Raw genomic sequence first — 72,089 nt, forward strand, 5'->3', positions numbered from 1 at the left:
CCTCATATAATATCTAGCACAGACTTAGCACAATAAAGAGCTCTTTCTTTTCTGTTTATCCGCTCTTTGATTTGATGATCTTTGCTGTCCAATACTCACCCCTTTGATCCTCAAAAATTAATTTGTGAATTATAGCAATTATAATGGTTTAATGATAAACTTTCACTGAATTTTTTCTATGAACTTAATAATATGGCAATTTAATTCGCTCACACGTAGTGAGTATGTACTCTGTGCCAGGCACTGCACTAAATGTTTCATGTGAATTCATCACTTGTAAAGATTATAATAATCAGAAGATGTGTAACTGCTTTTTAAAGATGAGAAAACTGAGTCTCAGAGATGTTAAGTGTATTATCTAAAATCTGAAACTAAAAAGCCAGAAAATGGGATTGAAAACCACCGCTGTTTGACGAGTCAAACTTATACTATACAAACTATTGTTTGTTTTTTATATCCTTCAAAATAATACCATACTTTTCTTTACAAATTTCTTATAAGTAGAACTTTCCTCTAATCCTCTAATTCAGACTTTACAGGATTTTTTTTTTTTTTTTAGATTGGCGATTCCACATCCTTCACTGCAAGTCAATAATTTCTGGAGAACACACTGATGAGGTTATTGTGAGGGGCCATCTTGTACGTCTTTCATCAGCTGCAGGAAATAGCTGTATGAAAGGATTATGGTTACTTGTTTCTTCATTTTTCCTAAAGAAAAGTAGGATCTGCATTTATTCTAGGACAATATCAGAATCTAGTTCCCTTAGAGGACACGCGTTGTGTACAGCCACAGGTTTCAGAAGCAGATGGCATGTGCTAAACAGTGTACGTATGAATTAGCTCTGAGAATAACTTTTGCTCAGGGTATAAAAGAAATTAGAAGGCAAGCCAAATTAAAATCGAGCAGCAGGCATATGCAAAATGATACTCTTATGCCTCCTTTTCCTACTGTGTGTATATATGTGTGTGTATGCATATAGTAAATACACATGTGCACACACATGCACCTACAGAAATGGATATGTCCATATATATCCCTCTTGCACATCCACTCTATACTCCAGAGAAGTCAAAGAGGCTTTTTCTTGACATTCAAGGTACTGGCCTAATAGACATATCTGTAGGGTTTTTGTTCCATTTGAATACACCTGATGGATGTAAGACCTTGAGAAATTCACTTAACATTTCTGGGTCAAATATCTGTCATCTATAAAACAAGGATGTTGAGGAAGATTATCTTTGCTTCCTGGTATATCTAAGGTTGTGAGCGTAGGATTCCATAAACCTAATACTGCTTAATACTGCAGAATCAGGCTATGTTCACATTTCTAATCTCCAACATTCACTGACTCTCCAACCTACAAATGACATTCATGTCTACACAGCTTTAGATTGCTGGCTGATAAAATTAGCATACTATAGTACTGCATAATAAAAAAAATGGTCACAATTATTCAGGATTTCTATATCCACACCCTCTGCAATTTAATCCTATTTCTCTCCTCCTTGAATCTGAACTGACCTTGTAATCTGTTTTGACCAATAGATTGTCATGGGATTGACAACTTGTACGTCCCATAGCTGAGGCATCAAAAGATTTTGTATGTTTCTACCCTCTTTCTCTGAAATCTGACAACCTACCAGGAAAACAAGCTCAGTATAACCGTGCTGGAGGATAAGAGACCACATGGAACAGAACTGAGTCATTATAGCTGAAGTCATTTGAGACAAACGGATCCTCAAGCAATGTGGCAGCTGACCACAATTGCATGAATGAGCTCAAATGAGACCAGAAAAGCTTCTCAGATGAACCCAAACCAGATTTTTAACCCACAGAATTGTGGGCTAAATTAACATTTGTTGTTAAAGCCCCCACTTTTGGAGTGGTTTGTTACACTGCAGCAAAAGCCAAGTGAGATATGGCACTCTCTACCTGACTTTTCTTTTACGGAGATCTTCACACATAGCTCAAGACTTGATTGGATTCCATTTCTTCAATAAATGCTACTCTTGTAATTTCCAGCTACATTAAATATATTCATTCATTCATTGAACAAATGCTTAGTGACTATTCGTTGGTATTTTTACTGGGGGTAAACTTTGGTCCTTCATCACATTAAATACTGCCTGCACTAGGTTATCTGTTAGCATCTTGCCATATTAGGCCATTTCCTGTATCGAAGCAACTGGAAAGCTAAAATTTACACTTCCTAGTCTTTTTTGTCAACGCTTTCTAATTTAGGTTTTTACCAGTGAGAAGTGCTGGTAAGATATTTGGAAGGTAAAAAAAGAAGCCATATCATGTGGGCAGCAGACAATGCTATACTTAAACAGAAGGCAGATGTGACATTTGTCAGTGGCTCACATACATTCTCTGGTAAATAACTTACGCCAATGCTCCTAGCAGCTGACATAATTGTTAGAAATTATCTGAGATTCTTGTACTCCCTGAATTTCCGATTAGTATCATTATCTTCTCTGGCCTTTTCTACCTCCATCCTTCCAAAAGGCTTGTAAGAATTTAATTCCCTGTATTAAATGCCTTCCTGTTTGAAATATCTAGATTGGTTTCCATTTTCCACACCGAACTTCGAGAGGATTTTCCATACACACTTTTTCCTTTTATATAATTGACTTATTTAGAGCTAACATTGGTTGAGTAATTATAAGTAATATGGTTCATCCCTCAGATTAAAAAAAAAATGGGTAGATTGAGATCCAGAGAAATGAAATGACTTATCCAAGTCAATAATGATTTACTGTTAGAGCTGGGATTGCTATGGTCATTGATTGGCATAATCAGACTTGCAAATTTTCAATCTAGAAAAAAACATGGAGTCAGATGTCTTTTTAATAAGAGATGAGGCTCTATGGGATACAATGGAGGAGTGCAGAGGCCAAAAGCAGGGAGCAATAAGAGTGCAGGGCTTCCAAGTCACCCAACCTCACTTTAAGCAGAGCAGCATTGTTTTAATCTGCTGTATGTATATGACTTCCTTTTAATAGTTAACTTAAAGATAGATAAAATGGATTAAAATACTTTTCACTATTGTATTGATTGAGTAATCTGTTGCTTGTGGCATTAGAAATGATTGATAATACAAATAAAGATGCTTACACAAATTTGTGTGCAAATATTAACATGGACATATATTTTTATTTACTTGAGGTTGATATGTAGAAGTTGAATCTCTGGGTCTCATAGTAGGCATGTGTTTAACTTTGTAAGAAACTATAAAACTGTTTCCAAGGTAGTTATACCATTTTGCATCCCATCAATAGTTTATAAGAGCTACAGTTGCTCACATACTCATCAATACTTAGCATTATCACTCTTTTTCAGTTTTAGCCATACTAATGGGTAGTTAATGGTACCTTATTAAACACACACACACACACACACAACAAAAAAAAAACACAAGAAACTAAAGACCATACTTTATTCAGATTTCCTTAGTTTTCACCTAATATCCTCTTTTGGCACATGTTCTAGGACTCATTTCAGGATATAACGTTATATTTAGTCATCATATCTCCTTAGGCTCGTCTTGGAAGTATTAGTTCCTCAGATTTTGTTTTTGACCTTGACAATTTTGAATACTGGTCAGAAACTTTGTAGAATGTTCTTCAATTGGGATTTGTCTGACGTTTTCAATATTAATTGGAATAGCAATTCATGATCAGAGTGGAATTATGGGTTTTTAGGTGCAAGACCACAGGGGTAAAGCATCATTCTCATCATGTCATATCGACAGAACATACCATCAACACGATTTATCACCATTGATGTTAACCTTGATCATCTGAGGTAGGTTTCTTCATGGTGAGGTTATCTTCCCCTCCCTTTTAATACTGCGCTCTCTGGAAGGAAAGCACTATGTGCAGCCTGCACTTGAGGAGTTTGGAGTTATGCTCTACCACTCTGAAAGTGGACTATCTACATAAATTATTCTGAATTCTTCTGCATGGAAGACATTTTTATTATCTCCTATCTATTTATGTATTTATTCAATCAGTTATTTATATCAGTATAGGCTTAAGAACACTGATTTTATACTTTGGGTTATAATCCAATCCTTTAGTTGTTGTTCAGTCTGTTCCAGCTTTGACCCGTGGGAGCTCTTTCAGTTAGCTTCTGTGTCCCTTTGACATACACCCAACATTGTGTTTTTCTTGGGGGGAGGTTCCTTATTTTCTGACACTACAATATTTTACCTTCAATTATTCTTTCAATAATATTATTTTTTTCTTTATGTAGATCCAATTTTCTGACCTATATCATTTCCTTTCTCTCTGAGAAACTAATTTTAACTTTTCTTGGAGTGCTGGTCTGTTGGCAATGAATTCCCTTGGCTTTTATTTATCTAAGAATGCCTTTATTTCTCCATCACCCTTGAAGAAGAATTCCACTGGATACATAATTCTAAGTATGTGGGGTTTTTTTTCTTTAAGCATTTTACACATTTTACTCTACTCTCTTCTTGACTGCATGGTTTCTAACAAGAAATTCGCTGTTGTTTTGTTTTTTGTTTTTTTTTTTTTGAGGAAGATTAGCCCTGAGCTAACTACTGCCAGGCCTCCCCTTTCTTTTTCTGAGGAAGCCTGGCCCTGAACTAACAACCATGCCCATCTTCCTCTACTTTATATGTGGGACACCTACCACAGCATGGTGTGCCAAGCAGTGCCATGTCTGCACCTGGGATCTGAACCGGTGAACCCTGGGCCGCTGAGAAGCGGAACGTGTGAACTTAAACACTGTGCCACCAGGCTGGCCCCCGCTGTCATTTTTATCCTCGCAACTATTTAGGTATGGTGCTTTTTTCTTCTGGCTTTTTTTCGGGATTTTCTCTTTGTCTTTGATTTTCTGCAGCTTGAATTCTGTGATATTGTGATTTATAATAAGAAACATATGTGTTTGGTCTTTGGGCCTGTCACAGAGCTCCTAGAACCCTTGAAATTTCCTAAGTGATGAGGGCTGTAAAAGTATCTTTCATTATGTTAATAAGGCAATTTTTGGAATGCCCCAGAGTCACCTAAGGGTGGGGGCTGGTTGCCAGGAGAGCCAATCATGTGATTATAAGATTGGAACTTCTAGTCCCATGCCCCAGTCTCTGGGGAGGAGAAAGGGGCTGGAAATTGAGTTCAATCATCAATGGCCAATGATCTAATCAATCGTGCCTATGCAATAAATCCTCCATAAAAACCCAAAAGAATGGGTTCAAAGAGCTTCCAGGTTGATGAACATGGAGTTTTGGGGACAGTGGTGCACTTGGAGAGGGCATGGAAGCTCTGTCCCTTTTCCCCATCCCTTCCCTGTTCATCCCATCCGTCTGGCTCTTCCTGAGTTGCATTTTTTTATAATAAACTGGTAATCTAGTGAGTAAAATGTTTCCCTGAGTTCTGTGAGACACTCTAGCAAATTTAATTGACCCAAGGAGGAGGTCATAGTAACCTCTGATTTATAGCCAGTCGGTCAGAAGTACAAGTAACAATCTGGGCTTGAGACTGGAGTCTAAAGTCTACGGAACTGGTTGTGGGAATCTCCAATCTGTAGCAGATTGGTCAGAAGCGTAGGTGACAACCCGGGCTTGCAATTGACATCTGAAGTGGGTGTGGGGGCAGTCTTACAGGACTGAGCCTTTAACCTATGGAATCTGACACTATTTCTACGTAGATGATGGCAGAATTGAGTTGAATTGTAGGACACCCAAATGGTGTCTGGAGAATTGCTTGGTGGTGCAGGGAAATCTCCAGTGTTGGAACTGGTGTCAGGACACCCCTTTAAATGTGATATAACTAGGTCAGAGCATTTGGGACGTTTACTCTGCTTTATTTTCTCTGAGTTTCCTAGATTTGTGGTTTGTTACCTGTAAGTAATTTTGCAAATTTCTCAGATACTATTCCTTCAAATATTTCCTCTGCTTCTTTCTCTCTATCTTTTTTTTCTGGTAATTCAATTGTGCATGTTACACGTTTTGAAATTGTCCTACAGTTCTTCCTTGTTCTGTTAGGGTTTGTTTTGTTGTCATCCTTTTTTCTCTTTGTAATTCAGTTTGGGATGTCTCTTTTGTCTTATCTTCGAGCTCATTGATTCTTTCCTCAGCTAAGTTGAGTTTACTGAAAAGTCTTTCAAAGACTTTCTTCATTTATGTTACAATGTATTTGATTTCCAGCATTTCCTCTAGATTCCGTCTTAGAATTCCATCTTTTTGATTAAACTACCATCTGTTCTTGCATGTTTTCTACTTTTGCCATTAGAACTCTTCACATATTAATTACAGTTATTTTAAATTCCCTCTCTGATAATTCTAACATCTGTATTGTACCTCAGCACAATTATGATGCTCACTGTCTCTTCAGACTGTTTTTCTCTTGACTTTTTTTTTGTGTGTTTTTTTAAAGTGTGTTCATATTCCTTTTTTATTTGTTTTTTTTTTTTTTTTTGAGGAGGATTAACCCTGAGCTGACATCTGCTGCCAATCCTCCTCTTTTTGCTGAGGAAGACTGGCCCTGAGCTAACATTCATGCCCATCTTCCTCTACTTTACATGTGGGACACCTGCCACAGCATGGCTTGACAAGTGGTACATGGGTCTGCACCCAGAATCCAAACCAGTGAACACTGGGCCGCCGAAGCGGAATGTGCAAACTTAACCACTGCGCCACCAAGCCGGCCCCTCTCTTGACTTTTAATATGACCTTTAATTTTTTGTTTAAAGTCAAGCATTTGTATCAGGTAAAAGAAAGTGAGGTAAGTAGGCCTTTCATGTGATTATTTATGATGATTAACTTGGAGTTAGGCCCTGTTTAAAGTTTTGTGTAGCTACAGATCCCAGAGGCTATTCTTCTACTGTCTTCGCTTTTGTCTCCCCTATTGCCTTTTGGCTCTTCTATATACTTCTCAGAGAAAATCTGTCTTGCTGCTCTTTCTGTTGTAATCCACTGATATTTTTCTGCAGGCTTGCTTGAGTGATTTTAAAGTGTGGTTAAGGGGGAGTTTTCTGTAATCTTCTGATTAAATCTCAGTATTTTTGTAAGACTGTGCTTGGATATACGACCTTCACAAGCGTTTGTCCACTGGTGTAGTTTTTCTGTCCCCTCCATTGCTCCACATTCCCTACCCTGGGAGAAGCATTTCCAATATATTTCCAGGTAGCCTTGACCCTGTTTACTATGTTTTTCTCCATCTTGTGAGACAGGAAAACTAGAGAGGGCTGGCATGGGAGGAACGCTTTTCCCTATCTAGGATAGGGCTCTCACAAAATCTTTTCCCCCTGTAGATTAAGCCTTTGCTGTGGAGAAAGCTGTGATTATATTTCACAGTGGTTAATCTTTCTCTCCCCATGCCAGAGCTATGGAGGGATCTTTCCGACATTTTCACCCTGAGAACCTGATGGGGTTTCTCAAGGTAAAGCCCCTGAATGTATGGGCATGCTTCTAAGATAGTAGTAATAAGAGTTTCTCACTCTCCTGCCCATCCATACTGTCTCTAGCTACTTATCAAAATTACCATTTATGCGTTCCTAACTCTTTATGGCTCCAGCAACTTCTGCTCCAGGTAAGTAGATCATGGTTCTCTCTCTCTGTATGAGCCTGTCTCTCTAGATGCCAGAGTGGAGGTTTACCCAGCAACCTCCATTCTCTGCTGATTCCAAGAAAAGTCTCTGATTTTTCAGTTTGACCACATTTATCCTGTTGTAAGAATAAGAGTGTTGACTTCCAAGCTCTTTACATGTTGGAGTTGAAGTTGAAAGTGTCTTCTCATTATGGTTTTAAATTGCATTTCACAAAAAGGAAATTTTATATTTTTAAGGAATGTGCTATGTTACATCTGTGATAGTTTCCATTATTCTTCCTTGTCCCTTTTTGTTGCTGAGTGCCCCCAATGGTATTTAATTTCAATGAATTTTGATGGTATAAGCGTATTTTAGTTGCATATCTATCTCCTATATCTAACGTTGTGCATGGAACTTAGGATGTGCTTGATAAATCTATATTAAACCAAAGAACGAAGTCTAGAGAGAGAAAAGTAGCTATTATTAAACTTAAAGTCCTGGTGAGGGAAGAGCAAATCTTTAGAATCAAAAAGCCTACAGTGGGATACACACTGGAATACTAATAACAATGATGCAAATGTTTGCCCTCTCTGAGCATTTCCTATGTGAAAAGTCACCATGAAGGAATTGGAATACATTACCTCGATTAGTACTAACAAACCCTCATCATACACTTGAGGAAATTGAAGTCCTGAGAAGTTAACCGAACTGCTTAAGATTTTACAGCCCGTTAATATCAGAGCCAGATTTCAATCCCAATTCTGACTTTCTTAGAAACTCTGCCCTTACCATTACCCGTACAACAATGTTTCTGCTACCACTTGGTAGTGGCAAATGGTGACAATAAGCCATTGAAAGAATATTAATTGAACCAACTGCAGACTTTAAGACGAGAGAACTAGATGAGAATCAGGCTATAACATGTAACAGCTCTGTGAAATTATACAGTAGCTTTCAACTTCTTGAATCTCAAGCTTTCATCTGGAGCAAAAATAAGAGAAATAACACTTTTTATGTTCCTATTAGGGTTAAATGTAATTTATTGCATTTAATTATTAGTAGTAGTTTTTTCTTTTATTCCTTATAGTGGCTTCAGGAAAATGAAAATCAGTAAGATTTTCCACCCTCCCTTTAAACATTTCACTTCCTTATTTTTTTCTCTGAGTTTTTTTGTTTAGTCTCCTGGGAATGGTGGTCCATGAGACACCAAATTCCATCTGGTTGGCTAAAGAGAAAAGAATGAAATTTATTAATATTACACTTATATTGATCCCATAACTTGACTGGATGATCTTGAAGTAACTTATTGGCCCTTGAGGCCCATCATTATGAGCCACGGAATTTGTTCTTAAGTAGAGAGAACATTTTGACAACAGAAAGTTGCAGTTGATAAAACATAACCATCATCTTTAATTCAGGTTAGAAGTGGTCAAATGGGGCAGCTCAGTATAATGTTTAAGAGTGTGAACTCTGGAATAAGATGAATACACATCAGCATTACCATTTCCTTATCTGGAAAATTTGGATTAAAAGCAATCATCTACATTAAAAGATTTTTTGTGCGTGTAAGGAAGATTGGCCCTGAGCTAACATCTGTTGCCATTCTTCCTCTTTCTTCTTGAGGAAGATTGTCACTGAGCTAACATCTGTGCCAATCTTCCTTTATGTTTTGTATGTGGGAAGCCCCCACAGCATGGCTTGATAAGTGGCATATATGTCCATGCCTGGCATCTGAACCTGTGAACCCTGGGCCACTGAAGTGGAGTGCATGAACTTAACCGCTACACCACTAGGCCAGCCCCATCAAAAGATTTTTATAAATTTATACATTTATTTAAAAAATATTGATGCATTCTCATCTAGGAAATTAAGGCAAAGCAATGAACAAAACAGACAAAAATCCCTATGATCAGGAGAGGAGGAAAATGAAGTTAATAAAATCAGCTGCCAGTAGGTTGATAGATATAGTGGTGGGATTTTATGGCCATTCCTTCCTGATTGTGGCACAAAGTAAATGTTTTAAGGCGCTCTAACAGGCAGGATAACTAATGCTAGGTTCTATAATAAACAGCTCCAAAACTTTAGTAGCTTAACACAACAGAAGTTTCTTGCTCACAAGACGTTCCATCCAACATGTCAGGTGAGCGTGGAGGCTCTGGGGAGGGAGGCCTTGATGCACAACATCATTCAGAAACTAAGGGCTGATAGAGGCACAGCAACCTTCAATGATCTTCAGCGCATGGCACCGGAGATTGAGCTGAGCATTTATATCCTCCCAGCTGATAGAGAACAATCAGAGTGGAAAATCGTGCAGGATATTTATAGGCACTCCTGGGTTAGACATCATGCAATCACGTGACCCCCATTAACTACAGGTAAATTTGAGAAATGTAGTTTTGCTTGTCCCCCAAAGGAAAATGAAACAGTTTTGGTAAACTCAGCATTATCTGTATCTCAGAAACCAAAAGGAATAATGTTAGTATAGCACCTGGCATGGCCTGGCACATAATAAAACTTCAATACATGGTAGCTATTACTACTACTGGGATTTTAATTTGTCAGAATATAACACACTTGTACTGAATTCAGGTAATTACAGAAAGGAACATTTTGTTCTCTGTCAACCCATTTGATTATAAAAATAGTGATGCCGTATTATATTTGCATTACATTTTATTGTTTATGAAGCACTTACATAGATACGATCTCATTTTGTTTTCATTTTTTCTTCTCAGTGCCCTAAGAAATAGGTAGATAATACTCTTATTTTAAATATGAGCAAACATGCTCAGAGAGTGGTATGAGGGCCAACATATTACAGCTGATAAATGATTGAGACAGGATTCAAATCCAGAGTTTTTTACTCTAAGGCCAAGGTATATCTCATCACACTATGCTCCCCAAATCACTAAAATCTACAAATATTCTATTGTTGAAAGTTTGACTATGATGCCAGCAAAAGCTCACTATCTGTGAATTTGCAAATTTGTTCTTTCTTATGATCATGAAGTTCCTAAGAGCACATTTCTTATTTCAGGAGGATGCACAGTTCTAAAGAAATTAACTGCTTATTTACTTTTAATATCTTGGGTACCATATATTAAGAAGACTCTGAAAAACTGGATCATATCCAGAAAAGTAAGGGGCCTGGCCCTGTGGCATAGTGATTAAGTTCACGTGCTCCTCTTGGGTGGCCCGGGGTTCACAGGTTTGGATCCTGGGCACAGACCTACACAGTGCTCATCAAGCCATGCTGTGGTGGAGTCCCACATACAAAAAATAGAGGAAGATTGGCACAGACCTTAGTTCAGAGCCAATCTTCCTCATCAAAGGAAAAAAAAAGACAAAAGAAAAAGTAAGGTTGTGAGAAGATCTGGAAACAATATCAAATAAGTAACTGGTGGTAAACTGTATATTTTTATGTAATGGAATACAAAATCAAGGAAAGACTCAAATATTGCATTCAAGTATTTGAAGGCTTCTAAAGGAGGGTGCAGTTCTGCCCTCCCTGGATTTATGATCATTTTTACATTCTAGATCTATGAATCATTTAAGGATATGTTTTCCATCTTTAAATCCCTACTGCTTTGTGCGGTGCCTGGCACAGAGCAAGGGGTCAGAAAATGCTGGGAGGTGGGCTGAGTATATTTTCAACTTATAGAATAAAGCCATTTGTTAGACATGGCACAGCTGCAAATGTCAGCTCCTTGTAAAGAAGAGATGTTGAACAAAAGGTCCTGTATGACAATAGGATAGAGTAGCTTATGAGGTAGTGAGCTCTTCTTCTCTGAAAGTAAGTACACTTGCATAATTCTCCATAATTCTTGCCTGAAGTGGAGAATTGCTAATCAGTTTCTGAAACCCTTTCAATTCTAAGATTCTCCCCACATTTTGACACAAACAGTGTCATTTCACGAAAGATGCATGAATGACCATGTGGGACGTTATTCTTCCTTCATGCGTCCACACCTGAGGTCCTCATTAACAACATCCAACAAACTTCTCTTGAGGAAAGCAAGAAATCTTTCATCAGAACTTCCTAGACTGTCTCATTATTAGCTTCTTATGTTCAGTCTTTGTACTCCATTTTCTCTTTTGCACCACGTACAATCTCATTTCCCCCATGAAGCCATCTAATTATTTCTTGAATGTCCTCAGTGTTTCTCTCTATATTTTCTTGGCCTTAAAGACATCTCCTGTTAGGTCTTCTCACATTTTTAGGATTCTCTGTATGACAAAATATCTTTCCATTCCATTTTGAATGAATATTTGCTAAATTACTCATGTTCGCACTTTCACTTCCTTTCCTGCTGCATTCCCACATAGGTGAGAATAAAATTTTTCTTGGTGTATCTAAGCCATTGTCAATTAAAATGCAGCTTCTCTGGCCACATATTGCCATTAATAATAATCTATCAGGTTCCAATAGCAGTTATATGACATTTTCCAAATAGCTTCTGTATATATTATCTTGTTTCCCTTCAATAGTTCTTGAGTCATACCAGATAAGTCTAATTATTCCCATTTGACAGATAAGAAAACTGAAGCAGAGGGAGGTTAAATGACTAATCCGAAGTTACCCAGCTCATTACTGGAAATTTCAGAGATAGAATCTACGTCTTATTATTTCTGCCCCTGGCCTTCTCCAGGTGCATGTTACCTCCTGGGGATGCTATCTTTTTATCTCCATGGTACCTGATGGCGTGATTTGCTTCTGCTTACACTCTCAGAAAGATTATTCTTTCTTTTCTTTCCTTTTCCTGTCATCCTTTGAACTGGGAAACATTGTATATTGATAGGTGAATGGAGAATGTGAGATAATGTGACACCTGACTTAGATAATGTGACACCTTGCTTGAGAATCTGTGCATTTCTGTTACAAGGTTTGGCTTTAATGAAAATAGTTTTTCTATCCTCACTAAATGGTGGATGAAATTTTCATCCTAGGCATCAGGACCATGCCTCAGACCTAGTGGGGAGAGATAAAATGGGTAGCTCCTGGAGTAGGGGTGTATTCATGAAGACGATCCTTAGATACTCTCTACAGTCAGCTCCTACCCATTTCATGAAACTACTCAAACTATAATGTATACCTACTCTTAGAGTATAGCCATAACACAGACCGTGGATCCTTAGAAGGCAGAGCATGCAAACTATTACACTAAGGAACAGGATCTGACTCAAGAAACATGGACACTTTAGTGCCCAGAGGATGGCATCATGGATTAGGCTGGCAGAAAATATGTGATGCAGCGGACAAAGGACAAAGGTCTCAGGAAGACTTGTGCTGTCCATGGTTCTGACTGAGCATGAACCCTGGCATTTGACCTGTGATCTTAAATTCAATTCATTGATGGAACTACAGCTAACTTTTCTACTGATTGTCTTGACATTTGCTTATAATAACTCCTCAAAAGTCCAAATAAATTAAATCTTTTGTGATTCCACCATCTGTGACAAAACCTTTAATTTAGTTTCTGATTCAAATCTTCTTTGTCTAGACATGCCTATTGTTTAGAACTTGAGCTGCTTATACTCTACTCCAGCCCTAACTTGAGCACATCTCTTCATTGAGCCATTTTATCATTCGGAGAACAATCACTTCATACCTACCACGCATCCAACATAATGCTCAGGGTTGGAGGTTTCATCCCTATCCACTGCCTCCTTATGGAAAATGGAGCGCAACAATTCAAGACTAGCTTTTATTGTGCTGCCTAAGATTCTGCGAGGTGATTAGTATTTGGGAATTCCAAACTGAGATGATTCATAGACACTCCAGGCTGGAATAAGCTTTTATTTATTATCCTCTTCTGTGCACTTTCACATAGGATTCCCTCTTAAAATAACCATGAGGCAGCACAGTGGAGATGAGAACACAGGATTTGGACTCAGATAAATAGCATCCTAGGTGCCAATTGTGGATCAACTCCTCATTATTCTTGTAACGTTTGGCAATTTTGCCTCCTGATGCCTCAATTTCCTCCTTTGTAAAATAGCTATGCAATACTCACTTTGTAATGTTTTGTGACAGTTAAATGTGCTAATTGATGGTAAATGCATATTGCAGAGTTAGGCATATAGTAAGTGCTCAACAAATGGTAAGATATTACTATATACGATTCCTTTACTATTTTTCTCTTCAGATTGTCATAGCCACTTTAATATTCATAGTACACCGTCATTGTGTATTTTATTATTTCCCCTACATTTTACATTTATAATCTTATTTCCCTCTCCTGATGGGGACCTATAAATTTTCTATACAAATATTTCCTTCCAATATACTTTCACATTTTTATTTACATATAAGAAAGTCTGAAAATATATAGTTTGTCGAGTGGGTGTATGACATTTAAATTATAACGAATTGTATTATACAGTAAATATTGTTTTCATAACTTTTTTTCTTAGCATCATATTCTGAGGAACAAACTACATCATCATATATAGATAGAGTTCAGTCCTTCTGATCATTGCATAATATAATCTTAGGTATGTGCTTCATTTTATTAATCTGCTTTCTTATTGATAGACACAACTCTTTACTACCACATGTGAAAGAAGGGCTGTGTACAACAGAATACACGACTCTCTGTGAACTTGTCAAATCTTCTCTGGGACCTATACATAAAAGGACAATTGCTACATTTTAGAATATGGACACAACTAATGGGATAAACGAAACATGATTTTTTTCCAAAGTGGCTTGTTACCTCATGTCCTAACAACAGTCGATGAGGGTTCCTATTTTAATCTATCATCACAAGCATGTGGGATGAGTTTTTCTAATTCTTGCCATTCTGGTTGTGTAAAATCGTACCTTGCTACTAGTGTAATTTTCATTATTCTGATCAGTATTGAAGTTGAGCATCTCTACCAAGTAAGTGGTCTTTCAAGTTTTTCCTGATGTGCTATTCAAACAATTAGTCCATTTTTCTTTTGGGATTCATAGCTTTTTCTTGTTGTTTTGCAAAAATTCTAATTAATTCTTTGTCAGCTATTAATTCAGCAATTATCTTCTCTGAGTCTGGCACCTGTCTGTTAACTTTGTCTATGCTATCTTTTGTTAAATAGTTATATTTAACTCTGAAGTATTAAAATCCATCAATGTTTTCCTTTGTGGTTTGTGATTTTTGCATCGTGATTTTAGAAATGTTCCCTAATTTTAAGGTCATAAAGATGTCCTCCTTTTAAACTTTTATTACTTTATCCTTCTCATTTAGGAATTTAATCCATCTGGAATTCATCCTTGTATAGTGTATGATGTAAAATCACGCTACCCTTTTCACACTGTTAAGGTCATTGGCTTTGTGTCTCTTGGTTGTAGAAAGAGGTACATGACAGACAGTATAGATGGATAGGCTATTCAACAGGTATGGGTAAAATTTCTTTCTGCAACTTAATCTAAATCTAGCTATAATTCAGTTCTGATACCCAAGTGGCTCTCACAGTCTCAGTGGTTTGAATTCCAGCTCTGCCTCCCATTAACTGTGATCATAAAGGAGTGACTTAGCCTTACTAAGTCTTGGTTTTATTTTCTGCAAAATAGAAAAACAAATCACCCAGTTTCATGGGGTTCTTGGGAAGGCTAAATGAGATAATCCACATGGGGCACTTAGGACACTGCCTGGTACATAAGCGTCTAATACACATTTTTACTACTAGCATTATTATAACTGTATATGTATTTTACTTTGTTTATAATTGAAAATAGTTAAATAAAATATCTCACGTTTTTAACAATTAAAAATCACAAAGTACATTCAAAATGTGGCATGATACCTCACTTTATAGAAATTTCAGATCTGCTACATGATATATTTCAAGAAATGTCCCTACGTCACCATCTCCCTCCAACTATGCCACTGAATATGTTGCTATCTAATATATTGATATCTGAGTATATCAGTATCTAAGAAAAGGCCACTTAACTTCTCGAGAACTTTGTAACTTGATTCTCTTTTTGTCTTTTTCTGACTCTGACCATCTCTGAGCCTGTAATGTGGAAACACAGATCAGATTATCCAGGTGAGGGTTTTCTAGGGTTAAACAGCAATAGCCTTGGACCATTTTAATTCTATTTCTCCTGTTAGAAGAGTAGAGCTCAATATCCCTCCATATGGCCTCTTTCTCCTCTACCCCACCAACTCTGACCAAGGTCATCCTGCTGTCTTTGGAGGCCCTAGCCTCCCCGGCACTGGTTTAATGGCTGTTGCAAGTGGAAAGCAAGTTAAGAATGTGACGTGTCTGTCAGCCACTAAAAGCCTATGAATTAGCGTTTCCGGCCCCTGTCTGTCAGGCAGCATACTTTTATGGAGAAATAGCTTATCCTTGTGAAGGAGCTGACCTGCCACTAATCTGTCTGCTATGCTAGACCCAGTGTGCTTCCCTCATGACCCCCAGAGAGAAGATGTCCTATTTACTCCAGACAGGGCTCTCTCAGGTGCCTGTGTCATATTCAGGCTTTTCTCAAGTTGGAGAAGGTTTGGAAAGGGAAGGTTATTCTCAATTTCAAAACTGATATGAATTTTGTACCAAAGAACATCCTTAACGTCTTGCACTCGGGAACCTTCTACCTCTCCCCACTCTTCTTGTCCTCATTCTTTCTGCCTCCTTCGTCAGCTTTACTTTGGGGCCCAATGAGCATCTATACTCTCCCTGGAAGTGCTGAGGAACATGGCTGCTCTTATTGCTTTGTGCCATTATGTCCCCTTGATAGCAGATGCTCTATCAGTCATTTGCACTCTAAACTATGGCTTCAATTTATGGCAGGATGGGATTTCATCTCTTGTAAAGAAATTTCAGGAATCATTGAGCATTTGCAAAGGATATTATTTTGGGAGGGGAGCATTGATTACTTGAGGGATGACTAGCTAGCACATGATTCTCTGCAGTCATGTGGAATCCTATAGAACTTTGTACAATAGTGACTAGTTTTGCAAGCATTATCCTAACATTTTCTCAATCAAATCTTGTGCAATCTTTTGTTTCTTGACAAATGCTTGAAGTTTTGCTTTCCTCCTTTTACAGATTTATAAACTGAGGCTCAGAGAAGGGAAGTGACTTAATTCATAGGTGAGAGGTACGAGGACATGATCCCAAGTCTTCAGCTTTCCAGCCTGGTGCTCTTTATTTCTACAGCATGGCACATTTGACAGACCTGGCCAGAGTGCGCATTACCTTGTGCCCCTCGAGTTATCTCTGAGGCGATTATTCCAAGTACCAGGAAAGTGGGAATCGATCATCCTAAAAACAAGTATCCTAAGGTCTGGCTCTGTCTTGGGGGATTGTTTGTGCTGCTGGAGGCAGAATATAACACTTAAGAATTTTATATTTCCTAAGGAAGACCTCAGAGCATTTTCTTTTTTTTTATTGAGATAACACAGGTTTATAACATTATATAAATTTCAGGTTTAATCATTATATTTTGATTTCTGTGTAGACTACATCATGTTCACCCCCAAAGACTAATTACTATCCATCACCATACACATGTGCCCAGTCACCGCTTTTCAATGAAGTGTAGACATCTCTCTAGGTAAAGAGACATTAAGACCAGACATGAGAAAGCATTGTGAGGGACAAGTGCTGAATCAATCCATGAGTTAGAGGTCTCTAAAAGCAGAGAGCAGAGTCACCTACGCACAGGAACCTGCAAGGTGTGCTGTTAATGTAATAGGGAAGTGATGTATTTAACACACATGAAGTGTCACCAGTGGGAAGCCACTCTTTTGTCTTAGGCCAAACAGGGATAAGTCCTTTTCACAAGGCACAGCAGAGGAAGTCAGGAGAGCACTAAGAGAATCCACCCTGACATGGTCAAGCCTGAAAGTGAATTTAGATTTTCCAATCTGCCTTTGTTATTAATATTAACCAAATGCTGGTGGGGCTGCTACTTTAGAACTGCTGCCGATCTTTGACCCCTATCAGAGAGTTACTATAGTTTGCTGCATCTACTTGCAAGAGTTTAGTACTGGTTCTCAATCTTGTTTCCAGAGCACACTGGATTTCCTGTTTAAAATTCAGATCTTGGACTTTCTTGCCAGACGTTCTCTTTCATCTTTACTCTGCATTTTTAACAAGTGGCCCACGTGATTTTGATGCCGACAGTTCATATTCTACATATTGAGAAGCAATGCTTTAGCTTATTGACTTTGAACAATGTGACATTTTTGGGCAGGGGAAAAAAAGAAGCTTGTCAAACTTATGAAATAATATTATTTATTTAGCACTTTACAAAGTACTTTTATATTACATTCTCTCATGTAATCCTCACACCAACTGCAAGAGTTTGGTATAATGGATATTTTTGCCTTCATTTTGTTTTTCAAATGATAACTCAGAGATTAAATATTATGCCCAAAGCCATCCAACCAGTAAGCATTGCAGATAAGACAAGAATGCAGGAGTTCTTTCTCTAAGGCCAGTGGTTCTCAATGTTGGCTGCATATTTAGAATCACCTAATGAGCTTTTAAAATGTATTCATTCCTAGGCTCAGACAAGACTCATTGAATCATGAACGTATTTTACTTACACTTTGATGTTTTCTAAATGTCTTCTTCCAAGTGATTTTAAAACCAGCAGTGAGAATCACTAGAGTTTGGACGATGGCCGCATCCATGTAGATATGTACCGAATATACAATAGCAAGAATGTTCTCCACGAACTCAAATGCATTGTCTTTTGCCGAGGCCGGATGAGCAGATCTCAGCTGTGGGTAAGGACCAGCATGATGAAATGATGTTGAGCTCTGGGGACAGTTGTTGGCACAGCCCTCCTCTGACCTCCTTTTGCAAACTTCATTAGCTGTAATGAATGCAGTTGCTTCTCTGACTCAGAAGAACTTCAGGTGCTTGGAGCCTGGCTGCCTCAAGAATGAGCCCAACCTTTCCTGGATCCCATGTCTGCACCTGAAAGATGACCCTTCCAGACCAGAACTGGGCGAGGCCTTTATCTTTTTACTTCTTGAGAAACTAGAGCATGAGTGGCATTTCTATCCCTTGCCTTCTCCTCCCAGCTTGTAGGAGCAGAAACGTCACGGCAAAAAGATCATTCACCAGTGGACTATTCTTTCACCTTTTCTTGAAATGAATTTGTCTTTTCTAGTTATAAAAACAATACATGCTTATTGTTTTTGAAATGCAAATAATTCTGACAAGAGAATAGAATAAAAGTAAAATTCATCCCCCAAATCCCAGACTTTTATTATTATAGGAACAAACCTTTAGATCTCTCTCCCTTTGTGTATATAAAACCGAAGTGCGTACAAAATACTTGTGACAAAAATTTGATCACATCAGAGCAATGCTTGGCATTTAATCATTGCTCAATAAACATTTGTTGCATTGGTAAATATGCATACCTATTTACCTGTAACCTATTTCTCCACTCATCAAAAATTCTTAAACATCCTATCTTGCATTTACACATAGGTTTACATTATTCTTTAAAAAAAAAAAACACATAAATCTACTGAATTGATTTGTCATGGTTTATTCAACTACTTTCCTAACTGAATAATATTTAGGTTGCTTCCAGTTTGTCCATATTTCAGTCCATCTCTCTTCCTCTCACTCTTACACAAACTGTTCCTTATACTTTATTTTGATAGTAGGATCATTGGGTTAAAGGATCTGCACATTTTCCGTTTGATCTATGTTGCCAAACTGCCGTCCAGAAATGGCACCCTATTCATATTTCCATCAACATGCACTGTCATTTTAAACATTCTCTGTTCCATCATGTATCTGAGCAAGGGGACACAATGAGTTAAAGGAAAAGTGGATGTTAAAAGCAATGTCCTTCCTCTCAGTTTGTCCCTTTAAGACAACAACCTAGGGAAGTTCCACAGCAAGTTGTTACATCTTTCCGGTTCAGCTAGTGGCCACTTAGAATCTAGAGAGGAAGAAAACTAAAACTCTAAGCATTTGGGACACCACGCTTTTTAAAAATTTATTTCCACTTCTCTGAACCTTCTTTAATTGAGTGTAGGAATGAAGGAAAGGTTGCAGTGAGAGGAAGATGGGTACATTGCACTTTTTTTCATGAAAGTTAAATTCTATTAGTATGTACATTAGATAGTGGCTTGAATCTGAATAGAAAGGAGAAGAAATGTACCTAATAGTTGTTTGACCTTGAACAGCATATTGAAGCTTGAAAACAATTAACACGTGAAAGCAGCGATTCAAAGCTTCAATTAATTGAGGCACAGAAAACTCTAGAAGAGTGTTGAGCAAATACTGAAGCTGTCAATAAATGGGAGGTATTGTAATTCATGTGTTAAGTAATGTGTACACAAGGGCTTTGCACTTGAAGTTAGAAGGGCTGAGTTGGAGTCAAGAGTTTTACCACTTAGTAGATATGTGGCCTTTAGCAATTCACTCTGTTGAGCACCAAGCACAGTCAAAGAAAACTCTGAATCTTTACTCTTCCTCTTCTGCAAGCTGGCATTGATAGAGTATGCTCTGTCCACCTTAAGATATATTGGGGAGGTTCAGAACTGAAATATATAAAATATGCAAAAGTCTGTTAGACATATAAATCTCCATGGGAATGTGAAGGATTTAGTTACATTTCCAATACTACCGTTGAAGTTTCCTTTCAGCTCAGTAATTCCAGGATTCCCTGGTTCTAAGATGTCACGAGAGGTTGGAAGGTCTAGGCTTATCTGTGCTTGTGTGTTTGTGGGTCTCACGTGCACAAGGGAGAAGGAGAGAGTTAGCAAGTTGTTGTGGCTAAGAGGAGGCTGAGTCTAGGATTCTGTCATTTACTCCCTCCATAAATGTAGACAATTCTAAGTTTCTTAACCTAGAAAAAAATGATCCTTGCAAATGAGTTCATGCTGCTGTGTAAAGTTTTCATGATCACAAGCATACAGCAAGCACTAAAAATCTACCGTTTATTGAGCATAAACCATGTGCCAGACATTAGGTTAAGCACTTGTGTATCCTCTCATTTAATAACTTAAAACACTCAATGAGACACGTTATATTTCTATTAGTCTCATTTTTCAGATGAGAATAGTGAGGGTAACAGAAGATAAATGACTTATATCTGTTTGTAGAGCTGGTGAGTAGACATAGATTAGACTAATCCAAGGTCAGTCTGACATACAAGCTAGGGATCTTAGCCATTGTTCTTCTAACAATGTTTGTAAATGCAAATCCTCCGTCAACCATCCACTTGTAAAGTAAAGCCTGTTTCAGAGTATCCTTACCTGTGTTGCTTTCTCATGCTATAACTAGTACAATCCACATGTGTGTGTGTATATGTGTGTATGCATGTGTGTATATATATATATACATATATATGAACATATGCACATAAACAGACACATCTGACAAGCCTACACATAGGTAATTTCAGATGTGCACAGCAATGCCCTGTAAATCCAGAATTGAAGCATAATATGTAGAACCTAGAAATGAGTTATTCACAAGAGTTGTCACACTATGAAAGGAATATGACAGGTTTGTGGAATTACTTCAGATGGTGCTGCTGCTGCTGCTGATGACGATGATGATGACGATTTTAATTGAAAAGATTCTCTGAGTCCCTAGTTCAGGACCTTGCTCAAGATACATTTTCCATAAACATTTACTTATTCAATGGCTAGATCTTATATCTCGGAACACATTTAAGACGACCAGGCTTAAAGGCAGAGGAATTACTGAAATGATCCCCCAAAAGGATTTATGATTTCTTATGACTTCCAGAATCTTTATCTTTTTCTTCGTTTGTTCTTCTTCTTTTCATTTTCTCCATTTGTTCTTCCTCCTAAAAATAATTTCCATGGAATAAAGGGTAACTTAGCAACTGGAGAGGCTGGTGGAGAGGACCAGTGGACTCAGGGAATGGCCTTGGCCATTAGAGAGCAAGTGTATTTGAATAAGAAAAAAAATCAATCCCAGAAACTTTAATAGGATGGAAGTGGTTTTCAGGTGAGGAAAACAAGATAAATTCACTAAAATATCCCAATGTTGATGTACACGTAATTAGCTCTTAGTTCTGGAAACATCACCTTACTCAAACTCTCTCCTTGTAGGCACCTAAAGACCCTTGAGAACAGCTTTTAAAATGGTACAATGTTACAGCTGGATGTCAGATTTAGAGTTAAGCTAGCTTGCCCTCACATGTGCCAGATGAAAAAAAGAAAAGGAAAGGAAAAAATAAATAACCTTCTAAGAGTTTTTTCCATCAGGCAATAGAAAAATACGAGTTGTTCAATATCTACCATCGTTTCAATATAATAATTGAGAAAAAAACGAGCCATTTTTGACAGAAGCTGACCCAAGAAAATAAGAAGACAGCTTTATTTTTCCTCCACATCCCATTCAAGCACAATACATGGACATATTTTTTCCCAACTTCTTGTACGGAATTTGGGGCAGGTACCATATTTTTTCCTCCATTTTTTTTAGAAAATAAAGTAGTCCTCTGGTGACTTTCAGCTGCAGAAATAGTCTTGTTTCTGTGATTAAAATCTACAGCCCAGTGCAAAATTCCCAAAGCTACCAACTCTTAGCTAGTTTAGAGATTCTCCCCCTGCAGGTTGATAACACCTTCAGTCTACATGTTTATAGCAGGCAAGGGGATTCAATTCTCCTTCCCTTTCCTCCATCTCCTCTCCCCCTGGAAGGCCTTAGTTTTTGACTTCTCTGAGGTAGATCTCAAGGAAGGAGAAGAAAAGTGACAGCACAGTTTTTGGTGGCCAGGACCCTGTAATCTGCATGTGGCTGATACTGAAAGCTGTCTTTTTATTGCATGGGGAGTTTCAGGAAACTCCAACTGGAACCTCTTTCTACAACTGACCAATAGTTGGCAGCTGTAGGGATTGGGAGGCATAGGTACACACACATTAAAAATTTTCTTCAATAGGGGCCAGCCCCATGGCCAAGTAGTTAAAGCTCCACACGCTCTGCTTCAGCAGCCTGGGGTTCGCCAATTTGGGTCTTGGGTGCAGACCTACTCCACTCATCAGCCATGCTGTGGAGGAGTCCCACATACAAAGTAGAGGAAGATTGACACAGATATTAGCTCAGGGTGAATCTTCCTCAAGCAAAAAAAGAGAAGGATTGGCAATGGATGTTAGCTCAGGGCGAATCTTACTCATACACACACACACACACACACACACATATACAAAACTGTCTTCAATAAATTCATCCTCCAGGGTCTCTTTGATCTAGGTCCTTGTAGAAGCTGAAATCGGTAACAGTAGTTGAAAAAGAAATGGGTTCTCAATCCTAAGCATTCCCTGTAAATGGTCTCTTATCTCTCTTTGAAATGTGGGGGTTCTGGGTACCTTTAGGCATTTTTCTGAACCTTTGCATCTCAGATGAAATTAAGATAAAGAACATAAAATTTTAACAACTCCTAATAAGAATGGTGGCGTTGTGAGTGTCTTGAAGATCTATTATAGCCTATTACAGGGCTTGTAAATGGATTTTAAGGAGGACATTGAGGTCATCACTCTACCTTCCAACTAAATAGTTATAAACTCAGTGTTTTTTAACTTATTAGAGTTCAGGCATCTCTTTCGAGAAAGTGATGAAAACTTTGTATTGTACCCTAGGAAAGCAAACATAAGCACTGATTTTTCAGAAAATTTTGGGCGAGGGTTTTGTAATACAATAACTCCTGAAGGTTCTATAGACTCTATGCGTAGACTTTGGATTAAAAAAATCTCTGACTTGGCTGCTTTTCTTTCCTGGTGCCTCCTCTCTTCCTTCTCTTCTCCCTCCTCCCTCACTCCTTCTGTATTTTCCTTCTTTCCTTCCATCCTTCCTTCCTTTCCTAATAATTTAGTCTGGGAGCCACCAGTTGGGGGCCATACGAGAAGGACATTTATATGAGATAGCCATGGTGGCTGGACAGAGAAGAGCCCAAGCGAAGAAGGTGGCCACACAAGGTAGTGGCCCAGAGGGTTTGGGATTCATCAAATAAGTAAACGTATTGAGCACAATGGGAGCCAAATTTTTCAACGCTAGAAAAAGGAGTTACAAACACGGAAAGGGGGGAAAGCTGTAATAAACCCTGCAGTGTTGAGCTGGAATTAGTGGAATCAGGATAGATTCATTAGAGTAATTGTCTATTGTTGTAACAAATTACCACAATCAGAGTGGCTTAAAACAACATAAATTTATTACCTTACACTTCTGTAAGTCAGAAGTCCACCGTGGGTGTCACTGGGCAAAATTAAGGTACCAACAGGACTATTTTCCTTTCTAGAGGCTCTAGGGGAAAATTTTTTCCCCTGCCTTTTCCAACCTCTAGAGCCCCGTGCCTCTCCCCGCTGCCACCCACCCCCCCCCACACACACATTCCTTGGCTTGCGGCCCCCTTCCTCCGTCTTCACAGCCAGTATCTGTGGATCAAGTCTTCACATTGCATCATTTTGACCTTCTGTAGTCACAGCTCCTTCTGACTCCCTTCTTCTGCCTCCCTTTTCCATTTTAAGGATCCTTGTTACTACATTGGACCCACCCAGATAATCCAGGTTAACTTCCCTATTTTAAGGTCGGCCATTTAGTGATATTAATTCCATCTGCAACTTTAATTCCCCTTTGCCATGTAACCTAACAAATTCATAGGCTCCAGGTGTGGACAACTTTGGGCAGTCATTTTCTCCCTACCACATTCATGATGTTCAATATATAAAGAAATAGATATAGATAGAGCTATAAGTAGAGGTAAATGCATACATATGTTTCCTAGTCCCGTCCATTGAGAGAGTCTGGGCACAGCAACACCCCACATCTCCTGGGTCGTATTCCCCAGAAAGCAGATTTGAGATGGGTTACTTAGTAGGGAGTGTTTTGGGAACTCATACTTGTAGAAGGAAGGGAAAAGAAGGAGGTTTGGGCAAAGGGAGAAGTTAAGCTGATATTCAGATCCAGTGAAGGCTTCAGTTGACCCCAGAGGAAGCTCTGGAATTGGGATGGAAATTAAGAATATTTCTAATATGGAGCAAAGAGTGAAGCCTTAAATAATAAGTCATTCATTGTGGGGGTACCCCTAATAGTGAACATGACCTTGGGCAAGACAGCTTTCTTTGATTGAAGTAATTCCTGAATGGGTTTGACAGCCAAGGCTATTTGGGGGCAGCCCTCCCAGAGCAGCTGGAATCTGTGTATTGCATCACACCATCCAATGCAGTGAGCATATCCTGTATCCAGTTCTTGGTTTCAGAATACCTTCCTCCACCAAAAGGAATGAGGGATCTTTGAAAAAATGGCTGATTCCAAAGCTAGAGCAAGAGAAGTGCAAGATGAGCCTAGAATATCTTATTATGCTGATAGTAAAGAAGGACTCAGGGAATCATGGAAATATGTAAAAAAAGGAGAAGCCACCTTCAAGGAAATCCTACTGGCCAAACCTAAGATAATTTAAATAAATAAAAATAAAAACAAATGATAACACTTTGAATAAAATAGAAATACACGAATTCATACAGATATGAGTTAAATGAATAAACAAATGGGAAGAAGAGAAAGCATCTCATTATAGTAAAATACTAAGTAATGAATTTCCGAAACATGACGGAATTTTAAAAAACTATTTCAATTAGCAGTAATAACTAAATCAAGCAAATAAAAAATAAATAGATGCTAAAATTAGTGGATAAAAGTCTGAAGATGAATGGGATGTCCATATATCTTAAAGTATCTCCCCACAAAATACTTACTAATTTCAAAGAGGGAAAGAATAACTCTGTAAAAGAGAAACTTGGCAAAAATCACCTTAATCAAGAGATTGGCATGACCAGCAATGCTTCAAATTGAAATCGTTTTCCACTCAATAGGATGCAATAAGAACACATCATTTCTGCCCCCTAAAATGCGTAATTTGAATCTAATTATGAGGAAAGATTAGACAAATCTAAATTGAGGGGCATTTTATAAAACAATTGGCTTTAATCTTCAAAAGTATCAAGGTTATGAAAGTCAAGGAAAGACCAATGAATTGCTCCAAATCGAAGGAGACTAAAGGGACATGTGGACTAAATGTAACACATGATTCTAGATTGAATACTTTTGCTACAATGAATATCACTGGGGCAACTGACAGAAATGGAATGTGGTCTGTGTATTACATAGTAGAGAATCGACAGCATCAGTGTCAATTTCCTAATTTTTATGGCCATATCATGACTATGTAGGATACACGTTTGTAGGAAAACATGCTGAGGTATTTAGGGGCAATGGGACAATATGTGGACAGTTTATTCTCAAATGATGCAGTGGGGAAATCAAGCTCATTGTTTGTTCTGCCACATTTCCGTAAGTTTGAAAATATTTCAAAAGAAAAGTTAAAAAGCAAAACTGTCTTAAATATTTCCAAATAAATAAAAAGCAGACATTCCTGACACCTTTTGAAGATGCCATTACAAATGTTAAACATCCCTAAGTAAAGAATGGGGAAACTCAGTGGAAAAGAAGGTCAGTAATTTTAACCACAAATCACATAGCTAGTTCTCAGCTGATGGAATTATAGCCCTAACTACTAACGCCTTAAGAAAGACCTCTTCTCTGTCGGACATTACCAAGTTAAAAAAGGAGAAGAGAAAAAAAAGTGAGAAGAAAGTCTTCTCTTTACTGTTTAACCTGATATTCAAATTAGCTTGATTATTTTGTGGTGGCTTTTCAGGCATGTTCAAGTACAATGATAGAGAAGGCACTGATGAAATGTGAAAGTATTTATTAACAGTGTTTGATTCGTGCGTCACCCTCATCCCCCATGCTAACGACAGAGGGTAATTAGAGCCCATTACCAAATTACTTGCCTTTCTCCCTTGATCTTGTAGTTAATACAGTGAACCTTTATTTGCATAAATTTATTAGCATATTTCACACCATACTCGGATATGTTTTAGGACCGACTCTTGCCTGCTTAGAGGATATCAACTTGGAATATTTTCTTTCTTTCTTCCAGCTAGTCCCAGGCAAAGTGGAACTTTTAGATCTGGGAGCAGATTTGAATGAAGAAGGTGCTATAGCAAAATTGAGGAGTATGAGCTGTTCAACTATGAAATTTTGAGGGTACAAAGGACAGAACCCAGTATAGCACTTGGCAGATATTTGGTACATTCTATTTGCCATCTTCACCTGAAAATCTCACTGATTTCTCAAATTTTATTTTGATTTCTCAAATTCCTCAGATTTTATCTGTCCAAGATTATCTGTCCAAAATTTATCTGTTAATGACTTTTATGACCCCATAACCTCTTCTTTGTAAAGGCACCATCATCAACCCATTTATTCAAGCCCAGATCCTATAAGTCATCCTCAAAAGTGTCACTTTTTCTCTCTGTCCAGCTACCTCCTACCATATCTAGCCATCCAAACTCCTCAACTCTCTCAAATTGTCTCACTTCTCCCCATCTCCCCATATTACAGCTTAGTCTATGCTACCATCATTTCACACTTGAACAACTTTAATAATATTCCAAACAGTTTCTTTACATATGTGTTTTCTTCAATCCCTTCTTCACACAACAGTTATCCTTTTGTAACAGAGATCTGCTCTAGTCGATCCATAGTTTAAATTCCCCTCAATTTCTTCTCAATATCCTTCAATATGAACTTTTAACAACGTCCTTGTGTAATATGGTCCCAGCCTATTCCTCCAACCTATGTTTTGCTCCTCCTTGTTCTCATTACTCTTGCCACACTTTGTTAATATTCTGAGGTCGTCTTGTATGGGATTCATGCTCCTGCAATGTTACTACCCATATTTCCCATTCTTTAATTCACACACGTGAGTCTTACTTATCTTTCAAATCTCAGATTATCGGTCACTTATCTTTCCCCAGGTACCTTAGGTCAGTCCCCATATCTTGTTATTGCAAACTGATCTTATTTTTGCAGAACTTATGGCAACTCAAATTAATTAGGCAATTTACACCTGTCATACTCTAGATTAAAATATACTGAAAGAAATCATAATATTCACTACTTATTCCCAAGGTCTAGAAGAATTCTTGACCAATGGGGTTCAATAACAATCTACCTAATAAACCTATGAATGCACTATGCATCACAGATGTAGTCATTGGAAGACTAAGGTTCTGGTCCTGAGAGTATCTCTAATTTTCTGAGTGACATTGTGAAACCACTTCCCCCATCATTTCATGGGATTAGCTATGTTGAAATGAGACAATGCAGTCAAGGTGCAATCATGGAGACCAGTTAGGGGGCTATTGGACAGTGGGTGGTCAAATTGGGGAGAAATAGTTGGATTCTCGACTTATTTATAAACTTTCCCTACTTAAATTCTAATGTATATAAAGTGACAGAGATGTCCAATTTTATCCTTTTCTACATGAATAATCAGTTTATTCAGCTTAATTGGAAATAGTCTCTCCTTTCTCCACTGATCTGCATTGCCACTCATACACTGAAGTTCCCTGTATTTGTATATTGTATATTTGCAAGTCTTATTAAGAAGAGACAAGAGATGCACACAGGTGTTAACCTTTAGGGCAAAGTAAACTCATTCACTGAAAAATATGGCCCAGTAAATGCCTGAACTCTGATCCATCACGTCAGCATTTCTTTCTCTCTTTGGAGAGGGAGATGAATATTAGATGGATGGAGGCAATAAGCATGAGAAGTGGGGCAGTGAGGCACCCTCCTCATGGCAGTAATGGTTCAGACCAACAACCTTGGCACACATGTGCATGCTTCATTCCCATCCTCTCCTTTTTGTTAAGCTGTGACTATGTGATCTAACCCTTGTATTGATAGTGGGTCTAAGACATTGCCAGGGAAGAAGGAAGAAAAGAAAATGCGTAATATAGATGAGAAAGAAAAAAAAAGTAGAAGAAGTCTTGACCCTCTATGGGATTATTTGAGAAGATTTTCAGATTTTTTTCCTTCCATGGTTCGCAGATTGCTGGGCTTTTAAAGACTTTCTCATGATATGAAATTTTCTTGCTCCTGTGTTTCTCTTTCTGATTAAAATGCACAACCCTGGTTTTCTCATCCTTTTTAGCGCAAACTGATGGATTTGTTCATTCTAATACGTTAGGAACTACAGTTGCTAGAACTCAAAGTGAACAGTGGACAGGCCCCGGACTAGGAATCAGAAGACCTGAGCTTGTGTTCTAACTCAAGACAAAGTTAGAACTCATGCTAGGCAGGTCATCAGATCTCTCTGAGCCTTAGTTTTCTCATTCCTGTAATGGGAATAATATTCCTAGCTATTTCTGTGAGCACTAAATGAAATAATAACTGATGTCAAATTGCCTTGCACTCTGCAATAGGCTTCCAGAAGTTCTAAACCCTGGCTGCAAATAAAAATCATGTAGGGAGCTTTTAAAAATACACAGTTTTGAGCATCACCCCGGAAATTGTCTACAGATGGTATGTGGGAATCTGTATTTTTAAAACAAATCTCCCAGGTTAGTGAGCTGTGTCTGGCCTGTCAGACTTGTTTTTAAAAAGAGTTTTTCAAAGTGTATTGTAAAGGTTTGAGAAAGGAGGCTACATGAGGATGATTGCATGAAAGGCTTTTTCTTCTCCAGCTGACATCTTTATAAGGGATTCTTGAGTCCGGGATAGCCTGTTTCATATCTCAGAAGAAGTGACACTCCACGGCCTGCTGTTATTCCATGGGGACATCCGGGAGGTCTTAGAGGCTGATCTCGAGACCTAGACTGAAAGCATCAGCTTGTCCCGAGTGCAGGAGAGAGCCCAGGATTGATGTTGTCTTTTATAGCGTTCCCAGCTTTGAGACAAGCTGCAAGACTTCTAATGGACTTAAAAGCTTGGCTCTGATAAAGTGCCACTTAACACAAATTAACGGGACAGATGAATGATCTCAGAGAAACAGCCTCTTCACTTGGCTTTTGATAGACTCAGAAGTTGAGAAACACGAACAAGACACATCAAGGGGCAGAGGGCAGCTGAGATAAGACTTTAATCCAGTTGTCCCTCTTTTAACTTGTCTCTCTGATAATAGTTCACAGTCATTCGCTCAACAAACGCTCACTGTGACTCTAATCTAATTAAGGCATGCTTTTAGCCACTGAGGGCTTATTCCTTGTCCTTAAGTTGCTTAAAAGCTAGTCAGGGAGATAAGGCATGTGAGTACATACTTTTAACCAAACTTAAGAAGTGATGAATATTCTGAACGGGTTGTATTTAGAGAAAGATCACACCGGTTTGGATGGGTGGAAATCAGGGATGTTTAGCCAGGAAGTAGGAATCTGAGCTCTTCTTTAAAGGAGTAGTAGGTTTTCTAAAACTCTCAAATCTGCCTCAAGCAAAAAATTAGGTACTTTTTAATGCAGAGAGATAGAAATATGCTCCCCAAGCAGGGAGAAGAGAAACGTTATTGAAGCTCTTGGGTAGGAGGTGATGGTGGTGGTGGAGTGGTGATGGTGGTGGAGTGGTGATGGTGGTGGTAGTGTTGGTGGTGGTGCTGGTGGTGCTGGTGGTGGTAGTGCTGGTGGTGCTGGTGGTGCTGGTGATTATGGTGCTGGTGCTGGTGGTGGTGCTGGTGGTGCTGGTGGTACTGGTGGTGGTGGTGGTGGTGCTGGAGGTGCTGGTGCTGATGGTGGTGTTGGTGGTGCTGCTGGTTATGGTGCTGGTGCTGGTGGTGGTGCTGGTGGTACTGATGGTGCTGATGGTGGTGGTGGTGGTGGTGGTGCTGGTGCTGGTGGTGCTGGTGGTGCTGATGGTGGTGGTGCTGGTGGTGGTGGTGGTGGTGGTCATGGTGGCGGTGGTGGAGGTGGTGGTGGTGCTGGTTCTGGTGTTGGTGCTGGTAGTGCTGGTGGTGCAAATGATGGTAGTGGTAGTGGTGGTGGTGGTGGTGCTGGTGGTTATGGTGCTGGTGGTGGTGGTGCTTGTGGTTATGGTGCTGCTGGTGGTGGTGGAAGCGATGGTGTGGTGGTGGTGGTGGTGATGGTGCTGGGGGTGGTGGTGGTAGTGGAGGTGGTGCTGGTTGGTGGTGTTGCTGATGGTGGTGGTAGTGGTGGTGATAGTGGTGTTGGTGGTGGTGGTGGTTGGAGATGGAGGGATCTGAAGAAGACTCAGCAAAAATTTTAAAGGAAGAAAGGGATGTGATCTAGCCTGGACTCGGGAATGAGAGTGAGATCAAGGCAGCAGATATTTATTTATTTTTGGTGGAGAGGACAAGGGGAAGAAAATTAGAGCTGGAGAAAAGACAGCTTAGGTTGGTATCACTACAATTTTTCATACAAAAGAGTTTACAGCTTGAAGAAAGACTTCTATTCTGAAGTATACCTACGCAAGCAATTTTGCTATGTCTTTGCTTATCTTCATGATACAGAAATCTTTGTTTAAAAAAATGAGAGATATGGGGTTTTTAACAAATGTGTCCCTCTGGGGAAAATCTCCTGGTATTTCCCTCACTATCATGGAGATGGGAGACTAAACAGAATGATTCTTCTCTTTAACCGTCTCAACACGACTTTCTCTAAATGGCCTAGGGTGGGCATGAGTCCCTGAGAATGGCATGAGCAACGGTGGTCTAGTAATTGCAGTGGGAGGAGTATTTCAAAGCATGGTGGGGAGGCTGGGGACAGTAAAGACCATGGTTGATGGTAGTGCAGGTGTTAGGGAGGCCAGGTAGTTTTAGAGTTGCATTGGCAGAAAGGGAAACGGAAAAAAGTAAATGAAATTAAGTAGAGTGAGCGAGGCAACGGGATGGTCTGAGTGGTAGGCTGCGGTAGTTTGGATGAGCTTTGGAGATGCCAGCTCCCACCTCCTAGCCCAGCTGCCAGAGTTTATGAGGACTCTCAGTGCAAGAGGTCAAATGACAATCTTAAAGTCACAGAGCCAGTTAACTAAACACCCTAAACCAAGACCCAGAGGTACCGTTTCCCAGTCAAGCATTCTTTCTGCTCCAGGTTCTAGGAGAATAATAAAGTGGAGCAAAGTGGGGCCTTTTCTGGAGACTTAGACTGTCAGGGCCAGCTTCACGGGCGTGTGACCTGTGCAGATGCACATGATCCCACACTCAGAAGGTTCCTGTGCTTGGTTTAATGCTCCCCTGATGCGGTCTTGGAATTCTTCATAATTTTGAAACAAGGTGCCTTGTGTTTTCATTTTGCCTTCGATCCTGCAAATTATGTTGCTGGACCTGCTTGACCTATAATTTGACTTCAGGGCACCCAGGATGCTGAGCCAGTACGAGACAGTTGCTTCAGTGGCTGGCCATGCATGCGTGTACCTTGCCCCTGCAGGTTAGGAAAATGGGGAGGCGGCAAGGCTGAGCTTCCGTCATAATGTAAAAAAGACGTGTCCGACTTATCAAGGTCCAGGACAGGCATTCATGAGTAAACATTCCTTAGAAAAAGCTTTGTCCTGGTACAACCAAAAGACCTACGTTACCGAGATTCTGCTGAGTGATTTTGTACAAAGTGATTTAACCTACTGTGCCTGAGTTTGCTTTTTTTTTTGGAGGAAGATTAGCCCTGAGCTAATATGTATCATCAATCCTCCTCTTTTTGCTGAGGAAGACTGGCCCTGAGCTAACATCCGTGCCCATTTTCCTCTACTTTCTATGTGAGACACCTACCACAGCATGGCTTGCCAAGCAGTGCCATGTCCACACCCGGGATCTGAACTGGTGAACCCCAGGCTGCCGAAGCAGAATGTGCGCACTTAACCGCTGCACCACAGCGTGGCCCCTGAGTTTGCTTCTATTTGTTTGTGTATGTTGGTTTACAAAAGGGAGAATTAAGAAAAAAGTCATCAGTTGCAATGAGAATAAAAAGAAGGCAACAATATTGTATGCCATAGCATATGATAGAAAATTGTCGTTGAAGGCGGCCCATTACTCACATCTCTGTGGCATTATGAAGCTTGGCAGGTAATATAGTCATTAAGGTACAGGATTTGGTGTCAAAAAACACAAGTTCAAATCCACTCTCTGTCATCTAACAGCTGCAACCCGGGGTTAATAACCTAAGTAGTCTGAGTCTCATTTAGTGGATTCATCTGTAAAATGGGGACACAACCTGCTTCCCAGCAAGGTTATTTTAGGAATTAAAATGAAATCATTTAGGGGCTGGCCCGGTGGTGCAGTGGTTAAGTTTGCACATTCCGCTTAGGCGGCCTTCACTGGTTTGGATCCTGGCTGCGGACCTACACACTGCTTGTCAGGCCATGCTGTAGAAGGCGTCCCACATAGAATAGAGGATGATGGGCACAGATGTTAGCTGAGGGCCAGTCTTCCTCAGCAAAAAGAGGAGGATTGGAGGCAAATGTTAGCTAGGGACTAATCTTCCTCAAAGAAAATAAAAATAAAAAATAAAAAAATGAAATCATTTATGTAAAGTGCTTGGCATAGCCCTAACTCAGAGTAAGAACCTATTAAATAATAGTCATATTACTAATAATAAATTGACATGTTTGATCTTCATTGATTTCCTAAGTACGGGGATGCAGAAACCTTTCATCCAGGAGGCTTATTCCTGAGCTCTGAAATATTTCTCAGATTTTCTAGAACTGCTAACTATTCTGAGTGGAGGGTGGGGAGATGAAGGAAGCATTTGTTTCCACCAAGTGGGAGCCATCCTCTTTTCGGATCCAAGATTTTGCCCAGCAAGACCTGCTATGCATATTCACAGCATCCAACAGCTTGTTCTGTCATGCCCAAAAGATGAATTATTGCACAGGCCCCCGACATTCCACTCACAAGCTGTCCATTCCTATTCCCAAACCTGATTGGGACTGTGGCAGGAGGTGTGGGGGGCTATTTAGGATTGGGGGGAGGCTGGGATGGAAACAGATGGTGGTTTGGCAGAGTGATTAAAAGACTAGATATCTGTTTTAATGAATTGGCCACCCAGCAGATAAAATACGGCGATAGTGAGCTCCAGTCTTCTCAGCCAGTAATTGCAGTCTTATTTACAGAGAGTGTTTGCTGCTGGTAAAACCATGTATTTTCCACTGTCCTCTTGAATGTCATGGGATGTAGAATTATAAGGGGAGAGAGGAGACACTCAAATAAGCCAGAAGAAATAGGTTGTTCGGTTCCTTCCAAGGCTGGTACCGATCTGGAAGCTCCACTGAACAGTCCAATTTTCTGTGTGACCTTGGGTGAGTCACTTTACCTCTCTGGGTTCCCTTTCCTAACTTAGGAAAGGCAGCTGACCACTCTGGTCTCCTAGCTACCTCATGGTTAAGTAAAGAGGAAGAGATAAGGTTCAGATTGTAATTCACTTTGGAAGAAAGATACTATGGTAACCATTAAATCGGGTTGTAAAGTGACCAGCAGGAAACCAAAACAATCCGATATACAACTGTTGACCTTCAGGCTCAGAATGATTTTTATGCATTTGGGAGCTAATATTTCCACCTGCAAATTAGGAACTATTATGGGTAATAATGATTTAATGTCCTCCACTTAGCAGGAGGACAAGAAGAAACCCGCTGACATTTCCCTGCCTGCAGAAGCTAATTTGGAGTTGTATATTAATTAACTGTATTGATGCAGAACAAACCAATCAGAATTAAGAGGCCCAGGTTTGTGGTAGTCTTTCTGATTTGGTGGCTGGGGTAATTTACCCTGGGTTTGTGTGTTTCTAATTTTTCTCTTTCTTTTATAGGCACACTCACCTTAGAATGATAAAATTGTCAATAAACACACTTTCTCATAACTCCCACATTTGCTTTATGGATCTCAGCTTCTTTATCTACGAAATGAGAATTAGAATTACTGAACCTATTACAAAATTATTGGGGATCAAGTGTAATAGACGTGAAAATACTTGGTAAATTACAAAACATGATACCAAGACTAGTTATTTCATTATTACAGTTATTATCAGGTTTTCTTTTTGTGAATTTTAAATGCAAATGAGTGAAAGCAAAGAATTAAATATCTATGTTAATATTTAAAGGTATTTTTAAAACATGACTTCATAAAAAGGCAAAAAATCCCACAAATATTATGTGATAAGTGAATAAATCAATTTTCTAAATGGTAGTATTGTGGCACCCTGATGAGTCTTGATCTGTCAGGAAGATTACAAGTAGTGTCTTAACAATAATAATTAAGGTACAAAAGTTTGCAATAACTTACTTTTTGTGATCACTTAGATTGAAATTTATACATTATATTGCTACTCATTTGAATTCCAATATGCTTTCTTGAGTGGATGAGAAAGAAGCGGATTGGTAGTTAATTGGGTGGCAATTTCACCCAACCTTGAGTGAGTGCCCAAGAATATGTTTCATGTTAACTCTGAGAACTCATGATCCACTCAGTTAAGTGAGTTCTAGAACTTTAAAGAATATTATTTTCAATTATAACACTATAAAAATTCTAATGGGTCTATAAAGCTGATAGGCAGATTTTGTCTGAGAATAGTTTTGATGTCATCTTCTGCATAACAATGCCTTGAGAACAAAGGTAACTTCTACCTCACAAATCATAATGGCCCTAATCACAATTGATATTTAGGATACTATCCTGACAGCTCAATATTTACACATATGAGCTTCACAAAATTTGCTTAGAAAAACCCACAACCACCAACCACCAAAAAAGTCAAATGACTAGAAACCATGCCTCAGTTCTCATACCACTCAAGTGGGCTCTTCTGCCAATAGTCAGGAGGCAAGGTGGTAGGAGAGGAAGGACTTTATTACAGCTTGCTAGCAAGAGGGAAGACGGCCGATGCATGTCCGAAATAACCATCTCCCAGAACAAAGACTACAGGCCAGTTATATATGGGGCCATTCTCCGGGTGGGGGAGGTGTCTTGTCTCTGGGTGGGGCAGACATCCGGTCCCAGTTCCTGAGAGACCTTTGTTTTACTGGGTATGCATCAGAGAATGGAGCAGCTGCCCTATACCCTGATGTGTCAGTTGTCATTGATTATGGCTATCAGCACAGGCTGTTTCCCCAGGGGTCATCACATTCCTGAGGAACTCAAAAGAACAGAGTTATCATCTTAAAGAAGCTGGGAGGGGCCACAGAATCTACAGAACATGTCTGGGCTAGTTAGTCAGAGGTCATTTAAAGTCACAATATGGTTTCTTTTCTACAATATGGCTTCCCTTATGTCAACCTTGTGTTGAGCCAGTATCACTTCCATTGTTTTGTGACTGTGTGACCTGAAGTTACTTATTCAGTATCTCTGAACCTTAGTACTCGCAATGATAAAAGGTAGATTATATAAACCAATGAGCAGGATTTTGGTACAAATTAAATATTAGTATACAGGACATTACAAAATGTAACAGAAGTACTATTATTACCAATAGGACCATTATGTTTTTCAGTGACATATTTTCAGCCAATTGGGTTTAACTGAAGGAAGCGTTGTTAGGGGGTATTGTGGGGAAAATAGCTTTGATGGTTACCAGATGGGTGATGACACTTAGAGTGAGGATATTTATCCAGTGCTGGCTCTTTGGAGGTGGAATTCAAAGTGTGTTTGTAGACATTTCTTATTTTAGGTGACCCTTGGCCTTCCTCAAGGTATAATTGCTCACATAGGTTTTATTAAGCAATAAATCTTCTAGTCACTCCTAGAAAGGAAGTGAGGTGGATAAGAGAAGTCCAAGAATGCTGACCTATTGTTGCTGTCATTGTTTATAATGCTCTCTTGTTTCTTTCTAAACTCCAAGTAAAGTGGATTTGGTTTAACTTATATTTGCTCAATTGTAACAAATTGTCTTGCCTTGGCTTTAAAAATTTTTCCAGATATTTACCCAATCAGATAACCACTCTCACCTCTGAGACATATTTCTAATATGTACTTACAATGATATATTATAAGGGCCTATTAAAGTAACTGTCTTCTCTATTAGACTATAAGCTCCTTGAGGCATGAGCCATAATTTAATTCTTTCTTTCTCTTTAATGCTTACTGCAACACATGTGATATAACAGACTGCTTGATCATATTTGCTGAATGTAAATTTGTGGAATTGAGCATTTTCTAGCTGTCACTCAAAGATCACTGGTATTTTGGGGCAGAGAGGTAGAAGAGACATAATGGGAATAATTCAAACATTTAATATTGGCTGCCAATGTCTCCCGATATCCTTAAATTGAAAATAAGCTTGCTCTAGCCACAGATTTAAAAATTAATTCAAATTATTTTGTAGTTTTCCAGCAAGAGAAACATAATCTTGCTAGCCATGTGTTCAAAACAATCTTCACTAAATATGTCAGAGAAAGCCATGAGATAAGAGTAATAGGAAAATAAGAATTTATCAGCATTTGTTATCAAGTTAGATTTAATGGGGAAAATATTTTTAAGATGGCTCCCCAGGTCAAATTTACTTGTGAAATGCTCAAGACAGTGTATCAACATCTTAGAGAATTCCAATGCCCATTAAAGAGCTAGTGATGTCCTACATTTCCTAAGCAATTTTTACTGCTGAAGCCATTTCTTCAAGTAATAGACCAAGGAGCTTTACAAACCAAATTTAATAACAAGAAAAATAAAGGCATCCATGATTAAGTAACGTGCCCATTGATATTCATGCCATTGAGGTACACGGGTAACGTAATGCATGTGTGTGTATGTGCATGCTATGTTTTGAAATGTGAAACTCCTGGATTAAATAAACCTGGAGAATTTATGATTTCTTTGTATAAGCAATAAGACTGATGAATAGAAACATTTCAATAGGTCTAGGGTGATATTCCTGAAAGTTGCTAAAACAAGTTTTGAAAAAGCAGCAGGAGGTCACCACTTCTCATAAACATACAAGGCAAAATCCTCCAGCGTGCCAACCCTATGAGTGTAAAGGCCTTCCTTCTATCTTTAGGACCGATTACATTGTTTAGTATGTAACAGCAACTCAAGAAATATTTGTGGAATGAACAAAAACATACATTAGGGCCATTGCATTCTGTGGTCATAAATGTGCCCACTTATCCATCAGACCAAAACGTAATTATCTTCCAAGGCCAGATCCAAAATCGCATTTCCTCTTTCAGCACAGTGGGAGGAACCAATAAATATCTTCTGCATGATGAAAAGAATAATAAAAATGATTATGGATACCATATATTGAACTACCAATACGTGCCAGCCTTTCTAAATAGAGTCACTCTAATCCTGACAACATCCTTAAAATAGACTGTGTTGCTCCCATTCCCCATTTGGGGAAACAGGGTCCCACAAAGGTAAATAATACTCACAGGTTTATATAGCTAATAATTGATAGAACCAGGACTGGAAAATGGTTTTCTGCTTCCAGACTGTGCTTTTCCTACTCTTCTCACGCTTTAAAAAAGCAACATAATACACTATTTTAAATAGGCATCATTTGCATTATTGAGCAGCTGTGTGGCTCTCCAAATTGACTTGTCTTCCATACTGCGTGGAAAATAGTATCTAATCCATATTAATTATAAATACATAACCCTGTGTTTTAAATACTGGCTGGTTGATGAGTAGTGCCGAGCTAAGTTTTTAGTAAGTGATAAAGGTTAACACCTTGGACAGGCAAGCATATCTCAGCAAAAAGTGCCATATTAATATTGAGGTATTTAAAATCTTGAAGGAACGTTAAAAATATTTGGTCTGGTGTGTCTTGAAGAGAGGGCTATTTGAGTTTTAGGCAAGAGCGGTCTTTGTTGTGCAGGCCTCAATAGGGCTCAGTATTTAGCATCCTTGCCTTTTCCCTTGCTCAAGCCCAGTGGCTCTCCTGTCACGGCAACCAGAAATCCCTCCTCACATGAAAATAACCCTCCCGCGCATTTGAAATGCCCCCTGCTGATTGTCCGCATCCATCCTGTGTGGAGCCTGTGGGTGTAGAGATCTACGCTAGATCACACAGTAAGGAAAGAGCAGAGCCAGGACTGTGCTATGTCATAATAGCATCTACTGTTTACATCTGCCAATTACTACCAGATTGTGCTTATAAGCAAAATGAGCACGCCAGTCCTGCATAGTGATTTAAAGCATGGGCTTGGAGGCAGACGACCCATACTGTCTCTGCCGCTTACTAGCTGTGCAGACTTGAGTTGGTTGATTTCTCTGTGTATCATCTCCTCTGTAAAATGAGGATAACCTCCGAGGGTTGTTAGGAGGATTAAATTAGGCACTCACAGAAAGTGCTTAGACTGAAATCTAGCACTGAGTCAGCGTACAGTATGCATCTGGCCTCTGATAACCATCTTCTTGTTTTCCCAGAGCTGTATCAGAAGACACTGAGAACAGAGAAGAAGCAGAAGAAAGATCTCTAATCCTGAGTTTACATTCTGGTTGGAAAAACAGTAAGAAAATAGTTTCTTACTAAAACTATGTAAGTTCTCACCTAATGAGACAGGTGTCTTGAATCAGCTGTGTTGAGATGATAGGTATCAACAGTGGCTAGGGAGGTCAGAGAAGGCTTTGTTAAAAAAGAGCTAGAGGGGACGGCCCGGTGGCGCAGCGGTTAAGTTCACACATTCTGCTTCTGGGCGGCCCGGGGTTCGCCGGTTCAGATCCCAGGTGCGGACATGGCACCACTTGGCAAACGCCATGCTGTGGTAGGTGTCCCATGTATAAAGTAGAGGAAGATGGGTACAGCTTAGCTCAGGGCCAGTCTTTCTCAGCAAAAAGAGGAGGATTGGCAGTAGTTAGCTCAGGGCTAATCTTCCTCATAAAAAAAAAAAAACAACTAGAATCTTACCTGCCCCTGAAAATATGGGCAAGAGGTATACTCATGACAAAAGGAAAGGGGGTATTGGATAAATAAGAAGAGCAAAGGAATTTAAAATTAGTGTATTGCCAGATAAGGGGGTGTCTGTGTGAGGGAGTGACGAATGGAGGTAAATAATATCTACAGAAAAGAGCAAAACATAATTAGAGAATGGAGCAATAGCAAATACTAGCATGTACAACAGATTTGGGGCTGACTCGAGGGAATTTCATTTGCCTCCTTGGAGTAAAGAGCTTATCCATTCACAGACCTTTAACCGTAATCCCAAGAATAGTAAGTGAAGAGTGAAACTAATCGCAAGACACTGAAGAGGCATTAATTGTTTTAGTCATTGTGGCTGGTAATTTGGGGGTATGTTCAAAGGGTTAGATGTCTTTGTCTAAGAAAAAAGAAAAGAAAAGGGCAATGTTAGGCAGAGATGTAATGAGAAAACACAAAGGAATTTGGTTGGATTAGCCCAGAAAAAAATACAGCCTGGGGTAAAGAAGGTAGGGGGTGAGAAGAGGGGCAGTTACTGAAACCTCATGTTCAGCATTTCTTTGTGCACCACACAGAAGCATAGTTCCCGGCAGTATGGAATGTGCAGAATGATGTAGGGGTGGGCTCTGTTCGTAAGAAGTTTACATTCTTAGAGAGTCTGTATAAAGGATGTAAATAAATCACTTGAATAAGAGGGAAGGAGCCACAACTGCTCTGGTAGCTTAATGGATGGAGAAACGGCACCCAGATGGCGGGAGAAGGGTGGGTCATCTGTCCATTGAGGATACAGAAGCAGCATTGTATTAGGATATATAAAATATGGATTCACTGCATGTTCTGCTTCAGCGGCCCAGGGTTCGCTGGTTCGGATCCCAGGTGCGGACATGGCACCACTTGGCAAGCCATGCTGTGGTAGGCGTCCCACGTATAAAGTACAGGAAGATGGGCACGGATGTTAGCTCAGGGCCAGTCTTCCTCAGCAAAAAGAGGAGGATTGGCAGCAGATGTTAGCTCAGGGCTAATCTTCCTCAGAAAAAAAAAAAAAGCAAACCAGAAATTAATAAAATATGGGTTCACATCGTGGTTCTGCTCCTCAGGAGCTCCTTCGGCAGATATTGGGCAGTATTTCCCTTCTCTAAAGGTCAGTGTTTTCTTTTTTTTCCTGTGTGTGGGTGTCTTGTGTTGTGTTGTGTTATTTTGTTTTAATCTCTGGTTGCACATTACCATCGCTTAGGAAGCCTTTAAAAAGGACCAATATGGAGCTGGCCTGGTGGTGTAGTGGTTAAGTTTGTGCGCTCTGCTTTGGTGGCTTGGGGTTCCCGGGTTCAGATCCCAGGCACGGACCTACACAGTGCTCATCAAGCCACGCTGTGCTGGCTTCCCACATACAAAATAGAGGAAGACTGGCACAGGTGTCAGCTCAGTAACAACCCTCCTCAAGCAAAAGAGGAAGATTGGTAACAGAAGTTAGCTCAGGGACAATCTTCCTCACTGAAAAAAAAGGACCAATACTGAGCCTTATCCCAGACCATTTAAATGAGAATTGCTGTAAACTGGACTTGGGCATTGACACTTTTATAAAAAGTTTACCAGGGGGCTGGCCTTGTGGCCAAGTGGTTAAGTTCACACACTCTACTTCGGCAGCCCAGAGTATACCAGTTCAGATCCTGGGTGTGGACCTACATGCCATTCATCAAGCCACTCTGTAGTGGCATCCCAAGTAGAGGAACTAGAATGACCTACAACTAGGATAAACACTTATGTGTTTTGGGGCTTTGGGGAGAAAAAAAAAAGAGGAAGATTGGCAACAGATGTTAGCTCATGGCCAGTCTTCCTCACCAAAGGAAGGACCAAAAAGAAGTTTCCCAGGTGATCCTAACAAGCAGCAGGTTTGTGAACTACTTCACTTTAGTTTGTTTATAAGGATGGCAAGGAAGTAAAGCTAAATGATGCTTAAAGTCACTTCCAATTCCTACATTTTATCATTCCATTCATCTTTTCATTTACAAGTTACCTTCTCCTTCTACAGGTGAAGAGACCAAGATTAAGACAAGGAATGAGACTTCCCCAAAGCCAGTCAAGTCACACAACCAGAGTAACAGAGTCTGAACGGTGATCTTGCTTCTGGTCCCTAATCCTGTGCCTTCTTCCTCTATCCCTCAGCCAGTCATCCTCCTGGATACATTCTGAGACGGTCACCAAGCAGAAGAGTTCGTTTAAAGGCTTAGAGAGTTTAGGAAAGTAAAATGCACTTTGTCAGCTCTCTAGAGTTGGATTTTGCGTCAGTGATAGCAGCATTGGGGTTAGCAAAGTGATGATCCAAAGAGCGGTGTGATTCTCCCATTCGCCCTTTGGCAGATGTTCTGCCCTATTAGAAAGAGCTGTTAGGCTCAACACAGCTGAGACTCGGAGAAATGTCTTGCTGCTCCCCGGGCTGAACAGTAGAGGGCGACAAACCTCAGAGATTGCCTTAATGGGCTTTTTGACCACCAGGTTTTTATTTTCTCTGAAATATTCTTTTTAGGAAAAATATCTATAAATGACCCTCACCTCAGAGTTACAAAGGAGATTAGATTAAAAGTGCTGCACGGAGGCTGGCGTGAGTGATCTCAGAGTAACAAACTCGAGAAGGGAGGAGGAAAACGACTTGGGACCCAGCAGGGAATGGGCGCAAGGACTATGCTAGTGTCCATCAATTTCCAAAAGTGGGTGTGGGAGGTATGTGTGCACCTGCGCAAAAGGGATGAAAAGGCTGCGAATGAGGGAAATGAACTGGATGTGCGCAAGTATGTTGTAACATCTGACCTCGTGTTTTTGGGCTAAGAGCATGGTCTTTAACGGCCATTCAAAGTCCGCCTGGCTTTTCTTTTCCTTTTCCTAGCTTTTCTCAAGGGATTTATCACAAAGGATGTACTAAACACAGGGTTGTGAGTTTCAAGAGGGCAGGGCTGTGTCTGATAGGTCCACTCCTGTGTGACAAGGATCTAGCACCGTCCTGATCCACGATACATACGCACCATATATTTGATTCTGCTGATACCGTGCATGAACACTTACCTATCAGCCCAGGCAGCCTCTCCTTAATAGTTTTCCCTTAAACCACCTCAATATTTACATGTCCCATCCTCATAGGTAAGCAAATGCTGTATTTGCCTGTGTGTTCTCAGAGCTTAGTTGCAGTCCGCTTAGCAGTACATGGTGTTGAGTTCTCCTCTGGTGCTTTTTGGTCTTAGTACGTGTTTGACGCTGTTCTCTGCTCAGTGTGCCTCTCAGCCTCTGTAATCCTGCAGACAGTGTTTAATCTAAAGAAATCACCTTTATTCTAGGCGAAAATGGCTCCCAGATTTATTGCCGGTGTTTCCACCAGCTCATATTAATTTTCACAGCCTCTAAACAAACTGGCAAAATAAACGCTGAGGTAGCAGCTGCTGTAATGCTCCCAGGTAATTCAGGTATTTTTGCGTGTTATTGGTGCATTGATGATGTTTAGAGCTATAAACAGTATGTAATAATGGATACATAGCCTTCCCTGATCAATTCAACTAACGTTGATTGCCAGGTGCATCTTGATATCTAAACTTACTTTTCCATTCCTAAAATACTGCAGCTTAAAAACATTAATTATAACATATAAATTGATCAGTCATAGAAATCCTTCTCTAGACAATTAATGGGAGGCTCTGCAGGAGACCAGGTTATGTAGGTTTTGCTTGTTTATTGATTTGTTTCTGTTTTGTTTTGCTTTGCCTTACCCAGGAGAGAGCTTGTGACAGAAAGTCAACACGGTCACATTTAGGAGAATAAATTCATTTTGAGTTCATGAAAGCAGCATTCTCCCATTCTCCCCACATATAAGACCTTAGAAAGGTGTGAACAGTCCCTAGAAGGATGTGTGTGTGGATTTCCATTATCTGAGAAAAGGGATGAAATAGGACTGTGTGGGTTTCAAAGGTCGAAAAGGTGGTACAGCTCAAGACTTAGTGGACAGCCAGGAAAAAAGAGACAGGAGTCCTTATTCTGCAAGAGACAAAAACATAAACCAAATGTGACATAGTTATGGGTAAGGCCAGCTTTCTGAGGCGTAGCTGCAAATGGTAATGAAAGGGACAAATACATTTGGAGTTGTACAAATCCAAGAATTCTAGTAAGGGATAGCTATGACAGGTTTTAGCACTAAAGGAGTAGAATGAGCCTTCCTTGAACATCTAATAACCACTTCCTGGAATTGCATCAGCAGTTGACTGACATCATTTGCGGAGCTGAGTCTCTTTATTCCCACAAGACTGTGTGTAGCATGATAGTAACTGTCAGTAGCTGACTTCTGTTAAGGAAACTGGACTTTCTGTTGACCCGTGCAGGCCTCCAAATTTCTTCCACGATTCAGTGGGAGTGAGAAGCTCCTAATGGAAAATATTGCTGGGACTCACTGCTGGTCTGATGGTAGGGCCCTCCATCTATTTTATTTGCAAACTGAAAGACCAATTTCCAAATATTAGAATCCTGAGTCAGTAGAAACGTTCATATTGGATACAGGCAAACTTTTAGGCAATTTAGGCAAATTTAAATTTGTATTAATGAAAATGAGATCATATCTCTGTCTCTTAATGTTCTTGGAGTTGTTAGAATCTTCTTATTCCTCCAGTATTACTAGTTGTATCCCCATTTTATTGACAAGTCCTCATCTTACTTCACTTCTCATATTTGTTGCTGCCGATGTCACCTCCTTCGTGAAATATTTTCACATTTTGACTTCCGTAACATCCTCCCTTTCTTGCCTCTCCTCAGTTTGCGTTAAGATTCTTTCACTTCTGCCCAACTTTGAAGTTGTCTGTGGTCATCTGACATGGTTTGGCCAATAGAATTTGAATGGAAGTGTACCTTCTAGCCAGCAGCTTTTAGAACCTGGCACAGCAACTGGCAAAATCTAGGTGGCAGTTTCTCTATCATGCTGGAATCTGGATTGAGAATGACATGGAGCTGAGCCCTGAGCTGACACGAGGTGAACATGGAACAGGAGTGAAAATAAACTTTTTGGCTAAATTCACTGAGAGTTTTATATTGTTTGTTATTGCAGCATATTCTCTCCTATGCTGACTCATGGAGAAGCGAGTACCTAGAAATAGAGTACTATTGCAAAAAAAATTCCAAAATACGTGGCATGGGCCTAGGAATTGTCCAACAGGTGGTAAGAAAATTGACCCAAAGTTGGAAAGAACATGCTTTCTGTTTTGCAGACGCAAAGCATTTGCTAATGCTGTTATGTGTGGTAACTTGGGAAGAAATTCATGGATCTTATGAACTTGTGGGTCTAGGAGAAACAATCATGAAAGAGAATTTAGTACTTCTGGCTCCATCTGGCAATGTATCAATAAAGAGATGTTTTCAGAAAAGTGTTGCCCAGCTTGTAAGTAAAAATCGAAGGGAGTAGAGAGAATTCATTAATTCAGGGATTTTCAGAATTGGAAGAGGAAATTACTTCTCAATACCAACCAACAAGGAATAAAATTGGGGAGGTTTTTGAGTAGTAAAGGCTGATTAAAACTCAGACTTGTAGCAAGGATAAAATTAAAGATATGACCTTGTACCCATTGATACAACCTCTAAAAGGATGAAATGTTTCAAAGTTATAGGACCAACTAAAGACATTAAGCAGAGTAAATCTATTCAAACGCATGCACAAAATGGAAGAGTGTGACTCTAAGACGCCCAGGTACACGTGATTAAGTTGAAAGAGACAGTGAAAGAGAGAGGAGAAAAAGGAGAAGAGAGGGTAATACAGAAGTGAGAAAACAAAGAAGCAGACTATAGTTAAGAAGTGAAGAAGTACGTCTTGAAGAGAACTGGGTATGTTGCTAGTAGCACATACAACTGGCTGGAATCAAATAGATTAAAAACAAAAAACAGGGGCTGGCCCCATGGCCAAGCGGTTAAGTTCACACACTCGGCTTTGGCGGCCCAGGGTTTCACCGGTTCAGATCCTGGGCACGGACCTAGCACCACTCATTAAGCCATGCAGAGGCGGCATCCCACATAGCGCAACCAGAAGGACCTACAACTAGAACACACAACTATGTAGTGGGGGGCTTTGGGGAGAAGAAGGAAAAAAAAAGATTGGCAACAGATTTTAGCTCAGGGTCGATCTTAAAAACAGAAACAAACCCTAATTTTTGGAAGGGTTGTACTAACAATGAACCAAAGACCTAGAAAACAGTCTCAAAATTATGTCACTTAATAAACCAGTTGAGGAACCTTGGAATGTTACGCTTAACATTCCAAGAGAATGTTAGAAGAGAAGACAAGCTACGATACAACACATATTTTGGACATATTAAGAACTGACATTTAAAGGAAATACAATATGTAGAAATAGAGTCTAGAGTCTGTTTTCCATAGAAGAGTGAGTACATTTGGCCATGAGCACATTTGAACTCAGTGTAAGAAGGTCATTTCTAATGAGTGCTCTCCAGCAATTGAACAAGTTGCCCTGAAAGAACTGAGCCATCTATCATTGGATGGGTCAAAACAATGCTGACTGTATGGCTTTGGGAGGTGGAAGGGAGTGGTGTACAGTATGATTCATTGCATGAAACTTTAGCTGAATTATTTGTACCTTTCATATATTAATACTTATGAGCCAGGCACAGACCTAAATGATTTCACATACATAATCATTATATTTCACTGAAAATATTTCCTGTCTACTACTTCATATACTAGAAATATTCAGAGCTAGAATTTGAAGCTAGGCGTTTGAAATCTTCCAAGTCATGGCATCCATGAGTCCGTTATTCATATCTTCTGCTCATTGATATTTTTTTCTCTACCTAGTGGTTTGTTTTAATGAAATGGCATAACAAATTCTTATTGTCATTGGACAGTGCTTTTCAGCGAAATTGCGGATGGATCTAGTAGAAGGAATTTTGGAATCCAAATCAAGAAACTTACAGTCTTGGGCTAACCACTCTTTACTGGATGGCCATGGGTTGAAATTTGAATCTGTTCTTTGATTCCCTATTGCTTAATTTGTAAGAAAGACTCTGCAATCTACCTCTGCCTTTCTCACAGTTTTCAACTGAAGATGGGATCATATTTCTTGAATGGACTCCTTAGAAAGAGAATGTGATCTGCTGGCAGATTTTTCAGTTAAAATTTGCATACTTCACAATGGTAATATTTAACAAGACATATTCGTGATATAAATTCTGTGTCTGCCATGCTTCACAGACGACCCCGTCCCTCATTTTTTCTCTTCTGCAAAGCAAGGTGCAACCCTCAAGAATTTTCAGTTTAGGGAGAACTCCTCTTTTGTGTCTCAGTATAATTCCTTGTTCATTTGCTTCTTTAGCATGTTCTCGTCTTGTTCTTACCTCTGCTGAGTTCTCATCGAAGTTCTGAACCTACCTGGGAGAAGCTGGCATTAAAATATTTCATTACCGTTCATTGAGCAATCAAATACTGGACACTTTGATAGATTTGAGTAGATTGGTCCTGTAAGCTAATCCTCACAATAACTATAAAAATTGGGCTTTGAAGAAACTAGCACTCAGAGAGATTAAATAACTCATCCAGAGTGCCACGACTAATAAGTATCAACCTGACTCCAAAGCCTGAGTATTTCCACCTTGGATGGACCACTTCCTCTTCTTCAGCCAACCCATATCCATAGCTCCATTGTCTGTGATCACATTCTTCCCTTCCCTATTGTGGTTAGGAAAGTCTCCATTGATTTCCACAGCCCATTAGCAGGTTTGAAGATTAGCACAAATGCATCATCATGAAATTCAAACTTAGGCTAGAATTGAAGAATCCCTCCATTGTCCAACTCCAGTGTAATTCCACACACTACCATTGCTCTCTTTAATGCATTTTATGCTCCAGCCAAATAGAATTGTAAGTTCTCTGCCAACTAAAACGCGAACTCCATAAGAACTGAATTACTTTTGCCTGTCTTGCTCACTGCTAAATCCCAAGTCCCTACAATAGTGACTGTCACAGAGTAGACACGCAACTACCAGACGTTGGATGACTGAATAAGTGAGTGAATATGCTGCTCCATCCTATCTCTGGACGTCATCTGAATGCCTTACATCCATCTTTACCTATATGACTCCTACTCAATATTCAAGGTCTAGTTCAAAGGCTGCTTCTTCCATTCTCAGCCTGAAGGAACATAGAGTTAATGTCTTAGTCCATTTGGGCTTCTATGACAAAAATGTGATAGATTGAGCACCTTAAATAACAAATATTCCTCATAGTTCTGGAGGTTTATAGATGGTTGTCTTCTCGTTCTGTCCTCACATGGCGAATGAGGTGAGAGAGCTTTCTGGGGTCTTTTTTATAAGGGCATTAATCCCATCCGTGGTGGTTCTACCCTCCTGACTTAACAACTTACCAAAGGCTCCACCTCCTAAAACCCTCACATTGCAAGTTTAGGGTTCCAACATATGAATTTTGGGGGACACAAACATTCAACCCAAAACAGTTAGTGAATATACAAAATTTCTAATAGTAGATTTGCTTCTATGGGCTTGGAGGTAGGAAGTAGCAATATACGTGCCAAATAGTCTTCACCATTGAGTTCCTCTTTTTAACTTTGTGTATGGAAAACTTAAAGGCAGTGAGAAATGATTGCCGTAAGATCACACAGCCAGTTACTGGCAAGAACGGAATGAAATCCAGGCTTCTACCCTCAATCCAAGTTCAGTATTCATCCCACTTATCTCGAGAGTAATAAATTATAAAGCTTCAACACTCCTGAGTTGCTAAAGGCTAATTATTATTTTTAAAAGCATATAAAGAAAAATCCATATGGCCTATTTCTACAGGTCACCATGTGAGAAAGTGCAAGTGGGAAGGAGCTTAGATAATTCATTGGAAAGACAAGCTGGCTGTATATGTGATGAGGATGGTAAGAATGCAGCCAACAGTAGTCCTTGTTTTCCCTGCACTGCCTGAAAATCCATGACAAACATGGTAGCTGATAAGGTTAAGGAGCTGTGGGAGTCTGATGCAGTTTGAATGAAAGGATGAGACTACGAAACAAACTTTTTTGAGGCCAAGGCAGCAGTAATCCCTCTTGTGTATACGTTCATGAATTTGGCCTCCCAGATATAGATTTGTAAAGAACAAAGTAGCAGCCCATGGAAGGCAGTGGGAAAACCAGCTTTACAGGCAAAATCTCAGAAGGAAGGTGGGGAAAAGGAAGAGAAGGGATGCAGTGTGGAAGACGGATCGGGAATCCACTGTTCATTGGTTTTGTTTCCTTACACACAAGTCTACTGTCCCCATATGTATTTTTAAAAGGATGATATATATTGGGTAAGAAAACAGTAGGTTACAAAGTGCTACTTCTAAGATAGTATCTTATGTGTGTAAATGTATAGGTTACAATTTGCTATTTTGAAGTTATGTTCATTATCTCATTTGAGTCTCACAACAATAACCATGAGGAAGATATTTCCCTGTTTGGGAGGGGAGATTTTATACTTATCAAGATGTTATAAGGGAGGAAACTGAGGAGGAGAATGGCTGCTGTGGAAGGGCAAGCGTGACAACACAAGGCCTATTCCAGTACTCTCTCGCTTGTGGTACAACATGACACCAACCTTTCCCTTCGCATTCTCTTGCCCAGTGCTCTTTCTCTTGTCCTCACATTCTCTTTTTTTTTCTCTCTCTCACGCTTGCTCTCATCCTGTCTTCCTGTCCATCTACTTTACTCTCTCTTCTTCTGAGTCTTTCTATTTCCGCTGGAAGAAATTAAAGTATAAGATTTTTGTTGAATCCAGCTTTAAGTAGAATGATTTTGAAATTTTAAAAGGTTAATAATTTTTGTTCTACAAGTCCAGAAACTAAAAATATAGAAACAAAAAATATAGAAAAAATATAGAAACAAAAATATAGAAAAAATATAGAAACAAAAAATATAGAAAGATACAGAAACAAAAAATATAGAAATATCCAGACCCCTCAGATGTATTTATGTCCTGTAAGATGTGATAATAATTGTGATATTTTATTTCTATGTCACAATTAATAAAGGAAAATAGGTATGATATATACAAAAGCATACACACACAAACTCCCCTCAGAGAATGGAATGATTACAAAGGGAGAGACATAATAAGCCTAAAATATAAACTGATGCCCACCTAAAAACACTTCCATTAAGTTCCAGCAAGTCCCTTTACGTTATTACCAGTAAAGTATATGTGGTGTTTCTGTAACTGTAGCTTCCTATTGTTATTTTGATCAGTCAGTACGATGTTAAGAGCCAGATTTAGTCCACTGTCCTGAAGTTCATTATCAATATATGTAGAAGTTCAAATAACATGGACTTGTACTCACAGAACTAAATGGAAAACAGAGAAATAAAAACAAACGTACTGCATGGTATCACTTATATGTGAAATCTAAAAAGAATATCAGACTCATAGAAATAGAGAAAGTGGTTGCCAGGGGCAGGGGCTGGAGGCAGGGACAAGTTGGTAAAAGGGTACAAGCCTCCAGCTATAAGATGAATAAGGTCTGAGGCTCTAATGTGTAACGTGCTGACTATATTTAATAACACTGTATTGGATAATTGCAATTTGCAAAGACAATAGAACTTAAATGTTTTCAACAACAAATTTTTTTTTAAATGTACCACTGATTTCTATTCCTGTTCTCTTTGCTTTACGTGGGAAGCTGGGCCACCAATGAAGGCAAATTATGCAGGGCTTTAAAATCCAGTCATGCATTTACACAAAGTCACAGACCTCAAACTGCTAAGAGATAAAGATTGTAATTCTTGGTCCGAGAGCAAGGAAAGATACTTCCTCATTGTTAACTGTGAAGCAGACAATTTGAGGTTCTCTTCTTCAATCTCTGCAGTTTATACAGCTTCACGGCTTCTGCCTTGTCCCCAGTTCTCAATCTAACATCTGCTCAACTGCCATTTGCAAGTTGAAGCCATGTACACCCAAACTCATGGTCAAAAAGCTGTGTCTACAACATGTGGGGATTTTACACAAATTCACAGGATGTGGTCAAGGTAGAGCAGATAAGAATCTAGTGCTTCATGGGACAACAGAATCTCCAAAAGCAGAAACAGTTATCGTTGCATAGCGGAGTCCAGGGGTCACCAGATATGATAACGTCCCTCGATCCTATCACACCTTCAGTTTCTGCTCATTTTCTCTATCAGTGACATGCAAGATCTTTATGGGTGGTGGCTTGACTTTACTGTCACTTCCATCTTGTTTTTCCTCTCTACATCATCCATAACTTGAACAAACACTCTGCTAAGAACACCCCATACCTAAGGGAAGAGCTGTGGCCAGTTAGAAGGATGCAGGCAAAATCACAACCTGAACTTTGGGAGCTGTTTTGATTCCACAAGCTGCTGTTGTCTTAAGCACTTATGACGTGGCCTGGAAAAGACAAATAGTCTTCTGAAAATATCTCTACAGGAAGAGCCTTCTCCCCAGTACCTATAAAACATTCATAACACCTTCATTGTGCCGTAAATCCTTAGCAGGAGTTGATAACAGTGTATGAATTTTTAATGTAACATTTATAAATGGTTATTAAAACTATCCTTAAAGTAAAGTGTCAGTTTATTTTTAATTAACTGTTGGCTATTTAAGCTCCCAGATGGCCTGGGGAAAGACCAATAGGCCCACATGTCAATTATTCTCCCTCCTGCCCCGTCTTTAACCCCTTGTTGCCTGCTGTCATGGAGACCAATGCACATAAGCTCTAAGAACTTAAATAAACTGCAGATATGGTCTCGGAAATGTTGTCTTATAAAATAGTCCTGGATTATCTATCAGCTACCATGGCTACCACACAGCTGTGAGGTAAGCACTGTCGATTCTGAATCCTCACAGCCCAAACCAATCTCCACGTACCTATATCCAGCAAGAGAGGAAACTGGGGCAAAGAAGAGTGATGGCTGGATTCTAGAACACTAGACGTGAGGCTTAGGATTCTAACTCAGGCTCAGTGGCATTCTACTTGTATGATCCTGAGCAAATCTCAGCTTCGTGGAATGTACTTCTTTATGTGTAAAGGTAGGGATGATGCAAATGGCTCTGCCACTCTTAAGAGGTTGTAAGCATCAAATTAAAAGCTGAATATGAAAATCTTTCACAAACTACAATAAGCTGTCCACATGTATGGTCTCCTCTTTTATTGTCTTTTAATTATCAGCCATCGTCTTCATAGCCTCCTTGTATAGATTGACTCAGATTCTGAGTCTGACATTTCTTTCTACAACCCAGAAATCAGGGAAGCCCATTGTGTCCAGATGCTTTAGAGTTCCATTCTTTCATAGGACTGGAAAGATTATTTCATCCAGGGTACAAATTCTTTCTGCCTTATCCCCTGAGAATTCCCATGTGGTTTCTGGTGGCAGTCCCAACAAGAAGCTTACGATACTTTATAATTAGAAAATCCCATTGTTAGAGAGATCAATCTGGTTCTTTTGGAGCCTCAGGTTCCCCAGATAGGTGTGCACTGCCGTTTCCCACCAACATGCTCAGAACAGAGTCTCCTCTATTGGTTATTCTCTCTGTGACTCTTTGCCTATGTTGTATCGCATGTTCCAAGAAACGTAACACCCAACATTCCTGCCCTTCCTTCATTTGCCTCCAGATAACATTACCCAGTCCAGCATGGGAAATATGAAAATCCAGGAATTTGGTCCTCATAGGATGCCTGTGAGTGCATGAGTGTGTGAGCACGTGTGTGTAAGTGTGTGTTTGTATAAACATGTTCCTTAAAAATACTCCTTAGCAAATGGAAAATTAAATCTGCTGGACATGCCCCGAAATTCCTTAGAAGAGCATTCCAAATCCTTTATTGTCTAGCCTGGTATGCACCTCCGGTTCTCCTCTGCTCCCACTCCAATCCAGCCACCCTAGACGCTAGGAAGACTGAATTACTATTCCTCTGAATGGGCCACGTTTGTCCCATGCTCCCTAGAACTTACCCATACTGCCTTTTCTGCCAAGAGTGTTCTTTGTGTCCTTTTATACCTGGAGAACTGAGAAGTTCTAATCATTCTTCAATATTCTACTCAGGTGCTGTCCTCGAGGAAGTCTTCTCTGACCATAGAACCCCTGTGCTCGCTGCTATTATGACATTTATGATATTACATGGCAATTTCTTTTGTTTTTTAAGATTGGGAGCTGAGCTAACATCTGTTGCCAATCTTCTTTCTCTTCTTCTTCTTCTCCCCACAACCCCCCAGTACATAGTTGTATACTCTAGCTGTAGGTCCTTCTGGCTGTGCCATGTGTGGTGCTGCCTCAGCATGCCTTGATGAGTGGTGCCATGCCTGGGCCCAGGATCCAAACTGGCAAAACCCTGGGCCGCCGAAGCCGAGTGCATGAACTTAACCACTCGGCCAAGGGGGCAGCCCCATATGGTAATTTTTTGATTACATTTTTGTTTCCTTCATGAGAGTGTGAGCTCCGTAAGAGATGAGTAAACATCCTATGTGTTCGTGAGCCAGTTTTAACACAGTGCTAGACCCAGAGGAGGCACCAGTGATCACTTGTTGAATAAGAGTACAGATTGCGTTTCAGCATAGGCTTTGCAAGTGCTGCTGATCACATTTAAAGGCAAAATAATTACTTCTTTTTTGGATTATGTCCTTGAACATTAACCGAGAGTTTACCTTGTGGTCAGGAATGATGATGTTCCTTCTCATTTAGATACAATACACTTGAGGGGTTGCAAGACATTTGAGCTCTAACGAGAAGAAAATTATATGTATGATAGAACAGGTTTGGGCTGTGATTGTACATACAAAGCTTCTCTAGACATAAAATGACTAAATGCTTAGTAAAGAAAAAAGAATATAGGAGAGAAAACCGTGGACTTGGAGTTAAACACAGTAAATTGAAGGCAGACATTTTCCCAGTCTTTTTCTAAACCTTATTAAAATGATAGTGATTGATCAAAAAAGAAATAAATCTATAGAGTAAAAGAGAATGAGAGAAGCGTTGATGGATAATGAAACGTGTCCATGAAGTTAGAAAGTGCAAGACTATGGATAAATAATGACTGACTTAGCCCAATCAGAGAAGGTTGAGGGATTGACATCATGGAAACCTAGAGAGGCAGGAATTGGAGGCGACAGGTGCTTCTGAAGTCAGGGATAATGGATGGGACTAGAAATGAGATGTGTTGAAAGTACATGGAAGGAACAGTTAACCTCTCAGAAAAACTCCCTCAAAAGCCTACCACTCCTTTCCAAAATAAGACAGGAAAATTAGTCCCTTAAAAGGTTGAATCACAAGGACTCTAGTCTCAGAAACACTAGGCACAACTGAGGTTAGCCAAAGACAGTGCAGGGAAAACAGAAGTATTGACTGGAAGTCTGCCCCTACTTGGCTTCCAGAAAGCTGGAAACAAAGCTTATGTCCCCCAGACATTCATCTCTGGGGAAGTAACTGGTCAGACAGGAGAGATCTGTATAAGCAGACATCTAGCAACATAAAGGCCAGGTCCTGGCCCATTCATTTTTCAGTGAAGCCCACCAGTTGACAAGTTGCACCCTTATACACTGCTCCAAGGAAGCACCTTAGTAAGGTAGATAGGTTAGAGAGATAGATATAAAATTAAAGCTCATATGAAAAAAAGAATAAAACGAATAAATTTTAGAAAGGGAAATCTGAGGAAAGAAAAATAATACAGAGAGCAAAAAGAAATGTCTGGCAAAATATAACTATTCCTCAGAGAGAAAAAATATATTTAAGCAATGAAAGAAAAGAAGATGTTGTAAAAATGTTATGGATAGACAAAAAGAAAGAGATCTTGAAAATTGAAAACATGGTAGCAAAAATTAAACGTATATATAATTCAAAAGAAAGATGCCATGTTAGAGAAAATCTTCCAGATAGTGAATAGAAAAATAGATATAAAATAGGAAATAAAAGATAACATAGAAGATTAATACAGGAAGTCTAATATCTGACTAAAGTAAGTTACAGATAACAGACAAAAATGGAAGGGAGGTATTTACCACAGAAATAATTCAACAAGGGCCCATGGAGTACCCAGGATATCAAAGCACATCATTATAAGATTTCAGAACATGACAAATAAATCAAATATTCTTAAAGCTTCCAAGAGATATAAAACCAATCTTATACAAAAGACTGAGAATCAGAAAGGCACTAAGCTTTCTAAAAACAATGTGGAAACCTGTCAGTCAGTAGAGCAATACTTTAATAATTCTGGGAGAAAATCATTTCAAACGTAGAATTCTATACCCAAACCATTACTTAATATTAATAACAATGTTTCAGACATACAGAGTGGGACTCAAATTTAACCCCTAATGTGCACTTCATCGGGAGGATGGAGGATGTATGCCACCTAAATGAGAGAGTGAGCTAAGAAGGAGGAAAATGCAAGAATTGGGCACCAGGCAATCCAACTTGAAAGGGGTGAAGGCGAGTCCCAGTATAATGGTTGAGCAGAGTCCTGGGTCATAGGCCGGGAGCAGCCTATGCACCAGCAGTGCTCCTATTGGAGGGCTCCTGGAGGATGGCTCCAAGATAAAAGAAAGGAAAACAACTCAATGCATTAGTATCACCTGATGCATTTCAGGGAATTGAGAAAAACTTTTGAGACTGAATTAGTGATAAGTACATGGAAAAGTAAGCCAACGGAAAAAAAATGAGTCATCTGTTTATTTTAGGAGAAGTCACATATCTGTATATATGCACGCACACATACAGACAAATACACACGCAATCATGGCAGGCTATACGCTTCAGCTGTCACCTATATTTATATTATCATAATCATGCAAACTATGAGCATACATTTATATAAAATTGATATAACTATATGAGGAGAATGGAGAAAAAAGATTTTAATTGGTGGATCATGTATGAGAAACAAATTCTCTTTTTTCATAGTATGACTTCAAGATAGCTAAGCATTTTCATAAACAAACAAAACAGTATACCCATTTCTTAGGAAGATGGAGATAAATACTTGAAGAAACTGGTTAAACCAGTTAAAAATGTTGAAAGTTAACTCTGGGGAGAAACACTGTAGGGGACTGCTTCTTTTTTTGAGCTTGAGTTACTGAGTTTTTAAACCATGAATATTTTGTTTAAACAGATTAATAAAGAGAAAGAGGAGGGGAAAATATCCTTGGAGAAACACCACATCTAGAAAGCAGGAGTTACGAGAACATGAAAATAGTATCATAATCAAATAGTCTTATGAACAAGAGAGGATGGAATGCCCCCAAAAATGTGGGGGAGGGGAATCAACAGTGAGAAATGCTTCAAAGATTCAAGTCGAAGTGAGGACTGAGTAAACATCACTGAATTTGACCATGAAGGGTCATGGGTAGCTGTGAAGAGGGCAGTTTCAGGTTTGGCTTCAGATTCTGGCTGGGAGAGGTTTTCAGACAAATCAAGAATGTAACCTCTCCTACCCTCACACTTCTGCCCTCAGGTCACTGTTCATCTGATCAGCTCAGCCATAGTCAGTCTCTCAGAAGCTTTCGATATTCTAGGTAAACAAAAAGGGAGATAAGAATCTTTCCCACTCAGGCAAGGGAATTGCTGTTTCTCCCAGGGATCAATCCATCAACTATTTATTCAGCTTCTCCTGGGCATTGCTACTGGTTGCACGAAACAAAACTAAACAAACACATGGTTTTTGCTCTCAAGGGACATGTGCTCTATTTAGACAGAAAGGCACCAGAAGATGAAATGAAAGAACTAGAGATGGGCATGAAGAGTCAAGTGATAAAATGTGTAATTCAGTCTTGACCTATTATAAAGGCTCATGAGAGCTACAATAGCTGGGAAGCCTCATAAAGGAAGTCTAGGCTCGCACTGAGACTTGAGGGTATTATAGAGTGACAAGAGGGAAAAGGTGATGAAGGCAGGGAAAAGACTGCTATAGGAGATGAGGTTGGATGTGTTTCTCCAGAAACACACCCCAGTATTCAGAAAAACAACCCTGCTTGCTGGGAGAATATGAACCTCTCATTCTTCTTTCTCAGTTCTGTCACCTAGCAGCAGTATAAGTTTGGACAAAGCCAACTTTCCCGGGTCTAAGTGACAATAATTATACCTGCCTTAGGTGGTGGCACCGAGGACTACATCGTATAGAGACAGGGCACTTTTGAATTGTAAAATGGAGTGAAAAAGTAAGCAGTGATGGGAGTTGAGGTGTTGGACTTTGTGATTGTCATTTATCATTCATTCAACTCAATTGATTCATTCATTCAATGCATGTGTGTTAGGTGCTCAGGTTTTGGAAGGAAATAAGACAGACATTGTACCATGTAAGACAGACATTATGCAACTAATTACAGAATTAATTATTCAATTGCTTATCATGGCCCATCAGGGATGCATTTTCTGCTTTCCGTCCACTTCATGTCCCAGAGCTTTTAGGGAATGATCACACCGACCTTTCCATTGACCCTGCTCAGAGACTTTGTACACTTCTCTCTATTCCTGTTCCTCTTCACTCCGCCTCCTTCTCCTTCAGATCTTTGCTAAGATGTCCACACCTCAGGGAAGCTTTTCTTGAAATCCCAGTTGGGGTCAGGCTACTCTGTTGTCATAGCATCTTATGACTCTGTACTGTAGCAGTAACCAAAAGTGTAAACACAAATTAAACATGTGATTCATTTAATTGCTGTGGTTCCTTGCTAGAATGTATCCCTAAGAGCGGAAATCTTTTCTTTTCTCCCCTTGTCACCCTAGGATTCAGTATGATGCTTGCCCGTAATAACCTTCAATATACATTTTCTGAATGACTGGTCAGACGTACTTAAGAGCTATTTTCAGAATGTTGGTCTGGGCAGCAATTTATCCTCATGAATCTCTAACTTTTTTTAACAACCTGTTACAGATCCATCTTCTTCAGGTTTATGTAGCCATCTCTGATTCTATTTTTATATACTTGCAAGTTCTTTAAGTTATCTCGGAAATGTCAGACCCAGAACCACATTACATAATCTTTGTCCACTGTCACCAGGAATCAAAGGCTTTTCTTTTTCTTTATTTTTCAATTTACTTGTAAATCAGAGGGTGCGGAGGAAGGCTGCTGTAATAGGGGGCGTTTATTACGGTATAGAAATGACTGGTAATTATGCTCTCTAAATGAACTTGACTCTATGGCTGGTGTCAGGTTTTGCTAAGTGCCCTGGGCCCAGCTGAGACTAATTAGACCTGCATTAAATATTAAAGCTTTCTGACATTCAGGTTTTGACGGTGACAGAAGAGAAGAAATCCTGTAACCTAATCTGCACCCAACAGGAGTAATTTATGTTCACTTCTTATAACAAAAGAAAATCCAATTATGTAGCTGGCTGGAAGATATATTTAAAGAAGTTAACATTAAAAAAAATTGCATAAACACACACAGAGTACATAGAATAATACAAAAAATGTCAACAGTTAGTTCCTGTTTGCCACCAATGACATCAAATGCCTGTTGATTGCTCTTCTATGAACTGGTGTTTGTATGGGGATGACAAATACAAATGGCAAGCAATAGGATATATGGGAGTATATGAGGAAGCCATTTGGTGTAAACTTAATTTGGCCTGACTTTGTTTTTTCCCAAAGGCCCTGACATGGCCATTGAGTGTGCATTGTATATCTGCTTTAAACATTTACTATGGCAAGAACAAATGGCCTTAAGATAAAGGTGCAGCTTCCCCCAACGTTGGCATTTCCTTAAGGATAAGCATCTCTTCCTATGCTAGGAACTGATTGCTGCGCTCACCTGTGACTGCCCAACTCTAGACAACAAACATGCCACCCTGCTGTCCACCGAAACAGCAGACCTACCTGCTGTGTCCATCAATCACTGTGCCAACTGAGCAGTCTTGTGACCATTGTAAAAGTGACATTTCAATCATATGTGAAACATCCTCTTTGGGGGTATATAACCACTCTGTACACCCCAATTCTTTGGTGCCCTTTCTTCTTTTGGGAAGAAAGGCCCTGGGCCATGGTCCTCACATTTTAGCTCAGAATAAACTCAAGCAAATTTTCATTTATAGATGGGTTAAGGATTATTTTCATCGACAGGAAATAGCTTCTTGCCTATAAATGTGTTTAATGTAGTGTAAGGGCCTGGAGTCAGTAGGGATGTTTAGATGGTGAAATATGTTTATGCCATTTTCGCTAGGAAAGGCCTATTGTTTGTCGACCTCATTCAGAATCCGTCACAGGACCGTATCTTTTTGTCCCTTCAATTGCTGAACTTGTAAAGGGGCAGCTTGCTTTTTCTCACCCGTTAGGGACAGCTCAAGGTTAGGAAATGTGGTCTATGTCGCAGCTCTGTCCCTAGCGAGATGCAGGGTCTTAGACAAATCCCTGAGTTTCCTGGGCCCTTCTCTTGTCCTTCCATAAAATGCAGCTTGTCAGGTTGATGACACCATCTCTGAGAGTGTTGGACTTCAGTGAAGTAACACAGTGCTTTTTATCATCTGCAAGTAGCAAAACTCCAAACAAATCTTACTTAGTGTCTGGATGCTGAAGCAAAATACAAACAAAACCCTGTATTTTATTAGTACAAATACAGAAGCCCCTCGGTGAGAAAAAATAAAATTGTTTTTAATACAGTATTTTTAAAATGGAAAAATTCAAACATACACAAAGGTAGAAGCAATGGCATAATAACCCCCCAGGCAGCCATCACCCAGCTTCAATAATTGTCAACTCATGACGAATTCTACTTCATCTCTCCTCCTCCACAACCCCAGTTTTTTGAAGCAGATTCCCCCCTCTCTTTATCATTCCATTTGTAAACATTTCATATGTTGAAAATAGGACTCCTTAAAAAAATTGTCACATCAAATTTAAAATTAACATTAATTCCTAATTAATTATTAGGAATTTTATGGGAATTAAATTTTATCAATTAAATATTATCAGAAATTAATTGTAATTAGGAATTAATTAATTCCTAAATTCCTGAAGAAAAATGGCATTATTCTGGTGAATAAAAGAATAACAGATTTTATTTTATTTTTTTTTAAGATTTTATTTCTTCCTTTTTCTCCCAAAGCCCCCTGGTACATAGTTGTGTATTTTTTAGTTGTGGGTCCTTCTAGTTGTGGCATGTGAGATGCTGCCTCAGCATGGCTTGATGAGTGGTGCCGTGTCTGCGCCCAGGGTTCTAACCCGCGAAACCCTGGGCTGCCCAAGCAGAGCGTGCAAACTTAACCACTCGGCCACAGGGCTGGGCCCAGAATAAGAGATTTTAAAAAGTCATTATTGTTGGGTCAACCTTAGAATCCTAGTTGTTTTTCACTGCATTTGTTATAGCAGAATATAAAATCCTGATAGCATAGAAAAGTACTTTAAAATAGTAACAGTATTTCAGCAATGGAACTGGCAACATCAAGAATATTTTTCAAGTGAGCAGGATTAGCAAAGGAACTTGAATGCTACCTTTTACACTAAAATAAGTTAATTTAGTAGCTAAGGTTAAGAATTGTAGTTTTCCCATTTTGTTAAAATGCACTTGGGATGCATGTTATTTATTATTTTTGTTATTATAATTTTCAATAGATTATTTTATGTTTCCTAAAGGCCTAGTACAAGACTCTATACAGAGTATGCCTTCTAATTATTCATTGAATGAAAAAGTGAATAAATAGAAGTGATATTTGAATCAAATATTTGTGAGACAGTGAGACATCTATTGAAAACTCCTGGAAATCAGTTCCTAAAACCGTTGGAATCCTAGATAGGCAAAAAGTCTTAGAACGGTGAGAATCTTCTACCTAGAGAAGCAAAAATGCATCTAAGGTATCCCATTACTATTTTATTAGTTATTATTAAAGCTAGATTACTGGATGCACACATAGCCCCTTCTCTAATCTATTACCTATAAATCTACTGAAATTTGAAAATAAAGAGGAAACTGTACGCAATGGACAAAAACAGAGAAGTAAATGATATTGTCCCAAAGAAAAAGTATAGGAATATTGTAGGGCGAATCAGGAGACCTGGGTTCCCGACCCTTCTTGGCCGTCACTGAGCATAGTTGTCTTGGATGGTCATTTCCATCCATGGGACCCCAGCAATAGACTAATATAATTAAGGATGGAACAAGATAATCAACCTTGCCTCCTTTCATTCTTAATTTTGTCATTCTCAGTATACGGGCGGTGGGAACTGATTAAGCAGACTTTAGGAAGTCATATCATTGGGAAAAATAATTTCTCAGTAGCATTTCTAAGGACTTGTCTGAAAACTTGGGGACAACTTAGAGTTGGCATCAGCCCATCTTTCTAGTTGGGCTGCCACACTAGTGTTAAAAGTGATTAGAATGGGGTAGTCCTAGAGCTCTTTTGAATCCCACGGTATGGAGGCCTTTCTGAGTTCATTGGGAGAGAGGGTGATTTCCCTATGAAAGGGCAGTGTAATCAGCTTAGAGAATGTTATAACCCTTCATTCCTTGGCAAGAGTGCAATACCTTCAGAGCCAGACGTATTTATTTATTTTCCCCTTTTCTTCTCCCACCCCTTCCACTGAAGCACATTATGAAATTATGGAAAAGCCATTTTCGAGCCAAGGCAGCTGGTTGCCATGGGTTACGAGAGCCTTATCTGTCCCCAGGGTAATTTTGCCGACTGAAATCATTACAAGAGGGCGAGGCTGAAAAAGAGAGGGAGGGGGAGGCAGGAGGGACCAAAGCCTCCACACCTCCACCTTCCTCTCCTCCAGAGATGGGGCTCTCCAGGATGTGTTAGGATGCTACCTCTGAGGCCCGGGGGCTCATACAGGCCTGGTATGGAATATGAACTTGTCTGAGGCTAAGCAATTGGGGGAAATGGGGTAAGGAAGTGGTCTGTGATGGGCCTGGAGAGAGATTTTAGATGATGAGATGACTAAAAAGGTCACAGCATATTGGAAAATGGCAAGGAGTTCATTAAAGATTGGATCTCTCTGCTTCTTTCTCTTTCTCTCTCTCCTCTTTCTGCCCCCATCCCATACCGTTATTTTAAAATAATAGCAAATCACAGTTGGAAGTCAGTATAGTTTTCTATTTGAATCCTATTGAATTTCTTCCACATCTTCCTACCCCCAATAAGAGCTCATCCTATATCTGTTTGAATTCCTAGACTGACAGGGAGCTCACTCTCTCCTAAGCACAGTCATTCTATTTTAAGGTTATTGAGATAATGAAATCTAATCTTTATTGGATAATTGCCACATCTTAGGCTCTGGACTAATTGCTTTCATTTTATCCTCATAAATAATTAAAGAAGTTGATGTACCTATTTCTCAGATGAAAAAACTAAAGCACAAAGTCATATATCAAGAAACTAGAGGGGCTTGAACTTAAATTAATATTTGAAGGATTCCAAAGCTTTGCTCTTTCAACTGTGCTATTCTGCCTATTGCATGCTTTATTTTCTCTTTCTCTTTCTTTTAAGATATATATCTCTGTTATTCCAGTCTCATGTTTTCATTCTCCTCACCTTCTTCATGACGTTCAGCGTCCTCTCTCTTTGGAAAAGTCTTCCGTGAATTATCATGTCCTGAATTGTTTATTTAGTCTAGGTTGTCTGATTACCTAAAGGGATAGCTTCTCTTCTATTCTCCATATTCTACTTCTATTAATTCATTTCAAAGCAAATATTTTTTTGGTCTCCACATGCGTTGTATTCCTGAAACATATTGAGCCAGCTGAAAGCCCCAAGCCTATTTCATCCATGCTGAGCTTAACTTATGTTCTTCCCATCCTCTATATTTTTTAAGTGAATAGTGGCAGGTGTTTACATTTCTTCATGTGAAATTTCATCTAACTGCTTAGTTTCATCATACCAGGTTATGGAAATCTCTTTAGATACTAACCTTTTCACGGAACATATTTGATTTGACCAACAAACTATGACTTAATCCATGTCACAAATTAAAATAGAATGACAATTATAAAGAATGTAGACAAGGATGTAGTCTCATGTACGGAAATCTAGAACTGACATGAGTCATGCCTTTCTCCTTCCAGATTAGCTAATAAAAGGGTATTGGAACAGGACACTGCAGGAAGATGTGCTTTAGGGAAAAGTTTGGCTAAAAATGCCATCAGTTTCCAGCTACATGGTTGCTGGTGCTGACAAGGGTAGAGAAAGACACTGTAGGCTCTAACCCAAGGCTGTGAACATCAGAGCCTCTACTGACACTGGCTCTGTTTACTAATCACTTTAATAATCAGATAAACCTTAATTCAGCTGGCAAACAGTTAACCATAGGTATGGAGAGATTTAAAAAAAAAATCAATTCATTCACCAATTTTTTTGGGTGTGTGGGAAGATTCCTCTTTTCACTTGACGAAGAGTGTCACTGAGCTAAATCTGCGCCAATCTTCCTCTGTTTTATGTGGGATGCTGCCACAGCATGGCCTGACAAGTGGTGCTAGGTCCATGCTGGGATGTGAATCTGCAAACCCCAGGCGCAGAAGTGGAGCGTGCCAACTTAACCACTATGCCACAGGGCTGTCCCCAATTTATTCACAAATTTTTAATGTCATAGTTGTTGGCCTACCCTGATGGAGCTTACAGTCTAATGAGGGGATCAAAGTAAATCCACAAATTGATTGTGATAAGTACTATGGAGAAACATAATTGAGTTCTAAGAGAGAAGAGAGTAGATAGAGTAGATCAATAATTACAGAATACTCCTCTGAAGGAAGAACTTTTGAAGTGAGACTTAAAAGATATATAGTCTTATTTGGGCAAAGAATGGAAAAAGGATTGTTTCTGGTAGAATGCTTTGGAGGAAAACAATGGAAAATTTCAGGAACTAAGAGAGGACCAAAATAGCTGAAGGGCAGTGAGCAAGGAGCCTGGTGAGCTGTGAGGTGTGAAGTGCAGACGGGGTAGGTCACAGAAGGCTTTGCAGAAGGAGTCTGCATATTATTCCGAGTCTAATGAGAATCTATAGAAGGCTTTACGAAAAAGATGTGACTTAATTAGACTCGTAGATAGTTTGGGCGGTGATATAGAAATAAAATGAAGAGAATGAAACTAAGGAGATCAGTTAAGGGGTATTGCAGGGTCAGAGACCAAGGGAGAAAGAGATGGTGACAGCTTACATTTGAGCACAGTTATACATTCTCAGAAATTCATCATTAGGTGATTTCATCATTGTGCGAGCATCACAGAGTGTACGTACTCAAACCTACATGGTATACACATCTAGGCTATATGTTTACTAATCTTATGGGACCACTGTCACATATATGGTCCATTGTTGGCCAAAACATCATCATGTGACACATGAGTGTAATACAGTTGAAAAGTGGGCAATATTGAGACTGCTTTACAGGTAGAATCGATGAGATTTGGTTTTGGATTGTGTGTAGATGGTGAGAGAGGAACATGTCAAAAATTATAAAATTCTGATAGTCACAGATGTTTTTCCTTGAAGAATTTATAGCCTCAGCTATACACAACTAAGAGAGATATACATATAAAGAGGTTTGGGGAGCACAGAAGGAGCCTAACTTTTATTGGAGGATCTCAAGGAAGGCCTTACAGAGGTCGTGGTATCTGAAGCATGACAATGCATAGCTATATTTTAGGATGCAGAGATGGAAGACTGAACACAATTATAACTATACAGATACGTAAGTACTTCCATCTCTATGGATTTTCCTGTAGTCATATATTTGGCACAATACACTGAATGCCTACAATATGTCAAAAATTTTATACATTTTAATGCAAGATTTACTGTGCAGGTAGAAGGGCCGGCCCTGTGGCTGAGTGATTAAGTTTGCATGTTCCACTTCGGCAGTCCAGGGTTTGCTGGTTAGGATCCTGGGGGCAGACCTACGCACTTCTCATCAAGCCATGCTGTAACAGCATCCCACATAGAAAAACTAGAATGATTTACAACTAGGATGTACAACTACGTACTGGGGCTTTGGGGAGGGGAAAAAAAAAGAAAAAAGAAACAGCTAATGTGCAAGTAGATATTCATTTTTACCTATTTTGTAAAAAGAGAAAGTCACAAGAGTTTAAGCAAGGTACTCAGTAGTACACAACCTGTATAAATGATTGAACCTCTTTTGAACCTGAATCTGTTGAACTTAAAAATTTTAAATTCATAAGTGCAGCACCTGTCTCTAGCACTCTATGCTTATATGTTAGGACTTATGCTAACATAATATATATTGTTCATTTGCTTTTATTTGCCTTTACCAGTAGAAGTGCAAGCCCTCTAAAGGCCAAAATTTTCCTGTTTTGTTCACCACTGACTCCTCAGCACCTAGATAGAGCCTATATTCAGAGTTACTCAGTGGGAGGAATGACTCTGAAAAATGGCTGATTCTAAACCTATTTTCCCCCCACTAACCAAGGTCTTCTACTAAATTCAAGTATATCAGTTTTTAATGTTATTGATCTAGTTTTACCAGCTCAATTCATATTTGATATTATCCTGCTTTCTTTTTATTACCCACCAGTCAGTCAAAAATAATTTATTGACCCAGGTGCTAGGCTCCAGGGTGAATGTGAAGACATCCAAGACGGACTGTGCCCTCAGGGAGCATATGATATATTTGAAGACACATGACATAATCTTTTGAAAGGTTAAGTAATATTAACACAGTGCTATAATCAATATCACAAGACTGCATTAAGACAAAATTGAAATGCCAAAAGAACAATAAGGATAATAAATATTATGGGCGATAAGAAGACATTGAGGATTGAGTTGATCTATTTTGGTTTCATAGAGGAAAAGAACTTTGACCAAGATATTAAAGATACGTAAGATTTTCTTAGGTAAAGAGAAGCTATCAGGATAAGCCAGGCAAGAGACAGGGAGAAGCAGAAACATATGAATGAACCTAAATAGATCAGAGGCATAATGTATAGAAAGGACTGCCTGGATCAAAGAATAGGTGAATATGAGTTTCTGGGATACTATGCTCCAACTGCAAGAGCTGAAATTCATAAAATGAGGTTTAACATCTTGATATTAAGTCCTGACTTGGGATGACCTGTAAGTTTTACTTTTGAGCTATTTCATTGTGGCAAGGTAGGTGAAGACAGATACTTCAACATCATATGTTAAGGAATAAGGTGCAGATTTTATCATGGAAACTTACAAGCCAAAGGTCAGAAAGATCCCCTGTTCTGTCAGCATCATGCAGAGAAGGGTCTGGGGTTTGAGTGACCTGCTGGAAACGTAATTGGTTGGAGTCTTAGGGCAAAGACCTGTTCTCTCACTACTCTACAATCCAAGAGCGAGGATAACTTTGAAGGAGGGTTCCTTACTAGGCATTCTGGGCAAATGTCAGCTATGTAGGAACTTGAGAATGGCAGCCTCCAGCATCTAGGACTTTGATAAATTTTAGATTTGAGCTACTGGGCAAAAGGGTTCCCTGGTCCCTTGGAATCAGTCATCTGGAATCAGGCATCTATTTCCAAGCAAGTTGCATCTTTAGGGTCAGTCTCCAGAGCAGTCCTACTTATCTCTCTCACCAACTCGTTGACGAATGAGCATCTCAGATATGCTGTACTGATTTAAAAGAATGAATATTGATTGATTCATTTCTTTATTCAAATGTGTATGTTGCACCTCAGTTTAAAAGCATTGTAACTACCAGGTGCCAGGCACTAATATAGGCATAAGGTACCCATCAGTGAACAAGATAGAGCCCCTGCTCAGGCACAATAATGGAGTAGAGGGGATTAAATGCTGTGATGGAGGCTATGAGAAGTGCAAGCACCGGATGCTGTGGGAAGGTAGAGGAAGGGCACCCAGACTAAACTATGGTGACATCTAAGCTAAAATATAAAGATGAGGCAGGGATGGACTGTGGGAAGGAAGCCTTTTCCAGATGGAGAAATTAGCTTGAGGAAAAGTCTAGAGGTAAGGGGAAACAGAACCCATTCATATGGCTGCAAGTGATTCAGTGGGGCAGGAGCATAAGGAGGGATAGCGAAGCAAACAGGGTTCAGATCAGAAAAGTCTTGAGGTCATGTCAGGAAATTTGCCCACTGTCCTAAGGAACCCTTGAAGGCTTTTAATCAGGGGAGTAGGATGGCCAGATTATGTTTTTAAAGGGCCCACCTAACAGCACTCTTCAATAAAAATATAATGTGAACCACAAATGTGAGCCATGTATGTAATTTTAAGTTGTCTAGTAGCCAAATTTTTTAAAAAAGAAAGGAAATAGATTGAAATAATTTAATTAATACATTTCATTTAACACCATGTATCTAAAATCTTACTGTTTCAACATGAAATCAACATGCATGTTATTAAAGAAGTATTTTACATTCTTTTGTTTGTACTAAGGCTTCAATATCCAATGTGTATTTTACACTTACAGCACATCTCAAAGTAAACCAACCATATGGCAAGTGCTCAACAGCCACACGTGACTAGAGGCTACTCTATTGCGCCTTGAAGGCCTAAAGACTGGTAGGTAGAAAAGTCTAGGGTGGAGAATGGCTGAGGGGGAGTTGGGGAAGTATGGACAAGACCTGAAGGAATTCTGAAACATAATGCTTCTTGTGGGGTAGACTCAGGCGTGAGTGGGTCCGCATTGAGTTGGTTCTGGGCAACAGATCCAGCTGGGAGGAAGCTCGACAATGGGGTAGAAGTAACCATTGGACAGGGGCAGGCACCAACAAGATGCTTTTGTGACATCCATCTGAAATCCGCCTCCAGAAGGCCCCATATTACATTGTATGATCTTCAGCAAATTTTCAACTTCCTGGAATGTTGTCTGAGCAAGGAGAGGGGATAAAGGAGCAGGAGTTGGCTGTGGAAGTAGGCAGGCAGGCAGCAGCGAGGGGGCCTATCAGAACGGAGTGAGAGCCAGGCACTGCATCTCAGGGCGTATCTTCAGACCATAGGAGGCAGAATGCGGCAAGACTACATCAGGAAATTATCTAGAAAGGAAAGGAAGGCAAAGGGGTAGAATTTTTGTTAAATGTTTGAGGTGCCGGCCCGGTGGTGCAGCGGTTAAGTGCGCATGTTCTGCTTCAGTGGCCTGAGGTTCGCCAGTTTGGATTCCAGGTGCAGACACGGTACCACCATGCTGTGGCAGGCATTCCACATATAAAGTAGAGCAAGATGGGCATGGATGTTAGCTCAGGGCCAGTCTTCCTCAGCAAAAAAGATGAAGATTGGCGGTAGATGTTAGCTCAGGGCTAATCTTCCTAAAAAAAAAAATAAGTTTGAGTACTTGTTATGTGCCAACTAATGCAGCCAAAATACAACCACACAGATCATGACACCTATGCAAATACATATGTGAAACCTCTGCAACCCCTCCCCCACAAGCCACCCCCTGAATCATCTTATTGCAGTTTTGGGGCCATGCTGTAGCCCAGCTATAGTCGTTGATAACCAAACCTGAAGCTTGCTGCCCTCACACTGCTGGAGTGGAAATTTTGAGCTCACAGGCCCCTGATGCTTTCAAACCCTTCTTTGCTGTGAAGAGAGAAGGGAACAGCAACCTTCCCTCTGTGATGTTTGAGTTAGAGGAGAGTGCACAGCAAGGTTGTGTAGTTGCGGAGAAGTTGGGTAATGCAACATCTCATAGTTGGCAAGTGTAGCCTTTCTCTCCCAGAGGGCACGTGTGCTAACAACATGTCTTGGTGAGGACTGGTCTGCTTAAGAGTCACAACCCTCTTGATGGAACCACACCTCTCCCCTGACCTTCAGACCCTATTACCCAATCTGGTTTATCTCTCTAGATTCTTCCCAGATGATGAAAAAGGAGTTGTCTCTCTCAGGAGACACAGAGACCCTCCCTGTGATTTGCCTGTTTCCAGTGTGTGTCTTTCTCCACCCCCACTGGTAGTTTTGTAAACATCTCAGAGGACCCAACAGCTCCCATGCAAATCCACGGATCCCAGGAGATGCTGCACAGGTGGAAACTGAAGTAGGACCCTCAACTCCAAATGTCAGAAAAGGTTAACCCCAGTCCCGCTCCAGTCAGAACGCCTGAATGCACTTTTATTCTTTTACAAATCCACCTTTCCATTTTATGGATGAGAAAACTGAGGCTTGGGATCATCAAGTAACACATCTGGTGCAAGAGTGTGGCAGAGACAGGATTCAAACCTAGGTCTGACTTACTCGACAGTCCATTATTTCTCTCCTGAACAACTTTGCCTTGGTATGTGGGACACATGGAACTATTCAAGGATCCAGTCATCAGAACGGGGGTACACTGTGGTTATAAGGTCTAAGAAGCCATTTTAAGGCTCAGGATGAGAACTGAGCTTCAAGGCCAAGACAAACAGAACAGTCAAGGAGGGACCAGATTCTGAATCTTAGCGCATACAGTTAGAGTACTATAACCATCCTCTACTACCAGATGAAATTTAGGAAGATCACGATTTAATAGCATGATGGTTACACTCTCAGCTGGCCTCCAAAGCAGGACTGTCTGAGTTTGAATCCTGGCTCCACTATTTGCTCGCTGAGGCACACAATTTGTGCCTCAGTTTCCTCATCTGTAAATATGCATAAAATAGCACCTACCTCATAGAGTTGTTTCAGGATGAATATTGGTTAAAATTTTAGAAAAAATGTCTAACATCTGTGCAGTGTCATTGTGACACTAACTACCTAGAGTTATTGCAGACTTCACAGGCTAAAGGCACAGTCTTGCAAGACTGCCCTCACTTCAGACGCCAGCCACAAGTTCAGGGCTTCCCAAGCCCCTCACCCTTCTGACCAACTGGCTATAAAATTGTGAGTTTCTACTATCCCAAGTTTCGATAATTCTCTAGAACAAGTCACAGAACTCAGGAAAGCACCACGCTATGAAGACAGTTTTATTACAAAGGATACAAGTCAGGGCCAGTCAAATGAAGAGGCACATAGGGTGAGGTCTAAGAGAGTCCCAAACACAAAGCTTCTGTGTCCTCTTGATGCATCGCCCTCCTGGCAATCAAGGTGTCACCGACCTAGAAACTCACTCGAGCGTTGGGGAATCGCATGTTGGTCTTCTCGTCATGGCCAGCCCTCATCCTAAAACTATTCTGGAACCCACCATAAGTCATCTCATTAGCATAAAGGCAGTTGTGGTCTGAGGTCTGAGAAGCCCGCCATGAATAAATGTCACGTGTTTAGAGGTTCTCTCTCAAGAACCAGAGACAAAAGCCAACAAAATTCTTTATTATACAATAACCTAGTATCTAATAAATGCTACATGAATAGTAATGTATAACATGGGTTGGCAAACATTTTCTGTAAAGGGCCAAATAGTAAATACTTTAAGTTTTGTGTACCATATAGTCTCTTGTGGCATATTCTTGCTTTTTTTTCTTTTTTCTTTTACAGCTCTATAAAACGTAAAAATCATTCTTAGCCCACGGACCTGTCAAAAACAGGTCATGGGCCAGATCTGGCCCAGCAGCCACAGTTTTCTGATCCCTGATACATTAAGTTAATTAAGGTAACTATTGTTAAGTTAATGTATACTATTAAAAAATACTATGTAATAAGTACTTTTATTATTATTGGACAGATGCTGTTGCTGTTGTCGTCATCATCATCATGACCAATGAAGCCGGGGATAGGTTTTCAAACAATATGGCAGACAAGGTTGGGGAATTTAGCCAACCATCTCATTTCAGCTGTTGAATTCTTTGTCATTGTGTGAGACTGGTGCCATTCCAGCCACGTGAAATTCTGGGTCATATTCTGAGATAGATTGCCTCAGCTATAGTTTGGAAACAAGATGTGTAAGAGAAACAATTTCTATTCCATGCATTGTCTGACATTTTACTTGTATGCTATCGTATTGGTTCACTGAGTAACTTCATCTAAAAGGGAATGGCATTCTGCAAATGCTGTCTGGATTGTCAAAAAATAATTTTTAAATTCTCTGATTACCACTTAGGCTGAGAGGTTCTTCTCGTCTGTCTTTATTTGCCGTGTCCCAGAGCGTCCTCTTTGCACTCACTATTTCCTGTTGAAAGAAAGCTCCATTTCCCACTCTGCTCAGGTGAAAGGGGAAATAATCATGAATTAGACATCAGCGTGTTTCACTCTTACAATTCCCGGGGCTGGACTTGATGCAATAGGAACATTAGCAATCGCTTACCTCAAGGCTCATATAAATTAGCATTAATAATGAAGAGGGAGAAAAAGAATGGTCTTTGAGATTCAGGGACTGCTCAAAATTTTGGCATGGGACTCTTTGCAATACTGACTAATGAGCAAGAACCAGGGAAATCATTTTAAAGATTTAAACCACTTGTTTTTTAATTCATGTGAGCGTCAGTCTCATTTCATTCTTAAATATTTGCCCTCCTTCCCAGAAGCAAGATTTTCTTCAGGAATGGACAAATTATGTGGCATTTGTCTAAAATGATAGGTCTAATTATCGCTCTAAAATACTGAAATATTTTTGAGCTCCCACTAAAAGTCAAATGCAACGAATTCATAATGATGTTAAAATTGATTTGAGGTCTCATTTCTCTGTGCTGAGCCTGGGCGTGGGAGGATCAAAAACTCAGCAAAAAGGAAAATATTTCCTTCATCAGGGCACCCCCTGAGCTTTTTGGTAGTTAGACAAGAGAGTTTGAGAGAAGAGAGAACACAGTATAGAAGATAGACGACTTTCAGTAAAAAAAAATACGACCACACGCAGGGAAAATGGGTCAGACTGAGTCTGATTAAGCAGGAAAGATATAGGTAGAATCTAAAAATATATCTTTCCGGAATTTTTATATTTTGTAAATGTAGCTTGAAAATACGTTCAATGCAGGTGGGCTTCCCTTAACCCAACATGCGCTTCAGTCCAAATGAGAGTAACCATCATTTTGTAAGTCGCTTCACATGCTCACTTCATCAAGTATAGCCTATGCTGAGCCCCATGGTGATATTTCCTGTAAAGCAAACGAATATTTTTAAATGTGCAGAACCAGCTCTGTAGGTTATGTGGTTTGTAAGAATGATTGTCTGAGAAAAGGTTGCTCAACCTGAGAAAAAGCTGGGTTCTTATCACTGAAGGCAAAGTAGCTAATAGGAACATGGAGAATGGAGTTGTGGGTGTGGGTGGTGGTTAAATCAGAGGCAAGTGGGAGCAAAGAGGTTTTCTCAAATCTCTGTGGCTGTTTCCTTTACCTGGAGTCTCTGTTTTCTCTTTATTTTCCCCATCTAATGTTCAACGTAAACACATCCTTTAACACTTATCTCAAGCAATATTTCCCTTACAAGGTATTTCCTGCAGCCTTCAGCTTGATTTATGTGTCTTCCTGTTCCTTTTACTTTCCATTAGCCACCAGTCCATGCCTCTAGCACAGTGCTTATCACTGTATTCTGTCTGTTGATTTCCTTGTCTGTTTTCTCCTCCAGGCTGCATCAATGTTATTTAACCAAATGTGCTATACAGCCATGCGTCACTTAATGATGAGGATGCATTCTGAGAAATTTGTCATTAGGTGATTTCGTGCTTGTGTGAACATCATAGAGTGTACTTACACAAACCTAGATGGTACAGCCTACTACACAACTGTGCTATATGGTACCAATCTTACGGGACCACTATCATATGTGGTCCATTGTTGACCAAAACATTGTTATGCAGGCGCATGTCTGTATAGTCAATCTCAATGAATATTAGATGAATTAATGAATGAATGGATGAATGAAGCATTGGCTGGATGAAGGTATTCCTCTGCTCCCTCAGGTAGTAGTCTGAATCCTGGTAATATGAAATTAATATTTCCACTAAGGAGTCCATGTGTATAGAGGAAAAGTCTATGCTGTATCTATTCCCAGAGGAATTGATAGCCGTAGCTCTAAAGCTGTGTTTTGAACAAACTGAAAAATGAATAAGCAGAATTTATACAACTCACTGCACCATCTTTATCATCCCTTTTTAGTCCCTCCATAAAATTTCTTACCACTTAGACCTTCTTTACC

General features: G+C 39.6%; 1 long non-coding RNA gene across 1 annotated transcript; it reads right to left on the bottom strand.

Annotated features, from left to right (window-relative positions):
- Positions 1-17,767: 17,767 nt before the first annotated feature.
- On the bottom strand, positions 17,768-51,113 carry LOC139079648 (uncharacterized). The gene is made up of 4 exons (XR_011533427.1): positions 51,072-51,113; positions 50,480-50,591; positions 48,789-48,929; positions 17,768-20,058 (listed from the first exon to the last, which is right to left on the bottom strand). It is a non-coding gene; the product is annotated as an uncharacterized lncRNA (long non-coding RNA).
- Between the last annotated feature and the right edge of the window lie 20,976 nt (positions 51,114-72,089).

This window comes from Equus przewalskii, chromosome 26 (genome assembly GCF_037783145.1).
Source record: "Equus przewalskii isolate Varuska chromosome 26, EquPr2, whole genome shotgun sequence".
Classification (NCBI taxonomy): Eukaryota; Metazoa; Chordata; class Mammalia; order Perissodactyla; family Equidae; genus Equus; species Equus przewalskii.